Genomic DNA, 72,089 nt, shown 5'->3' with positions numbered 1-72,089 from the left:
CATATGGACACCCTTATACCTGAACATGGTGTTCGTTATGGACAGTCTATGACTGGCACAGAAGTCCAACAACATAACACCACTCTGATTCAGATCGGGGGGGCCGTTCCTCCCAATCACACCCCTCCAGGTCTCACTGTCATTGCCCACGTGAGCATTGAAGTCCCCCAGCAGAATGAGGGAGTCTCCGGTAGGAGCATTCTCCAGTGCCTCCCCCAGAGACTCCAAAAAGGGTAGGTACTCTGAACTGCTGTTTGGCGCATAGGCACAAACAACAGTCAGGACTCGTCCCCCCACCCAAGGCGGAGGGAGGCTACCCTCTCGTTCACTGGGGTAAACCCCAATGTACTGGCACACAGCCGGGGGGCAATAAGTATGCCCACACCTGCTCTGCGCCTCTCACCACGGGCAACTCCAGAGTGGAAGAGAGTCCAACCCCTCTCAAGAGTACTGGTTCCAGATCCCAAGCCGTGCGTCGAGGTGAGTCCGACTATATCTAACGGTCTGATGAAGTTTCAACAATAAACAACAAACTTTGTATTATGAGAACCAGACTCATTCTTCAGGAATCCGAAAATAAGCTCTATTTTACGAGTTATGCACGAATTCGGATTCTCCTATAAAACGAATTCCTTAACTCAAACCAAGTTAAGACTGCTTTGTCCTTCATATTTATTCATGTCTAATCAAGTTTCAACGATAAACAACGTTGTACTTTGTAGAATGAGAAAGAACTTCTTCAGCAATAAGCATCTCTCGACATATGACGAAATACAGATTTTGCTATTAAATTAATTCCTTCTATCAGCCTGACTTAAAACTGTTTGTCTTCCTTACTTATCCACTTCAAATCAAGTTTCAACAATTAAAAAAATTTTGTAGTTTGAGAAAGAACAACTTAATCTTGAGCAATCAGTATAAAAAGAGGGTAAGCAAAGGTGCGAATGTCAAACCATACATGATCAAAACAGGGAGCGGAGGTGTTTGGCTGAGACAAGGTTTGAATGTCCACCCATAATTAATGAAAAGCGGGCAACAAGTAGGTTCGAATGCCCAACCATACATCATCAAAAGCAGGAGTGGATATGTTCGGCTACAAGAAGGTTTGAACGTCTGACCATAGTTTGTAAAAAGCGGGTAAGAAAAGGTTCGAATGCCCGAACATACACCATCAAAGGAGGGAGCGGAGGTGTTCCGCTGTAAGAAGGTGTGAATGTCCGACCATAGTTGGTAAAAAGTGGGTAAGAAAAGGTGCGAATGCCCGACAATGTATGATTAAAAGAGGGAGCGGAGGTGTTCGGCTGCAAGAAGGTGTGAATGTACACCCATAATTACTGAAAAATGGGTAAGAAAAGGTGCGAATGCCCAACTATACATAATCAAAAGCAGGAGTGGATGTGTTCGGCTCCAAGAAGGGTTGAATGTCTGACCATAGTTTGTAAAAAGCAGGTAAGAAAAGGTTTGACTGCCCGAACATACACCATCAAAAGAGGGAGCGGAGGTGTTCCGCTGTAAGAAGGTGTGAATGTCCGACCATAGTTGGTAAAAAGCGGGTAAGAAAAGGTTAAAATACCCGACTGTACACAATCAATAGCGGGAGCGGAGTTGTTCGGCTACTAAAAGATGTGAAATTCCGACTATGGTTTGTAAAAAGCGGGTAAGAAAAGGTGCTAATGCCTGACTATACACCATCAAAAGCGGGAGCGGAGGTGTTCCGCTGTAAGACGGTGTGAAAGTTCAACCATGGTTTGTAAAAAGCTGCTAAGAAAAGGTTCGAATGCCCAAATATATACCATCAAAAGCGGAAGCGGAGGTGTTCGGCTGCAAGAAGGTGTGAACGTCCGACCAAAGTTTGCAAAAAGCAGTTAAGAAAAGGTTCGAATGCCCGAATATATACCATCAAAAGCGGGAGCAGAGCTGTTAGACTGCAAGTAGGTGTGAATGTCCAGCCATAATTACTCACAAACGGGTAAGGAAAGGTAGTATTGCCAGACCATACATGATCAAAACAGGGAGCTGAGGTGGTTCAGCTGCAAGGTGTGAATGTCTGACTATAGTTTGTAAAAAGCGGGTAAGACAAGGTGCGAATGCCCGACAATGTATGATCAAAAGAGGGAGTGGAGGTCTTCGGCTGCAAGGTCTGAATGTACAACCATAATTTCTAAAAACCGGGTAAGAAAAGGCTCGAAAGCCCGACTATACACAATCAAAAGCGGGAGCGGGAGGTTTTCAGCTGCAAATCCTTCACTCAAACCAAGTGAAAACTGCTTTGTCCTTCATATTTATCAATGTCTAGATCGACTTCAACAAAGAACAAGATTGTACTTTGCAGTAAAGAAAGAGCAAATCAAAACTTTTAGGAATCCGAGAATAAGCTTATTTTCATGAGTTCTGCACGATTATTGATTTTACTATGAATGAATGCCTTCACTCAAACTATGTTAAAACTGCTTTGTCCTTCATATTTATCAATGTCTAGATTGACTTCAACAAAGAACAACACTGGATTTTGCAGTAGAAGAAAGAGCAACACTGAAGGATCAGTAATCCGAGAATAAGCTTATTTTCATACGTTCTGCATGATTTGGGATTTTATGTATAAAATGAATTCCTTCACTCAAACCAAGTTAAAACTGCTTTGTCCTTCATATTTATCAATGTCTATATCGATTTCAACAAAGAACAAGGCTGTATTTTGCAGTATAGGAAAGAGCAACACTGGAGGATCAGGAATCCGAGAATAAGCTTACTTTCATGAGTCCTGCACGATTTCGGATTTTCCTATAAAATGAATTGCTTTGCTCAAACCAAGTTAAAATTGCTTTGTCCTTCATAGTTATCCATGTCTAAAATGTATCAAGCATAAAGTTCCTCATATTACCCTGAATGAGAAAGAAGCATCCCTTTGGTTGAGCAATACGTTCCTTTTGCGGAGTTATGCATGATTTCGGATTTTGCTATAAAATTCATTCCTTCACACCTTTTTTTTTCACCGCATTTTATAGATTATGGTTGGAAATTTCTCAACCACTCTAATCCGAAGACCTCTCCTCCCGCTTTTGTTAATATATTTGAACTTTAGTCGGACATTCACCCCTTTTTGCAGCTAAACCACCTCCGCTCCCTGTTTTGATCATGTATGGTCTGGCAATACTACATTTTCTTACCCGTTTGTGAGTAATTATGGCTGGACATTCACACCTACTTGCAGTCGAACAGCTCTGCTCCCGGTTTTGATTATGTTTGGTTGGATATTCGAACCTTTTCTTAACTGCTTTTTACAAACTTTGGTCGGACGTTCACACCTTCTTGCAGCCGAACAACTCCGCTTCCGCTTTTGATGGTATATATTCGGGCATTCGAACCTTTTCTTACCAGCTTTTTACAAACCATGGTTATACTTTCACACCTTCTTGTAGCCAAACAACTCCGCTCCCCCTATTGATTGTGTACAGTCGGGTATTTTAACCTTTTCTTACCCGCTTTTTACCAACTATGGTCGGACATTCACACCGTCTTACAGCGGAACACCTCCGCTCCCGCTTTTGATGGTGTATAGTCAGGCCTTTGAACCTTTTCTTACCCGCTTTTTACAAACTATGGTCGGACATTCAAACCTTCTTGTAGCCAAAAACCTCCGCTCCCTCTTTGGATCATACATTGTCGGGCATTCGCACCTTTTCTTACCCGTTTTTTACAAACCATGGTCGGACTTTCACACATTCTTGTAGCCAAACACATCCGCTCCCGCTATTGATTGTGTACAGTCGGGTATTTTAACCTTTTCTTACCCACTTTTTACCAACTATGGTCGGACATTCATACCTTCTTACAGCGGAACACCTCCGCTCCCTCTTTTGATGGTGTATGTTTGGGCATTCGAACCTTTTCTTACCCGCTTTTTACAAACTATGCTCGGACATTCAAACCTTCTTGTAGCCGAACACATCCACTCCTTCTTTTGATGATGTATGCTTGGGCATTCAAACCTACTTTTTACCCGCTTTTCATTAATTTTGGGTGGACATTCACACCTTGTCACAGCCAAACACCTCCGCTCCCTGTTTTGATCATGTATGGTTGGACATTCGCACCTTTTCTCACCCGCTTTTTGCAAACTATGGTCGGCTGTTCACAGCTTCCTCTCCACCATACTTGTATGGTGGGATGTCCACACCCAGTTGCATCCGAAGACCTCCGCCCCCACTTTTGTTGATATTTAGTTGGTCATTCGCAGCTTACCCGCTTTTGGCAAACTATGGCCTTCTTGCAGCCAAACACCTCTGATCTCGCTTTTGATAATGTAAGGTTGGGCATTAAGACCTTGCTTCACCTGCTTTTCATCAAATATAGTCGGACATTCACACCTTCTTGCAGCCGAACACTTCCGCTCCACCTTTTAGTGTTCTATCACACCTTTTTTTCACCGAATTTTATAGATTATGGTTGGAAATTCTCAACCACTCTCATCCAAAGACCTCTCCTCCCGCTTTTGTTAATATATTTGAACTTTAGTCGGACATTCACACCTTCTTACAGCTGAACCACCTCCGCTCCCTGTTTTGATCATGTATGGTCTGGCAACACTACCTTTTCTTACCCGTTTGTGAGTAATTATGGCTGGACATTCACACTTACTTGCAGCCGAACACCACCTCTCTCGCTTTTGATGATGTATGGACCGGCATTCTTACCTTTTCTAACACATTTTTCAGAAATTACGGTCGGAGATTCACACCTACTCACAGCCGAACAACTCCGCTCCCGCATTTGATGGTGTGCAGTCGGACATTCTCACCCTTTCTCATCAGCTTTTTGCAAATTATGATCTGACATTCACACCTACTTGCAGTCGAAAAGCTATGCTCCCGCTTTTGATTATGTTTGGTTGGATATTCAAACCTTCTCTTAACTGCTTTTTACAAACTTTGGTTGGACGTTCACACCTTCTTGTAGCCGAACACATCCACTCCTGCTTTTGATGATGTATGGTTGGGCATTCGCACCTTTTTTTTACCCATTTGTCAGGAATAATGGGTGGACATTCACACCTTCTTGCAGCTGAACACCTCCTCTCCCACTTATGATCATGTGCGGTTTGATTTTCGAAAATTTTCTTTCATGTTTTCTAGCAATTATTGATGGACATTTAGACCTTCTTGAAGCTGAACACCTCCGCTCCTGCTTTTGATCATACCTTGTCAGGCATTCGCACCATGTCTTACCCGCTTTTTACAAACTTTAGTCGAACATTTACACCTTTTTGCTGCCGAACACCACCGCTCTCGCTTTTGATGATGTATGGTCCGGCATTCTTTCCTTTTCTAACACATTTTTCAGCAATTATGGTCGGACATTCACACCTACTCAGAGCCGAACACCTCCGCTCCCGCATTTGATGGTGTATAGTCGGGCATTCTCACCCTTTCGCATCAGCTTTTTGCAAATTATGATCTGATATTCACACCTGCTTTTGATAATGTATGGTTGGGCATTCGCACCTTTTTTTACCCATTTTTCAGGAATTATGGGTGGACATTCACACCTTCTTGCAGCTGAACACCTCCTCTCCTTCTTATGATCATGTGCGGATGATATTCGAAAATTTTCTTTCATGTTTTAAAGCAATTATTGATGGACACTCAGACCTTCTTGCAGCTGAACCACTCTGCTCCCACTTTTGATGGTGTATAGTCGGGCTTTCGAGCCTTTCCTTCCCGGTTTTTACAAATTATGGTTGGACATTCAGACCTTCTTGCAGCCGAACACCTCCGCTCCCTCTTTTGATCATACATTGTCGGGCATTCGAACCTTTTCTTACCAGCTTTTTACAAACCATGGTTGGACTTTCACACCTTCTTGTAGCCGAACAACTCCGCTCCCGCTATTGATTGTGTACAGTCGGGTATTTTAACCTTTTCTTACCCGCTTTTTACCAACTATGGTCGGACATTCACACCGTCTTACAGCGGAACACCTCCGGTCCGCGCTTTTGATGGTGTATAGTCAGGCATTTGAACCTTTTCTTACCCGCTTTTTACAAACTATGGTCGGACATTCAAACCTTCTTGTAGCCGAAAACCTCTGCTCCCTCTTTTGATTATACATTGTCGGGCATTCGCACCTTATCTTACCCGCTTTTTACAAACTGTAGTCAGACATTCACACCTTGGTGCTGAACCACCTCAGCTCCCTGTTTTGATCATGTATGGTCTGGCAATACTACCTTTTCTTACCCGTTTGTGAGTAATTATGGCTGGACATTCACACCTACTTGCAGTCGAACAGCTCTGCTCCCGCTTTTGATTATGTTTGGTTGGATATTCGAACCTTTTCTTAACTGCTTTTTACAAACTTTGGTCGGACGTTCACACCTTCTTGCAGCCGAACACCTCCGCTTCCGCTTTTGATGGTATATATTCGGGCATTCGAACCTTTTCTTAGCAGCTTTTTACAAACCATGGTTGGACTTTCACAACTTCTTGTAGCCGAACAACTCCGCTCCCGCTATTGATTGTGTACAGTTGGGTATTTTAACCTTTTCTTACCCGCTTTTTACCAACTATGGTCGGACATTCACACCGTCTTACAGCGGAACACCTCCGCTCCCTCTTTTGATGGTGTATTGTCAGGCATTTGAACCTTTTCTTACCCGCTTTTTACAAACTATGGTCGGACATTCAAACCTTCTTGTAGCCAAAAACCTCCGCTCCCTCTTTTGATCATACATTGTCGGGCATTCGCACCTTTTCTTACCCGTTTTTTACAAACCATGGTCGGACTTTCAAACCTTTTTGTAGCCCAACACATCCACTCCTGCTTTTGATGATGTATGTTTGGGCATTCGCACCTTTTCTTACCCATTTTTCAGTAATTATGGGTGTACATTCACACCTTCTTGCAGCCGAACACCTCCGCTCCCTCTTTTGATCATACATTTTCGGGCATTCGCACCTTTTCTTACCCGCTTTTTACAAACCATGGTTGGACTTTCACACCTTTTAGTAGCCGAACAACTCCGCACCCGCTACTGATTGTTTACAGTCGGGTATTTTAACCTTTTCTTACCCGTTTTTTACCAACTATGGTCGGACATTCACACCTTCTTACAGCGGAACACCTCCGCTCCCTCCTTTGATGGTGTATGTTCGGGCATTCGAACCTTTTCTTACCCGCTTTTTACAAACTATGGTCAGACGTTCAAACCTTCTTGTAGCCGAACATATCCACTCCTGCTTTTGATGATGTATGGTTGGGCATTCGAACCTACTTGTTGCCCGCTTTTCATTAATTATGGGTGGACATTCACACCTTGTCTCAGCCAAACACCTCCGCTCCCTGTTTTGATCATGTATGGTTTGACATTCGCACCTTTGCTTACCCTCTTTTTATACTGATTGCTCAAGATTAAGTTGTTCTTTCTCAAACTACAAATTTTTTTTAATTGTTGAAACTTGATTTGAAGTGGATAAATAAGGAAGACAAACAGTTTTAAGTCAGGCTGATAGCAATTAATTTTATAGCAAAATCTGTATTTCGTCATTTGTCGAGAGATGCTTATTGCTGAAGAAGTTCTTTTTCATTCTACAAAGTACAACGTTGTTTATCATTGAAACTTGATTAGACATGAATAAATATGAAGGACAAAGCAGTCTTAACTTGGTTTGAGTTAAGGAATTCGTTTTATAGGAGAATCCGAATTCGTGCATAACTCGTAAAATAGAGCTTATTTTCGGATTCCTGAAGAATGAGTCTGGTTCTTTCTCATAATACAAAGTTTGTTGTTTATTGTTGAAACTTCATCAGACCATTAGATATAGTCGGACTCACCTCGACGCACGGCTTGGGATCTGGAACCAGTACTCTTGAGAGGGGTTGGACTCTCTTCCACTCTGGAGTTGCCCGTGGTGAGAGGCGCAGAGCAGGTGTGGGCATACTTATTGCCCCCCGGCTGTGTGCCAGTACATTGGGGTTTACCCCAGTGAACGAGAGGGTAGCCTCCCTCCGCCTTGGCTGGGGGGACGAGTCCTGACTGTTGTTTGTGCCTATGCGCCAAACAGCAGTTCAGAGTACCTACCCTTTTTGGAGTCTCTGGGGGAGGCACTGGAGAATGCTCCTACCGGAGACTCCCTCATTCTGCTGGGGGACTTCAATGCTCACGTGGGCAATGACAGTGAGACCTGGAGGGGTGTGATTGGGAGGAACGGCCCCCCCGATCTGAATCAGAGTGGTGTTATGTTGTTGGACTTCTGTGCCAGTCATAGACTGTCCATAACGAACACCATGTTCAGGCATAAGGGTGTCCATATGGGCACTTGGCACCAGGACACCCTTGGCCGCAGTTCGATGATCGACTTTGTGGTTGTATCATTGGACTTGCGGCCGTATGTCCTGGACACTCGGGTGAAGAGAGGGGCGGAGCTGTCAACTGATCACCACCTGGTGGTGAGTTGGCTCCGCTGGTGGGGGAGGATGCCGATCAGACCTGGCAGGCCCAAACGTATTGTGAGGGTCTGCTGGGAGCGTTTGTCAGAATCCCCCGTCAGAAGGAGCTTTAACTCCCACCTCCGGCAGAGCTTCAACCATATTTGAGGTGGGGGACATTGAATGGGCCATGTTCCGTGACTCCATTGCCGAGGCAGCTGGTCGGAGTTGTGGCCGTAAGGTGGTCGGTGCCTGTCGTGGCGGCAACCCTCGAACCTGCTGGTGGACACCAGTGGTGAGGGAAGCCGTCAAGCTGAAGAAGGAGTCCTATCGGGCCTTTTTGGCCAGTGGGACCCTGGAAGAAGCTGATAGGTACCGACGGGCCAGACGGGCCGCGGCTCAGGGGGGGGAAGCGGCTCACAGTCAACACTGTTTACAGTGGGGATGGGGCTTTGCTGACCTCAACTAGGGATGTTGTGAGTCGGTGGGGGGAGTACTTCGAGGAACTCCTCAATCCTACCAACACATGCTCGGAAGAGGCAGAGTCGGAGAGCTCGGAGACGGGGCCTCCCATTTCTGGGGCTGAGGTTGCCGAGGTGGTTAAAAAGCTCCTCGGTGGCAAGGCCCCGGGGGTGGATGAGGTCCGTCCTGAGTTTCTCAAGGCTCTGGATGTTGTAGGGCTGTCTTGGCTGACACGCCTCTGCAGTATCGCGTGGACATCGGGGACAGTGCCTCTGGACTGGCAGATTGGGGTGGTGGTCCCCCTCTTTAAAAAGAGGGACCGGAGGGTGTGTTCCAACTATAGGGGTATCACACTCCTCAGCCTCCCTGGTAAGGTCTATTCGGGGGTATTGGAGAGGAGGATCCGTCGGATAATCGAGCCTCGGATTCAGGAGATGCAGTGTGGCTTTCGTCCTGGCCGTGGAACAGTGGACCAGCTCTATACCCTCGGCAGGATCCTGGAGGGTGCATGGGAGTTCGCCCAACCAGTCTACATGTGTTTTGTGGACTTGGAGAAAGCGTTCGACCGTGTCCCTCGTGGAGTCCTGTGGGGGGTGCTCCGGGAATATGGAGTGCCGGACCCCTTGATAGGGGCCGTTCGGTCTCTGTATGACCGGTGCCAGAGTTTGGTCCGCATTGCCGGCAGTAAGTCGGATACGTTTCCGGTGAGAGTTGGACTCCGTCAGGGCTGCCCTTTGTCACCGATTCTGTTCCTAACTTTTATGGACAGAATTTCTAGGCGGAGCCAGGGCGTTGAGGGTGTCCCATTTGGCGACCTCAGAATCGGGTCTCTGCTTTTTGCAGATGATGTGGTTCTGTTAGCGTCGTCAGGCCGTGACCTTCAGCTCTCACTGGAGTGATTCGCAGCCGAGTGTGAAGCGGCTGGGATGAGAATCAGCACCTCCAAATCCGAGACTATGGTTCTCAGCCGGAAAAGGGTGGAATGCTCTCTCCGGGTCGGGAATGAGATCCTTCCCCAAGAGGAGGAGTTCAAGTATCTCGGGGTCTTGTTCACGAGTGACGGACGAATGGAGCGGGAGATTGACGGGCGGATCGGTGCGGCGCCTGCAGTGTTGCAGGCTCTGCACCGACCCGTCGTTGTGAAGAGGGAGCTGAGCCAGAAGGCGAAGCTCTCTACTTATTGGTCAATCTACGTTGGCCGGGGACAGAGACGTCTGGGTTTCTCTGCTCAAGCTGCTGCCCCCGCGACCCGACCCCCGGATAAGCGGTAGATGAATGATGGATGGATGGATATATCCTCCACCAACCAGACTTACAACCCCCGACTAGGGTAGCAGAATTTCTAAGCATCTGTACCCCAAAACTACTATCAAAAATATATAAATTATTGTCTAAGATAGATGACACAATGTCTTCCATCCTCAAAATGGGAGGCAGATTTATCCATCAGTTCTGGTCATAGCTTCTAACCACAAATATGTTTGAACACCTTCATAAAGACTCGAAATCCTAATTTACAGCTCATACAATACAAAATCCTTCATAGAACACACTATACAGGACAAAGGGTGTTCAGGATGGGTCTAACACACTCAAACATCTGCTCACATTGCACAGATAACACACCTGATGATTATGCACACGCTTTGTGGTTTTCTGCGCCTGTCCAGAAGTTCTGGCTTGAAGTCTGTGAGGACCTATCAACATTGCTAAAGTGTAGCATCCCTGCATGCCCAACACTGTGCATACTGGGGGACTTAGACAACATCAACATGGAAATTAACTCAGCACACATGGTTGTCACAGTGTTATGTATCGCAAAGAAAACTATTCTCATGAACTGGAAAGCGAAGAACAATCTGTGTATTAACCAGTTTAGAAATTTTCTTTTAGATTATATGAGCATGGAAACAATGTCTGCCTCCTCAAAACATCAATTGGCTGAATTTCATTCTCTCTGGTCCCCTCTGATTAGTTTTATCACATAGTGGTGGTGGTGGGTTGCTGGGTGATGGTGGGTCTCAGGCCCGGGCTGCTGCGACTGGTGTGACCGGGTGGTTTGTTTGTTTGTTTTTTTATGTTGTTTGTTTGTTTTTTGTAGAGGTCCTCCTGGGTGGGGTTGGGTTGAGTGGGGTGGGGCGGGATGGGTACCTTCTGGGGGTACAGTAGCTCCCGGAATATGGTCGCTGCAGGCCCCGAGCCTGGTGGACATCAGGCCCTCCTGCCCATTGTTGGCTCCCAGGTAGCGGGGATGCCTATTGCAGCCAGTCCCTGGCTGCCCTCTCTGGGGGAGAGTAGCTCCCCCGTTATATATCCCCATACCCCTCTCCCTTCTGGCTCCTGTACACAGCACACACTCACACATGAAGGGTTTTGGGGGCGTGTGTGTTCGGTGGGGTGCAGTGGATGGGGCCACGTAGGTGGTCCCCTTTGGTTGCACTCTGCAGTTCCCTGCCCCTGTTTTAATTACACCTTAGACATTAGTACTTATCAAACACACTCACACACACACATTAGGTCTTGGGGGGTGGTTACACTGAGTGGCATCTGGTGGGCGGGGCTCTTTGGGTATGTAGGCTGCCCAGAGTGCCGCGCTCCCAGTTCTACAAGTTTGGCTGCCCCTCAATTTTAATTGCTCACTATTAGAAAATATTGAAGAGCCAGAAGGGTGAGGGGAGGGGTCTTCTTCGCACACCCCTGCTTCCTGGTGTCTGCTCGGGGCAGGAGGGGCCAGGAGGATTAATTAATTGTTCTGCTGGTTCGGGGTCTGTGGTGGCTGGGGGGTTGCTGGCCTCCTGGTGTGCCCGCTGCACTACACCCCAGCAGAGTCGAGGGAGGTAGGATGTGTGGATGTGTGGATGTATGGGACGTGAAAGTGTGTGTGGTAATGATTGGGCCTGGATCTGGGACTTGCTGTCGCCTGGCCTGCCTGTGTTTCTCCCGATGGGGCATCAGCGTTGCCTCTCCCCACTGCTCGCGACTTCACCCACCTGTGGGCACTTCTTGACTCCCAGGGCACTTGGCCAGGGGCGCTGGGGCAGGCGCTGACCCACTTTGTGGCTGTCTGGGGCGCTTGGCCCTCCTGGGTATTGGGTGGGGCCTCTGCTGGGGGGTTTGGGGGCGCTCGGGCTCCTGGGGCCCAGGTCCAGTGCACGGCCCATGTCTGGGTGGCTGGGGCCTGGCGGGGTCGGTGGGCTGTTACCCCTGGTTCCCGGAGTGCCTCTGCCCTATGCTTATGGGAGCTCTTTCCGAGGGCTTCCTCTGCAGTCTTCTGGGTGGATGCGTGGTTGCCCCTGCGGTGGGCTGCCTGGGTTCTGTGCTCTGTGGGGGCTGCTGGTGGCCTGGGTCTTGTGGCCCTCTCTGCCTGCTTCTGATTGCTTGTGGGGGGGGGGCTGTGGATTGTGGCCCTGTACGCTTATACACTCATAACTAAGCACGGTTATCATGTAGGTCCTGTGCCATGGGTGTTGCATGTTCTCACACACACACACACACATTCATTAGTCCAGTAGCATGGTCACTAAGCAGATGATGTATTATCATGTCGTCTCAGGTCATCTATATCCACAGCTGTGTTGTATGCGATTGCCGCTTCTTGTGCTTGTTTTTGTTTGTTTGTGTGTTTGTTTTTTCTCTGCTTGTCTGCTTTCAGGTGCTCCTGGTGGCGCTAAGGCTGGATTCCCCTCATAGGCCATGGATTGTTGTCTGTTTTGTTTTTTACAGGTGTAGCAGCTGGTTGTCTGGTTTTTGTTTCTATTTTTGTTCTGTTTCCTCTTCTTTCCTCTTCTTCTTTCCTTGTCCCCCGGTCCGGTTCAGTTCAGTTCATGTCATATATTGTAAACAGAAATAAATAAATGGGCATCAAGGGGAGCTTTACATTTATAAAACTTCCCTTGGCAAAACAAATCTGTTTGGCATCAAAGGTATTCAGACTACAATTCTTCTGACATAATGCTGAACAGGACAAGGGGAAAAAAAAGTAAAGAAGACAGTTCTGCCGAAAGCCAGGGATAGACCTGTTCTAAGTTCTATACTTTTTAAAAGCGGCGTGTTTATCAACTATGGAATTAGAAGATTTACAAAAATGGTCAAGTGCTAGATCTTCATCTGGGATTTTAACAGTGTCATATAACTATTCAACAGATCAGTTAAAAAAAAGCCTGCTCATGGAGATGTTTCAGGATCTGGATACCAAGCGTGGACCTAATGTTTTCATTTTTGCAATTCTGATACAGGCTATTGAGCAGTGATAACTAACACCAAGTTCAGATACTGCGGATTTTCTACCTTTGATTTGTTAAGATTGAGCCAATCAGGGACAACCTTGAAGGATCTCTTTGGTTTTGTAGGATCAGTAATTACCTGAGAAAGGTTGATATTGGTACACACCTTTTTTAAATGATCAGAGGAAGAGTTCAACTTGTTTAAATTAAAATTGCCACACAGAGATTGGGTTTAGGCCACATGCACACAGAATGACATCAACAAATATAAGAAATATTAAACATTTACACATAGATTTTTGAATACATGTAGAGGAATGATACTTTGAAATGTGCTCATTGCGGAGTTATGATCAGTTGAGTAATGAAGGTTGAACTATTCTGGGAAAGAGGTTCTATTCCCAGCATCATGATGGACACTCCTGATATAGAAGGTTTCGCTAACGCATTGGAATTGTTTTACTATTTTCATATGCATGTGCAATGAAGAATTGCTTGCTGCTGATAAATGCAAAGAAGAACAGCTTACACATAGATGCTCACATATAGGCTGCTGAATGCAATCAAGACCTGCTTATCAAGTAAAGTTCAATGTCAATGTGTAATATTCAATTAGGATTTGCAAAACAGTGAAGTTAAACAATGAATTGGTCCATAGTCGGTATGAGAAGACTACAGGAATATTTACCTGGGTGTACGTTCAAACAGAGATGAGAAAATTGCGATAAATAATTGTTTGTTTGTTTGTTAGTATGTATATGAATGTTATGTGTATAAACTGTGTTGAGTTATAGTTACTCAGTAGTGTCTCAGTGAAACAACCGACGGGGGAAGCCTTGCGGTGACAACAAAAGCAGTGTTTTACTGATCAGTCAAGTTGCTCCAGTGTACTCCATACAAACTGGTTGGCTACTGAAGGGATAGAAAATGGGGAATACTTGTTTTAAAGCAAACAAGGAATTAGATGGGAAAAATACATGTTTTAACGGGACCCAGACAATATTAAATACTCAGACAGATGGGAGAAGAAGTGTAGTTTTGTAGGAAATCACAAAATTATTACATAGAATTAGTGAAATCAATTTAAGAATGCCTTTCTGAAGAGCTGTTTACCACAGATGAGCAGCTTTGCGACCAAGCACATTGTAGATCGCTTTACTGCCAAAATGATCTAATTTAATGGATTGGTTTAGACATGCATAACAGCATTTTAAGAACAAAGAGAGAAACAAAAAGGGACAACGCTTCATGGTGGAAGGTGATGTATAAATAACTGTGTATATGATGAAGGGGGTGGCAACACCCATTCCGAAATCCCGCCATTCCGACATCCTGCTATTCCGACATCCCACCATTCCGACATACCACCATTCCGACAAACCACCATTCCGACATGCAAACGTCCCACCATTCCGACATCCCACCATTGCGACATCCCGCTATTCTGACGTTCAAATGTCCCACCATTCCGACAAGGCTTTCCGTATAAGGAAATGTGTGTTACTCAACAGGTGAGTCCCTTCTTTCTGTTCATGCAATTTATATGTTTAACATGTTTATAGACAAGCGTTATTAAAAACACAAAGTCTCGGCAACTGGAGGAGGAGAAGCAGTCCGCGGTGGTTTTCAATCACACACTCCAATGCCACTTGTTTCAACTTCCGAAAATTTAATCCAGGAAAAAAAGGCTTACAAACATGGACCAAAACGGCTCCATAACACGCACAAGAATCCAAAAGAAACGAAAGTTAACTAAAAGAAAGCAAATAAACAGTATGAAGTGGTCAAAATTGGTTTTACGCATGCCTATGTGCGTCTGGCACATGCGTCTTCGGGCTCTCCCACGTTGGTTTGTGGATGAAAGCTATATGTTCAGCTGTAATGTCATGTAAAAACAATCTCTACATGACATTTAGTCCCAGGTGTGACCAGTTAGGTCCTTAAGATATCAACAGGCTGTATAAAGCTACAACCGTTGCGGCTGTGTGTTTGTGCCAAATGCGCAAAACCCATCCGCGCTTCCCAAAATTGGAGTGAGTACTCATAAATCACATGAATAACATGAATAAACGTTTTACTGCATTTTGTTGTGTTTTATACGTTCTATGCTGTCATTTCTATCTTCTCCTATTGGCAAGGCAAGGCAGAGTGCTCGCAACTGTGTCCTGTGCAGTAGCCGTGATATCTGTAATTGCAATTATTACTTTTGCATATGATGACAGCGTGCAAAAGACGCATGGGCTCTGTGGAGAGCTCCGCTCCAGCTGGCTGCTGTGACAGCTCACTGACACTGTATTTCTGCTTAATCAGTTTCAGTCTCGCCAGAGTTACATTAATATCTGTATTTTTACATTTGAAATTCAGGGGATTTTGATAATAGATTATTAAAGTTTGTTTGCGAGGCTGTGGCCTCTGCATGTGCAAAGCTTGTGCGCCAAACTTTAGGGCGTATTTGCGCCGGCATATCATTAGTGCAAAATGTTTTGGGTAAAAAATAGGCTATTAAAAGGAACTGTCGGAATGGCGGTATGTTAAAAAAAACAAAAAACATACCGCCATTCCGACCATAGGAGGAAAAAAGTGTCGGAATGGTGGGACGTTTGATAAAAAATTAAGTGTCGCCATTCCGACAATTGGAGACCCATGTCGGAATGGCGAGATGTCGGAATGGCAGCATGTAACCATGATGAAGGAGAGACCATTTGAGCAGCACAGCCATTTCGCAGCACAGGGACAGCAGTCCAATTTACAGGATCTCCCACGTGGTATCACCTGTCACATTGTGTCAAGGCATCAAAAGAAGAAAAAATCACCAAACTCAAGGACAAAAAGACAAAGACTCCGGTGAATGAAGACAGAGGACTGACAAACCAGAAATACAAAAGGATTCTCGATATCAAGATCCAGAAGAAGAGGCTAACAATGCCAAGAACACTTACGATGCTGGGAATGATGCCAGCAATGAACAGAGAAGAAGATTCAGTGTCATCAATCTGCATTAATTGCCTCTAATGAGGGGGTGAATATAGAATCCTCAACGATTACAACGTCTCTGGGAACTGTGACAACAACAAGGTTTAAACCATTTTGATATATATTGTAACCTATTGTCTAAGGAATAGTGCCGAAAATGAGGTAAATCTAATCCACCACTGTCCTTGGTCTTCTGTAGGGTTTTTAAACTAATACGTGGTGGTTTGTTTTTCCACAGAAATTTGGAGATGCATGAATCTAGTGACTTAAACCAAGTAGCAGATGGTTTTATGGGGATCATTGAGAACAAATAGTTAACTTTTGGTAGTATCATCATTTTAATGGATGTAACTCTCCCCATAAGTGATATAGGTAAGGACTTCCAACGAGAGATCGTCCTCTACTGTCTTTAATAATTGCACATAATTTAGCTTTGTTAGCTCTGAGAGCCTGGAGGAAATGTTTATGCCTAAATATCTAATATTTCCTGACTGTAAAGTGATCGCAGGTATATTACTGACCCCACAGTTAATGGGCAGAACTGTGGTCTTAGACCAGTTGATAGAGTAGTCAGAAAGTGCTGAGAATTTATTTATGAGTGTGATCGTGTGACTGAGAGACGTCTGTGAGTTCTGAAGGAAAAGTAATACATCATCAGCATAAAGACTTATTTTATGCTCAATATTTTGGGATTAATTACTCACAAACGGGTAAGAAAAGGTAGTATTGCCAGACCATACATGATCAAAACAGGGAGGGGAGGTGGTTCAGCTGCAAGGTGTGAATGTCTGACTATAGTTTGTAAAAAGCGGGTAAGATAAGGTGCGAATGCCCGACAATGTATGATCAAAAGAGGGAGCGGAGGTTTTCGGCTGCAAGAAGGTCTGAATGTCCACCCAAAATTCCTGAAAAATGGGTAAAAAAAGGGTGCGAATGCCAAACCATACATCATCAAAAGCAGGAGTGGATGTGTTCGGCTACAAGAAGATTTGAATGTCCAGCAATAATTGCTTTAAAACATGAAAGAAAATTTTCGAATATCAAAACGCACATGATCATAAGCGGGAGAGGAGTTGTTCAGCTGCAAGAAGGTGTGAATGTCCACCCATAATTACTGAAAAATGGGTAAGAAAAGGTGAAAATGCCCAACCATACATCATCAAAAGCAGGAGTGGATGTGTTCGGCTACAAGAAGGTTTGAATGTCCGACCATAGTTTGTAAAAAGCGGGTAAGAAAAGGTTCGAATGCCCGAACATAGACCATCAAAAGAGGGAGCGGAGGTGTTCCGCTGTAAGAAGGTGTAAATGTCCGACCATAGTTGGTAAAAAGCGGGTAAGAAAAGGTTAAAATACCCGACTGTACACAATCAATAGCGGGAGCGGAGTTGTTTGGCTACAAGAAGGTGTGAAAGTCCGACCACGGTTTGTAAAAAGCGGGTAAGAAAAGGTTCGAATGCCCGAATATATACCATCAAAAGTGGAAGTGGATGGGTTCGGCTGCAAGAAGGTGTGAACGTCCGACCAAAGTTTGTAAAAAGCAGTTAAGAAAAGGTTCGAATATCCAACCAAACATAATCAAAAGCGGGAGCAGAGCTGTTCGACTGCAAGTAGGTGTGAATGTCAGATCATAATTTGCAAAAAGCTGATGAGAAAGGGTGAGAATGCCCGGCTATACACCATCAAATGCGGGAGCGGAAGTGTTCGGCTGTGAGTAGGTGTGAATGTCCGACCATAATTGCTGAAAAATGTGTTAGAAGAGACTAGAATGCCGGACAATACATCATCAAATGCGGGAGCGGAGTTGTTCGGCTGTGAGTAGGTGTGAATCTCCGAGCATAGTTTGTAAAAAGGGGGTAAGAATAGTTTCGAATGCCCGAACATACACTATCCAAACAGGGAGCTGAGGTGGCTCAGCTGCAAGGTGTGAATGTCTGACTATAGTTTGTAAATAAGGTGCGAATGCCCAACAATGTATAATCAAAAGAGGGAGCGGAGGTTTTTGGCTACAAGAAGGTTTGAATGTCCGACCATAGTTTGTAAAAAGCGGGTAAGAAAAAGTTCAAATGCCTGACTATACACCATCAAAAGCGGGAGCAGAGGTGTTCCGCTGTAAGACGGTGTGAATGTCCGACCATATTTGGTAAAAAGCGGGTAAGAAAAGGTTAAAATACCCGACTATACACAATCAATAGCGGGAGAGGAGGTGTTCAGCTGCAAGAAGGTGTGAATGTCCAACCATAATTCCTGAAAAATGGGTAAGAAAAGGTGCGAATGCCCAACCATACATTACCAAAAGCAGGTGTGAATGTCAGATCATAATTTGAAAAAAGCTGATGAGAAAGGGTGAGAATGCCCGACTATACACCATCAAATGCGGGAGCGGAGTTGTTCGGCTGTGAGTAAGTGTGAATCTCCGACCATAATTGCTGAAAAATGTGTTAGAAAAGGAAAGAATGCCGGACCATACATCATCAAAAGCGGGAGAGGTGGTGTTCGGCTGCAAGTAGGTGTGAATGTCCAGCCATAATTACTAACAAACGGGTAAGAAAAGGTAGTATTGCCAGACCATACATGATCAAAACAGGGAGCGGAGGTGGTTCAGCTGCAAGAAGGTGTGAATGTCCGACTAAAGTTCAAATATATTAACAAAAGCGGGTTGAGAGGTCTTCGGATGAGAGTGGTTGAGAATTTCCAACCATAATCTATAAAATGCGGTGAAAAAAAAGGTGTGATAGAACACTAAAAGGTGGAGCGGAAGTGTTCGGCTGCAAGAAGGTGTGAATGTCCGACTATATTTGGTGAAAAGCAGATGAAGCAAGGTCTGAATGCCCAACCTTACATCATCAAAAGCGAGATCAGAGGTGTTTGGCTGCATGAAGGCCATAGTTTGCCAAAAGCGGGAAAGCTACGAATGACCGACTAAATATCAACAAAAGGTCTTCGGATGCAAGTGGGTGTGAATATCCCACCATACAAGTATGGTGGAGAGGAAGCTGTGAACAGCCGACCATAGTTGGCAAAAAGCGGGTGAGAAAAGGTGCGAATGTCCAACCATACATGATCAAAACAGGGAGCGGAGGTGTTTGGCTGTGACAAGGTGTGAATGTCCACCCAAAATTAATGAAAAGCGGGCAACAAGTAGGTTTGAATGCCCAACCATACATCATCAAAAGCAGGAGTGGATGTGTTCGGCTACAAGGGTTGAATGTCCGAGCATAGTTTGTAAGAAGCGGGTAAGAAAAGGTTCGAATGCCCAAACATACACCATCAAAAGAGGGAGCGGAGGTGTTCCGCTGTAAGAAGGTGTGAATGTCCGACCATAGTTGGTAAAAAACGGGTAAGAAAAGGTTAAAATACCCGACTGTACACAATCAATAGCGGGAGCGGATGTGTTTGGCTACAAGAATGTGTGACAGTCCGACCATGGTTTGTAAAAAAACGGGTAAGAAAAGGTGCGAATGCCCGACAATGTATGATCAAAAGAGTGAGCGGAGGTTTTCGGCTACAAGAAGGTTTGAATGTCCGACCATAGTTTGCAAAAAGCGGGTAAGAAAAGGTTCAAATGCCTGACTATACACCATCAAAAGCGGGAGCGGAGGTGTTCCGCTACAAGAAGGTGTGAAAGTTCAACCATGGTTTGTAAAAAGCTGCTAAGTAAAGGTTCGAATGCCCGAATATATACCATCAAAAGCGGAAGCGGAGGTGTTCGGCTGCAAGAAGGTGTGAACGTCCGACCAAAGTTTGCAAAAAGCAGTTAAGAAAAGGTTCGAATGCCCGAATATATACCATCAAAAGCGGGAGCAGAGCTGTTCGACTGCAAGTAGGTGTGAATGTCCAGCCATAATTACTCACAAACGGGTAAGAAAAGGTAGTATTGCCAGACCATACATGATCAAAACAGGGAGCTGAGGTGGTTCAGCTGCAAGGTGTGAATGTCTGACTATAGTTTGTAAAAAGCGGGTAAGACAAGGTGCGAATGCCCGACAATGTATGATCAAAAGAGGGAGTGGAGGTCTTCGGCTGCAAGGTCTGAATGTCCAACCATAATTTCTAAAAACCGGGTAAGAAAAGGCTCGAAAGCCCGACTATACACAATCAAAAGCGGGAGCGGGAGGTTTTCAGCTGCAAATCCTTCACTCAAACCAAGTGAAAACTGCTTTGTCCTTCATATTTATCAATGTCTAGATCGACTTCAACAAAGAACAACATTGTACTTTGTAGTAAAGAAAGAGCAAAATCAAAAGTTTTAGGAATCCGAGAATAAGCTTATTTTCATGAGTTCTGCACGATTATTGATTTTACTATAAATGAACGCCTTCACTCAAACTATGTTAAAACTGCTTTGTCCTTCATATTTATCAATGTCTAGATTGACTTCAACAAAGAACAACACTGGATTTTGCAGTAGAAGAAAGAGCAACACTGAAGGATCAGTAATCCGAGAATAAGCTTGTTTTCATACGTTCTGCATGATTTGGGATTATGTATAAAATGAATTCCTTCACTCAAACCAAGTGAAAACTGCTTTGTCCTTCATATTTATCAATGTCTAGATCGACTTCAACAAAGAACAACATTGTATTTTGCAGTAGAAGAAAAAGCAACACTGAAGGATCAGGAATCCGAGAATAAGCTTCTTTTCATACGTTTTGCATGATTTGGGATTTTATGTATAAAATGAATTCCTTCACTCAAACCAAGTGAAAACTGCTTTGTCCTTCATATTTATCAATGTCTAGATTTACTTCAACAAAGAACAACATTGTATTTTGCAGTAGTAGAATGAGCAACACTGAAGGATCAGGAATCCGAGAATAAGCTTATTTTCATACGTTCTGCATGATTTGGGATTTTATGTATAAAATGAATTCCTTTACTCAAACTATGTTAAAACTGCTTTGTCCTTCATATTTATCAATGTCTAGATTGACTTCAACAAAGAACAACATTGTATTTTGCAGTAGAAGAAATAGCAACACTGAAGGATCAGGAATCCGAAAACAAGCTTATTTTCATACGTTCTGCTTGATTTGGGATTTTGCTATAAAATTAATTCCTTCACTCAAACAAAGTGGAAACCGCTTTGTTCTTCATATTTATCAATGTCTATATAAATTTCAACAAAGAACAAGGCTGTATTTTTCATTATAGGAAAGAGCAACACTGGAGGATCAGGAATCCGAGAAAAAGCTTACTTTCATGAGTCCTGCACGATTTCGGATTTTCCTATAAAATGAATTGCTTTGCTCAAACCAAGTTAAAATTGCTTTGTCCTTCATAGTTATCCATGTCTAAAATGTATCAAGCATAAAGTTCCTCATATTACCCTGAATGAGAAAGAAGCATCCCTTTGGTTGAGCAATACGTTCCTTATGCGGAGTTATGCATGATTTCGGATTTTGCTATAAAATTCATTCCTTCACACCTTTTTTTTTCACCACATTTTATAGATTATGGTTGGAAATTCTCAACCACTCTAAACCTCTCCTCCCGCTTTTGTTAATATATTTGAACTTTAGTTGGACATTCACCCCTTTTTGCAGCTAAACCACCTCCGCTCCCTGTTTTGATCAGGTATGGTCTGGCAATACTACATTTTCTTACCCGTTTGTGAGTAATTATGGCTGGATATTCACACCTACTTGCAGCTGAACACAATCTCTCTCGCTTTTAATTATGTTTGGATATTCGAACCTTTTCTTTACTGCTTTTTGCCAACTTTGGTCGGACGTTCACACCTTCTTGCAGCCGAACACCTCCGCTTCCGCTTTTGATGGTATATATTCGGGCATTCGAACCTTTTCTTACCAGCTTTTTACAAACCATGGTTGGACTTTCACACCTTCTTGTAGCCGAACAACTCCGCTCCCGCTATTGATTGTGTACAGTCGGGTATTTTAACCTTTTCTAACCCGCTTTTTACCAACTATGGTCGGACATTCACACCGTCTTACAGCGGAACATCTCCGCTCCCTCTTTTGATGGTGTATAGTCAGGCATTTGAACCTTTTCTTACCCGCTTTTTACAAACTATGGTCGGACATTCAAACCTTCTTGTAGCCGAAAACCTCTGCTCCCTCTTTTGATTATACATTGTCGGGCATTCGCACCTTATCTTACACGATTTGTACAAACTATAGTCAGACATTCACACCTTGGTGCTGAACCACCTCAGCTCCCTGTTTTGATCATGTATGGTCTGGCAATACTACCTTTTCTTACCCGTTTGTGAGTAATTATGGCTGGACATTCACACCTACTTGCAGTCGAACAGCTCTGCTCCCGCTTTTGATTATGTTTGGTTGGATATTCGAACCTTTTCTTAACTGCTTTTTACAAACTTTGGTCGGACGTTCACACCTTCTTGCAGCCGAACACCTCCGCTTCCGCTTTTGATGGTATATATTCGGGCATTCGAACCTTTTCTTACCAGCTTTTTACAAACCATGGTTGGACTTTCACACCTTCTTGTAGCCGAACAACTCCGCTCCCCCTATTGATTGTGTACAGTCGGGTATTTTAACCTTTTCTTACCCGCTTTTTACCAACTATGGTCGGACATTCACACTGTCTTACAGCGGAACACCTCCGCTCCCGCTTTTGATGGTGTATAGTCAGGCATTTGAACCTTTTCTTACCCGCTTTTTACAAACTATGGTCGGACATTCAAACCTTCTTGTAGCCAAAAACCTCCGCTCCCTCTTTTGATCATACATTGTCGGGCATTCGCACCTTTTCTTACCCGTTTTTTACAAACCATGGTCGGACTTTCACACATTCTTGTAGCCAAACACATCCACTCCCGCTATTGATTGTGTACAGTCGGGTATTTTAACCTTTTCTTACCCACTTTTTACCAACTATGGTCGGACATTCATACCTTCTTACAGCGGAACACCTCCGCTCCCTCTTTTGATGGTGTATGTTTGGGTATTCGAACCTTTTCTTACCCGCTTTTTACAAACTATGCTCGGACATTCAAACCTTCTTCTAGCCGAACACATCCACTCCTTCTTTTGATGATGTATGCTTGGGCATTCAAACCTAATTTTTTGCCCGCTTTTCATTAATTTTGGGTGGACATTCACACCTTGTCACAGCCAAACACCTCCGCTCCCTGTTTTGATCATGTATGGTTGGACATTCGCACCTTTTCTCACCCGCTTTTTGCAAACTATGGTTGGCTGTTCACAGCTTCCTCTCCACCATACTTGTATGTTGGGATGTTCACACCCAGTTGCATCCGAAGACCTCCGCCCCCACTTTTGTTGATATTTAGTTGGTCATTCGCAGCTTACCCGCTTTTGGCAAACTATGGCCTTCTTGCAGCCAAACACCTCTGATCTCGCTTTTGATGATGTAAGGTTGGGCATTCAGACCTTGCTTCACCTGCTTTTCACCAAATATAGTCGGACATTCACACCTTTCTTGCAGCCGAACACTTCCGCTCCACCTTTTAGTGTTCTATAACACCTTTTTTTCACCGAATTTTATAGATTATGGTTGGAAATTCTCAACCACTCTCATCCGAAGACCTCTCCTCCCGCTTTTGTTAATATATTTGAACTTTAGTCGGACATTCACACCTTCTTGCAGCTGAACCACCTCCGCTCCCTGTTTTGATCATGTATGGTCTGGCAATACTACCTTTTCTTACCCGTTTGTGAGTAATTATGGCTGGACATTCACACTTACTTGCAGCCGAACACCACCTCTCTCGCATTTGATGATGTATGGACCGGCATTCTTACCTTTTCTAACACATTTTTCAGCAATTATGGTCAGAGAGTCACACTTACTCACAGCCGAACAACTCCGCTCCCGCATTTGATGGTGTGCAGTCGGACATTCTCACCCTTTCTCATCAGCTTTTTGCAAATTATGATCTGACATTCACACCTACTTGCAGTCGAAAAGCTATGCTCCCGCTTTTGATTATGTTTGGTTGGATATTCAAACCTTTTCTTTACTGCTTTTTACAAACTTTGGTTGGACGTTCACACCTTCTTGTAGCCGAACACATCCACTCCTGCTTTTGATGATGTATGGTTGGGCATTCGCACCTTTTTTTTACCCATTTTTCAGGAATTATGGGTGGACATTCACACCTTCTTGCAGCTGAACACCTCTCCTTCTTATGATCATGTGCGGATGATATTCGAAAATTTTCTTTCATGTTTTAAAGCAATTATTGATGGACATTCAGACCTTCTTGCAGCTGAACCACTCTGCTCCCGCTTTTTGAATATGTTTGGTTGGATATTCGAAACTTTTCTTAACTGCTTTTTACAAACTTTGGTAGGAAGTTCAAACTTTCAAGCAGCCGAACACCTCCGCTTCTGCTTTTGATGTTGTATATTCGGGCATACAAACCTTTTCTTACCCACTTTTTACAAACCATGGTCAGACTTTCACTCTTTGTTGCTGAACAACTCCGCTCCCTCTTTTGATTGTGTACAGTCGGGTATTTTCACCTTTTCTTACCTGCTTTTTACAAACTTTGGTCGGACATTCAAACCTTCTTGTAGCCGAACACATCCACTCCTGCTTTTGATGATGTATGGTTGGGCATTCGCACCTTTTCTTACCCATTTTTCAGTAATTATTGGTGGACATTCAGACCTTCTTGCAGCTGAACACCTCTGCTCCCTCTTTTGATCATACATTGTCGGGCATTCGCACCTTGTCTCACCCGCTTTTTACAAACTTTAGTCAGACATTCACACCTTGCAGCTGAACCACCTCCGCTCCCTGTTTTGATCATGTATGGTCTGGCAATACTACCTTTTCTTACCCATTTGTGAGTAATTATGGCTGGACATTCACACCTACTTGCAGCCGAACACCACCTCTCCCGCTTTTGATGATGTATTGTCCGGCATTCTAGTCTCTTCTAACACATTTTTCAGCAATTATGGTCGGACATTCACACCTACTCACAGCCGAACACTTCCGCTCCCGCATTTGATGGTGTATAGCCGGGCATTCTCACCCTTTCTCATCAGCTTTTTGCAAATTATGATCTCACATTCACACCTACTTGCAGTCGAACAGCTCTGCTCCCGCTTTTGATTATGTTTGGTTGGATATTCGAACCTTTTCTTAACTGCTTTTTACAAACTTTGGTCGGACGTTCACACCTTCTTGCAGCCGAACACCTCCACTTCCACTTTTGATGGTATATATTCGGGCATTCGAACCTTTTCTTACCCGCTTTTTACAAACCGTGGTCGGACATTCACACCTTCTTGTAGCCGAACAACTCCGCTCCCGCTATTGATTGTGTACAGTCGGGTATTTTAACCTTTTCTTACCCGCTTTTTACCAACTATGGTCGGACATTTACACCTTCTTACAGCGGAACACCTCTGCTCCCTCTTTTGATGGTCTATGTTTGAGCATTCGAACCTTTTCTTACCCGCTTTTTACAAACTATGGTCGGACATTCAAACCTTCTTCTAGCCGAACACATCCACTCCTGCTTTTGATGATGTATGGTTTGGCATTCGCACCCTTTTTTTACCCATTTTTCAGGAATTATGGGTGGACATTCAGACCTTCTTGCAGCCGAAAACCTCCGCTCCCTCTTTTGATCATGCATTGTCGGGCATTCGCACCTTGTCTTACCCGCTTTTTATAAACTTTAGTTGGACATTCACACCTTCTTGCAGCTGAACGACCTCCGCTCCCTGTTTTGATCATGTATGGTCTGGCAATACTACCTTTTCTTACCCGTTTGTGAGTAATTAATCCCAAAATATTGAGCATAAAATAAGTCTTTATGCTGATGATGTATTACTTTTCCTTCAGAACTCACAGACGTCTCTCACTCACACGATCACACTCATAAATAAATTCTCAACACTTTCTGACTACTCTATCAACTGGTCTAAGACCACAGTTCTGCCCATTAACTGTAGGGTCCATAATATACCTGCGATCACTTTACAGTCAGGAAATATTAGATATTTAGGCATAAACATTTCCTCCAGGCTCTCAGAGCTAACAAAGCTAAATTATGTGCAATTATTAAAGACAGTAGAGGACGATCTCTCTCGTTGGAAGTCCTTACCTATATCACTTATGGGGAGAATTACATCCATTAAAATGATGATACTACCAAAAGTTAACTATTTGTTCTCAATGATCCCCATAAAACCATCTGCTACTTGGTTTAAGTAACTAGATTCATGCATCTCCAAATTTCTGTGGAAAAACAAACCACCACGTATTAGTTTAAAAACCCTACAGAAGACCAAGGACAATGGTGGATTAGATTTACCTCATTTTCAGCACTATTCCTTAGCCAATAGGTTACAATATATATCAAAATGGTTTAAACCTTGTTTTTGTCACAGTTCCCAGAGACGTTGTAATCGTTGAGGATTCTATATTCACCCCCTCATTAGAGGCACGTGTTGCAGATTGATGACACTGAATCTTCTTCTCTGTTCATTGCTGGCATCATTCCCAGCATCGTAAGTGTTCGTGGCATTGTTAGCCTCTTCTTCTGGATTTTGATATCGAGAATCCTTTTGTATTTCTGGTTTGTCAGTACTCTCTCTTCGTTCACCGGCGTCTTCGTCTTTTTGTCCTTGAGTTTGGTGATTTTTTCTTCTTTTGATGCCTTGACACAATGTGACAGGTGATACCACGTGGGAGATCCTGTAACTTGGACTGCTGTCCCTGTGCTGCGAAATGGCTGTGCTGCTCAAATGGTCTCTCCTTCATCATGGTTACATGCTGCCATTCCGACATCTCGCCATTCCGACATGGGTCTCCAATTGTCGGAATGGCGACACTTAATTTTTTATCAAACGTCCCACCATTCCGACACTTTTTTCCTCCTATGGTCGGAATGGCGGTATGTTTTTTTTTTTTTAACATACCGCCATTCCGACAGTTCCTTTTAATAGCCTATTTTTTACCCAAAACATTTTGCACTAATGATATGCCGGCGCAAATACGCCCTAAAGTTTGGCGCACAAGCTCTGCACATGCAGAGGCCACAGCCTCGCATACAAACTTTAATAATCTATTATCAAAATCCCCTGAATTTCAAATATAAAAATACAGATATTAATGTAACTCTGGCGAGACTGAAACTGATTAAGCAGAAATACATTGTCAGTGAGCTGTCACAGCAGCCAGCTGGAGCGGAGCTCTCCACAGAGCCCATGCGTCTTTTGCACGCTGTCATCATATGCAAAAGTAATAATTGCAATAACAGATATCACGGCTACGGCACAGGACACAGTTGCGAGCACTCTGCCTTGCCTTGCCAATAGGAGAAGAGAGAAATGACAGCATAGAACGTATAAAACACAAAAACACAAAATGCAGTAAAACGTTTATTCATGTTATTCACGTGATTTATGAGTACTCACTCCAATTTTGGGAAACGCGGATGGGTTTTGCGCATTTGGCACAAACACACAGCCGCAACGGTTGTAGCTTTATACAGCCTGTTGATATCTTAAGGACCTAACTGGTCACACCTGGGAGTAAATGTCATGTAGAGATTGTTTTTACATGACATTACAGCTGAACATATAGCTTTCATCCACAAACCAACGTGGGAGAGCCCGAAGACGCATGTGCCAGACGCACATAGGCATGCGTAAAACCAATTTTGACCACTTCATACTGTTTATTTGCTTTCTTTTAGTTAACTTTCGTTTCTTTTGGATTCTTGTGCGTGTTATGGAGCCGTTTTGGTCCATGTTTGTAAGCCTTTTTTTCCTGGATTAAATTTTCGGAAGTTGAAACAAGTGTGTGATTGAAAACCACCGCGGACTGCTTCTCCTCCTCCAGTTGCCGAGACTTTGTGTTTTTAATAACGCTTGTCTATAAACATGTGTTAAACATATAAATTGCATGAACAGAAAGAAGGGACTCACCTGTTGAGTAACACACATTTCCTTATACGGAAAGCCTTGTCGGAATGGTGGGACATTTGAACGTCAGAATAGCGGGATGTCGCAATGGTGGGATGTCGGAATGGTGGGACGTTTGCATGTCGGAATGGTGGTATGTCGGAATGGTGGGATGTCGGAATGGTGGGATGTCGGAATAGCAGGATGTCGGAATGGCGGGATTTCGGAATGGGTGTTGCCACCCCCTTCATCATATACACAGTTATTTATACATCACCTTCCACCATGAAGCGTTGTCCCTTTCTGTTTCTCTCTTTGTTCTTAAAATGCTGTTATGCATGTCTAAAGCAATCCATTAAATTAGATCATTTTGGCAGTAAAGCGATCTACAATGTGCTTGGTCGCAAAGCTGCTCATCTGTGGTAAACAGCTCTTCAGAAAGGCATTCTTCAATTGATTTCACTAATTCTATGTAATAATTTTGTGATTTCCTACAAAACTACACTTCTTCTCCCATCTGTCTGAGTATTTAATATTGTCTGGGTCCTGTTAAAACATGTATTTTTCCCAATTCCTTGTTTGCTTTAAAACAAGTATTCCCCATTTTCTATCCCTTCAGTAGCCAACCAGTTTGTATGGAGTACACTGGAGCAACTTGACTGATCAGTAAAACACTGCTTTTGTTGTCACCGCAAGGCTTCCCCCGTCGGTTGTTTCACTGAGACACTACTGAGTAACTATAACTCAACACAGTTTATACACATAACATTCATATACATACTAACAAACAAACAAACAATTATTTATCGCAATTTTCTCATCTCTGTTTGAACGTACACCCAGGTAAATATTCCTGTAGTCTTCTCATACCGACTATGGACCCATTCATTGTTTAACTTCACTGTTTTGCAAATCCTAATTGAATATTACACATTGACATTGAACTTTACTTGATAAGCAGGTCTTCATTGCATTCAGCAGCCTATATGTGAGCATCTATGTGTAAGCTGTTCTTCTTTGCATTTATCAGCAGCAAGCAATTCTTCATTGCACATGCATATGAAAATAGTAAAACAATTCCAATGCGTTAGCGAAACCTTCTATATCAGGAGTGTCCATCATGATGCTGGGAATAGAACCTCTTTCCCAGAATAGTTCAACCTTCATTACTCAACTGATCATAACTCCGCAATGAGCACATTTCAAAGTATCATTCCTCTACATATATTCAAAAATCTATGTGTAAATGTTTAATATTTCTTATATTTGTTGATGTCATTCTGTGTGCATGTGGCCTAAACCCAATCTCTGTGTGGCAATTTTAATTTAAACAAGTTGAACTCTGCCTCTGATCATTTAAAAAAGGTGTGTACCAATATCAACCTTTCTCAGGTAATTACAGATCCTACAAAACCAAAGAGATCCTTCAAGGTTGTCCCTGATTGGCTCAATCTTAACAAATCAAAGGTAGAAAATCCGCAGTATCTGAACTTGGTGTTAGTTATCACTGCTCAATAGCCTGTATCAGAATTGCAAAAATGAAAACATTAGGTCCACGCTTGGTATCCAGATCCTGAAACATCTCCATGAGCAGGCTTTTTTTTAACTGATCTGTTGAATAGTTATATGACACTGTTAAAATCCCAGATGAAGATCTAGCACTTGACCATTTTTGTAAATCTTCTAATTCCATAGTTGATAAACACGCCCCTTTTAAAAAGTATAGAACTTAGAACAGGTCTATCCCTGGCTTTCGGCAGAACTGTCTTCTTTACTTTTTTTTCCCCTTGTCCTGTTCAGCATTATGTCAGAAGAATTGTAGTCTGAATACCTTTGATGCCAAACAGATTTGTTTTGCCAAGGGAAGTTTTATAAATGTAAAGCTCCCCTTGATGCCCATTTATTTATTTCTGTTTACAATATATGACATGAACTGAACTGAACCGGACCGGGGAACAAGGAAAGAAGAAGAGGAAAGAAGAGGAAACAGAAAAAAAATAGAAACAAAAACCAGACAACCAGCTGCTACACCTGTAAAAAACAAAACAGACAACAATCCATGGCCTATGAGGGGAATCCAGCCTTAGCGCCACCAGGAGCACCTGAAAGCAGACAAGCAGAGAAAAAACAAACACACAAACAAACAAAAACAAGCACAAGAAGCGGCAATCGCATACAACACAGCTGTGGATATAGATGACCTGAGACGACATGATAATACATCAACTGCTTAGTGACCATGCTACTGGACTAATGAATGTGTGTGTGTGTGTGTGTGAGAACATGCAACACCCATGGCACAGGACCTACATGATAACCGTGCTTAGTTATGAGTGTATAAGCGTACAGGGCCACAATCCACAGCCCCCCCCCCCAAGCAATCAGAAGCAGGCAGAGAGGGCCACAAGACCCAGGCCACCAGCAGCCCCCACAGAGCACAGAACCCAGGCAGCCCACTGCAGGGGCAACCACGCATCCTCCCAGACGACTGCAGAGGAAGCCCCCGGAAAGAGCCCCCATAAGCATAGGGCAGAGGCACTCCGGGAACCAGGGGCAACAGCCCACCGACCCCGCCAGGCCCCAGCCGCCCAGACATGGGCCGTGCACTGGACCTGGGCCCCAGGAGCCCGAGCGCCCCCAAACCCCCCGGCAGAGGCCCCACCCAATACCCAGGAGGGCCAAGCGCCCCAGACAGCCACAAAGTGGGTCAGCGCCTGCCCCAGCGCCCCTGGCCAAGTGCCCTGGGAGTCAAGACGTGCCCACAGGTGGGTGAAGTCGCGAGCAGTGGGGAGAGGCAACGCTGATGCCCCATCGGGAGAAACACAGGCAGGCCAGGCGACAGCAAGTCCCAGATCCAGGCCCAATCATTACCACACACACTTTCACGTCCCATACATCCACACATCCACACATCCTACCTCCCTCGACTCTGCTGGGGTGTAGTGCAGCGGGCACACCAGGAGGCCAGCAACCCCCCAGCCACCACAGACCCCGAACCAGCAGAACAATTAATTAATCCTCCTGGCCCCTCCTGCCCCGAGCAGACACCAGGAAGCAGGGGTGTGCGAAGAAGACCCCTCCCCTCACCCTTCTGGCTCTTCAATATTTTCTAATAGTGAGCAATTAAAATTGAGGGGCAGCCAAACTTGTAGAACTGGGAGCACGGCACTCTGGGCAGCCTACATACCCAAAGAGCCCCGCCCACCAGATGCCACTCAGTGTAACCACCCCCCAAGACCTAATGTGTGTGTGTGAGTGTGTTTGATAAGTAGTAATGTCTAAGGTGTAATTAAAACAGGGGCAGGGAACTGCAGAGTGCAACCAAAGGGGACCACCTACGTGGCCCCATCCACTACACCCCACCGAACACACACGCCCCCAAAACCCTTCATGTGTGAGTGTGTGCTGTGTACAGGAGCCAGAAGGGAGAGGGGTATGGGGATATATACCGGGGGAGCTACTCTCCCCCAGAGAGGGCAGCCAGGGACTGGCTGCAATAGGCATCCCCGCTACCTGGGAGCCAACAATGGGCAGGAGGGCCTGATGTCCACCAGGCTCGGGGCCTGCAGCGACCATATTCCGGGAGCTACTGTACCCCCAGAAGGTACCCATCCCGCCCCACCCCACTCAACCCAACCCCAACCAAGAAGGACCACTACAAAAAACAAACAAACAACATCAAAAAACAAACAAACAAACGACCCGGTCACACCAGTCGCAGCAGACCCACCATCACCCAGCAACCCACCACCACCACTATGTAATAAAACTAATCAGAGGGGACCAGAGAGAATGAAATCCAGCCAATTGATGTTTTGAGGAGGCAGACATTGTTTCCATGCTAATATAATCTAAAAGAAAATTTCTAAACTGGTTAATACACAGATTGTTCTTCGCTTTCCAGTTCATGAGAATAGTTTTCTTTGCGATACATAACACTGTGACAACCATGTGTGCTGAGTTAATTTCCATGTTGATGTTGTCTAAGTCACCCAGTATGCACAGTGTGGGGCATGCAGGGATGCTACACTTTAGCCATGTTGATAGGTCCTCACAGACTTCAAGCCAGAACTTCTGGACATGCGCAGAAAACCACAAAGCGTGTGCATAATCATCAGGTGTGTTATCTGTGCAATGTGAGCAGATGTTTGAGTGTGTTGGACCCATCCTGAACATCCTTTGTCCTGTATAGTGTGTTCTATGAAGGATTTTGTATTGTATGAGCTGTAAATTAGGATTTCGAGTCTTTATGAAGGTGTTCAAACATATTTGTGGTTAGAAGCTATGACCAGAACTGATGGATAAATCTGCCTCCCATTTTGATGATGGAAAAGACATTGTGTCATCTATCTTAGACAATAATTTATATATTTTTGATAGTAGTTTTGGGGTACAGATGCTTAGAAATTCTGCTACCCTAGTCGGGGGTTGTAAGTCTGGTTGGTGGAGGATATATCCATCCATCCATCCATTATCTGCCGCTTATCCGGGGGTCGGGTCGCGGGTGCAGCAGCTTGAGCAGAGAAACCCAGACGTCTCGGTCCCCGGCCACTTCCTCCAGCTCTTCCGGGGGGACCCCGAGGCGTTCCCAGGCCAGCCGAGAAACATAGTCTCTCCAACGTGTCCTGGGTCTCCCCCGGGGTCTCCTCCCAGTGGGACGTGCCCGGAACACCTCCCCAGGGAGGCGCCCAGGGGGCATCCTTACCAGATGCCCGAGCCACCTCATCTGACTCCTCTCAATGCGGAGGAGCAGTGGTTCTACTCCGAGCCCCTCCCGGATGACTGAGCTTCTCACCCTATCTCTAAGGGAGAGCCCAGACACCCTGCGGAGGAAACCCATTTTGGCCGCTTGTATTCGCGATCTTGTTCTTTCGGTCACTACCCACAACTCGTGACCATAGGTGAGGATGGGAACGTAGATTGACCAGTAAGTAGAGAGCTTCGCCTTCTGGCTCAGCTCCCTCTTCACAACGACGGGTCGGTGCAGAGCCTGCAACACTGCAGGCGCCGCACCGATCCGCCCGTCAATCTCCCGCTCCATTCGTCCGTCACTCGTGAACAAGACCCCGAGATACTTGAACTCCTCCTCTTGGGGAAGGATCTCATTCCCGACCCGAAGAGAGCATTCCACCCTTTTCCGGCTGAGAACCATAGTCTCGGATTTGGAGGTGCTGATTCTCATCCCAGCCGCTTCACACTCGGCTGCGAATCACTCCAGTGAGAGCTGAAGGTCACGGCCTGACGACGCTAACAGAACCACATCATCTGCAAAAAGCAGAGACCCGATTCTGAGGTCGCCAAATGGGACACCCTCAACGCCCTGGCTCCGCCTAGAAATTCTGTCCATAAAAGTTAGGAACAGAATCGGTGACAAAGGGCAGCCCTGACGGAGTCCAACTCTCACCGGAAACGTATCCGACTTACTGCCGGCAATGCGGACCAAACTCTGGCACCGGTCATACAGAGACCGAACGGCCCCTATCAAGGGGTCCGGCACTCCATATTCCCGGAGCACCCCCCACAGGACTCCACGAGGGACACGGTCGAACGCTTTCTCCAAGTCCACAAAACACATGTAGACTGGTTGGGCGAACTCCCATGCACCCTCCAGGATCCTGCCGAAGGTATAGAGCTGGTCCACTGTTCCACGGCCAGGACGAAAGCCACACTGCATCTCCTGAATCCGAGGCTCGATTATCCGATGGATCCTCCTCTCCAATACCCCCGAATAGACCTTACCAGGGAGGCTGAGGAGTGTGATACCCCTATAGTTGGAACACACCCTCCGGTCCCCCTTTTTAAAGAGGGGGACCACCACCCCAATTTGCCAGTCCAGAGGCACTGTCCCCGATGTCCACGCGATACTGCAGAGGCGTGTCAGCCAAGACAGCCCTACAACATCCAGAGCCTTGAGAAACTCAGGACGGACCTCATCCACCCCCGGGGCCTTGCCACCGAGGAGCTTTTTAACCACCTCGGCAACCTCAGCCCCAGAAATGGGAGGCCCCGTCTCCGAGCTCTCCGACTCTGCCTCTTCCGAGCACGTGTTGGTAGGATTGAGGAGTTCCTCGAAGTACTCCCCCCACCGACTCACAACATCCCTAGTTGAGGTCAGCAAAGCCCCGTCCCCACTGTAAACAGTGTTGACTGTGAGCCGCTTCCCCCCCCTGAGACGCCGGATGGTGGACCAGAATCTTTTCGAGGCCGTCCGGAAATCTATCTCCATGGTCTCACCGAACTCCTCCCAGGCCCGAGTTTTTGCCTCAGCAACCGCCGAAGCCGTGGCCCGTCTGGCCCGTCGGTACCTATCAGCTTCTTCCAGGGTCCCACTGGCCAAAAAGGCCCGATAGGACTCCTTCTTCAGCTTGACGGCTTCCCTCACCACTGGTGTCCACCAGCAGGTTCGAGGGTTGCCGCCACGACAGGCACCGACCACCTTACGGCCACAACTCCGACCAGCTGCCTCGGCAATGGAGTCACGGAACATGGCCCATTCAATGTCCCCCACCTCAAATATGGTTGAAGCTCTGCCGGAGGTGGGAGTTAAAGCTCCTTCTGACGGGGGATTCTGACAAACGCTCCCAGCAGACCCTCACAATACGTTTGGGCCTGCCAGGTCTGATCGGCATCCTCCCCCACCAGCGGAGCCAACTCACCACCAGGTGGTGATCAGTTGACAGCTCCGCCCCTCTCTTCACCCGAGTGTCCAGGACATACGGCCGCAAGACCGATGATACAACCACAAAGTCGATCATCGAACTGCGGCCAAGGGTGTCCTGGTGCCAAGTGCACATATGGACACCCTTATACCTGAACATGGTGTTCGTTATGGACAGTCTATGACTGGCACAGAAGTCCAACAACATAACACCACTCTGATTCAGATCGGGGGGGCCGTTCCTCCCAATCACACCCCTCCAGGTCTCACTGTCATTGCCCACGTGAGCATTGAAGTCCCCCAGCAGAATGAGGGAGTCTCCGGTAGGAGCATTCTCCAGTGCCTCCCCCAGAGACTCCAAAAAGGGTAGGTACTCTGAACTGCTGTTTGGCGCATAGGCACAAACAACAGTCAGGACTCGTCCCCCCACCCAAGGCGGAGGGAGGCTACCCTCTCGTTCACTGGGGTAAACCCCAATGTACTGGCACACAGCCGGGGGGCAATAAGTATGCCCACACCTGCTCTGCGCCTCTCACCACGGGCAACTCCAGAGTGGAAGAGAGTCCAACCCCTCTCAAGAGTACTGGTTCCAGATCCCAAGCCGTGCGTCGAGGTGAGTCCGACTATATCTAACGGTCTGATGAAGTTTCAACAATAAACAACAAACTTTGTATTATGAGAACCAGACTCATTCTTCAGGAATCCGAAAATAAGCTCTATTTTACGAGTTATGCACGAATTCGGATTCTCCTATAAAACGAATTCCTTAACTCAAACCAAGTTAAGACTGCTTTGTCCTTCATATTTATTCATGTCTAATCAAGTTTCAACGATAAACAACGTTGTACTTTGTAGAATGAGAAAGAACTTCTTCAGCAATAAGCATCTCTCGACATATGACGAAATACAGATTTTGCTATTAAATTAATTCCTTCTATCAGCCTGACTTAAAACTGTTTGTCTTCCTTACTTATCCACTTCAAATCAAGTTTCAACAATTAAAAAAATTTTGTAGTTTGAGAAAGAACAACTTAATCTTGAGCAATCAGTATAAAAAGAGGGTAAGCAAAGGTGCGAATGTCAAACCATACATGATCAAAACAGGGAGCGGAGGTGTTTGGCTGAGACAAGGTTTGAATGTCCACCCATAATTAATGAAAAGCGGGCAACAAGTAGGTTCGAATGCCCAACCATACATCATCAAAAGCAGGAGTGGATATGTTCGGCTACAAGAAGGTTTGAACGTCTGACCATAGTTTGTAAAAAGCGGGTAAGAAAAGGTTCGAATGCCCGAACATACACCATCAAAGGAGGGAGCGGAGGTGTTCCGCTGTAAGAAGGTGTGAATGTCCGACCATAGTTGGTAAAAAACGGGTAAGAAAAGGTGCGAATGCCCGACAATGTATGATTAAAAGAGGGAGCGGAGGTGTTCGGCTGCAAGAAGGTGTGAATGTACACCCATAATTACTGAAAAATGGGTAAGAAAAGGTGCGAATGCCCAACTATACATAATCAAAAGCAGGAGTGGATGTGTTCGGCTCCAAGAAGGGTTGAATGTCTGACCATAGTTTGTAAAAAGCAGGTAAGAAAAGGTTTGACTGCCCGAACATACACCATCAAAAGAGGGAGCGGAGGTGTTCCGCTGTAAGAAGGTGTGAATGTCCGACCATAGTTGGTAAAAAGCGGGTAAGAAAAGGTTAAAATACCCGACTGTACACAATCAATAGCGGGAGCGGAGTTGTTCGGCTACTAAAAGATGTGAAATTCCGACTATGGTTTGTAAAAAGCGGGTAAGAAAAGGTGCTAATGCCTGACTATACACCATCAAAAGCGGGAGCGGAGGTGTTCCGCTGTAAGACGGTGTGAAAGTTCAACCATGGTTTGTAAAAAGCTGGTAAGAAAAGGTTCGAATGCCCAAATATATACCATCAAAAGCGGAAGCGGAGGTGTTCGGCTGCAAGAAGGTGTGAACGTCCGACCAAAGTTTGCAAAAAGCAGTTAAGAAAAGGTTCGAATGCCCGAATATATACCATCAAAAGCGGGAGCAGAGCTGTTAGACTGCAAGTAGGTGTGAACGTCCAGCCATAATTACTCACAAACGGGTAAGGAAAGGTAGTATTGCCAGACCATACATGATCAAAACAGGGAGCTGAGGTGGTTCAGCTGCAAGGTGTGAATGTCTGACTATAGTTTGTAAAAAGCGGGTAAGACAAGGTGCGAATGCCCGACAATGTATGATCAAAAGAGGGAGTGGAGGTCTTCGGCTGCAAGGTCTGAATGTACAACCATAATTTCTAAAAACCGGGTAAGAAAAGGCTCGAAAGCCCGACTATACACAATCAAAAGCGGGAGCGGGAGGTTTTCAGCTGCAAATCCTTCACTCAAACCAAGTGAAAACTGCTTTGTCCTTCATATTTATCAATGTCTAGATCGACTTCAACAAAGAACAAGATTGTACTTTGCAGTAAAGAAAGAGCAAATCAAAAGTTTTAGGAATCCGAGAATAAGCTTATTTTCATGAGTTCTGCACGATTATTGATTTTACTATGAATGAATGCCTTCACTCAAACTATGTTAAAACTGCTTTGTCCTTCATATTTATCAATGTCTAGATTGACTTCAACAAAGAACAACACTGGATTTTGCAGTAGAAGAAAGAGCAACACTGAAGGATCAGTAATCCGAGAATAAGCTTATTTTCATACGTTCTGCATGATTTGGGATTTTATGTATAAAATGAATTCCTTCACTCAAACCAAGTTAAAACTGCTTTGTCCTTCATATTTATCAATGTCTATATCGATTTCAACAAAGAACAAGGCTGTATTTTGCAGTATAGGAAAGAGCAACACTGGAGGATCAGGAATCCGAGAATAAGCTTACTTTCATGAGTCCTGCACGATTTCGGATTTTCCTATAAAATGAATTGCTTTGCTCAAACCAAGTTAAAATTGCTTTGTCCTTCATAGTTATCCATGTCTAAAATGTATCAAGCATAAAGTTCCTCATATTACCCTGAATGAGAAAGAAGCATCCCTTTGGTTGAGCAATACGTTCCTTTTGCGGAGTTATGCATGATTTCGGATTTTGCTATAAAATTCATTCCTTCACACCTTTTTTTTTCACCGCATTTTATAGATTATGGTTGGAAATTTCTCAACCACTCTAATCCGAAGACCTCTCCTCCCGCTTTTGTTAATATATTTGAACTTTAGTCGGACATTCACCCCTTTTTGCAGCTAAACCACCTCCGCTCCCTGTTTTGATCATGTATGGTCTGGCAATACTACATTTTCTTACCCGTTTGTGAGTAATTATGGCTGGACATTCACACCTACTTGCAGTCGAACAGCTCTGCTCCCGGTTTTGATTATGTTTGGTTGGATATTCGAACCTTTTCTTAACTGCTTTTTACAAACTTTGGTCGGACGTTCACACCTTCTTGCAGCCGAACAACTCCGCTTCCGCTTTTGATGGTATATATTCGGGCATTCGAACCTTTTCTTACCAGCTTTTTACAAACCATGGTTATACTTTCACACCTTCTTGTAGCCAAACAACTCCGCTCCCCCTATTGATTGTGTACAGTCGGGTATTTTAACCTTTTCTTACCCGCTTTTTACCAACTATGGTCGGACATTCACACCGTCTTACAGCGGAACACCTCCGCTCCCGCTTTTGATGGTGTATAGTCAGGCCTTTGAACCTTTTCTTACCCGCTTTTTACAAACTATGGTCGGACATTCAAACCTTCTTGTAGCCAAAAACCTCCGCTCCCTCTTTTGATCATACATTGTCGGGCATTCGCACCTTTTCTTACCCGTTTTTTACAAACCATGGTCGGACTTTCACACATTCTTGTAGCCAAACACATCCGCTCCCGCTATTGATTGTGTACAGTCGGGTATTTTAACCTTTTCTTACCCACTTTTTACCAACTATGGTCGGACATTCACACCTTCTTACAGCGGAACACCTCCGCTCCCTGTTTTGATCATGTATGGTTGGACATTCGCACCTTTTCTCACCCGCTTTTTGCAAACTATGGTCGGCTGTTCACAGCTTCCTCTCCACCATACTTGTATGGTGGGATGTCCACACCCAGTTGCATCCGAAGACCTCCGCCCCCACTTTTGTTGATATTTAGTTGGTCATTCGCAGCTTACCCGCTTTTGGCAAACTATGGCCTTCTTGCAGCCAAACACCTCTGATCTCGCTTTTGATAATGTAAGGTTGGGCATTAAGACCTTGCTTCACCTGCTTTTCATCAAATATAGTCGGACATTCACACCTTCTTGCAGCCGAACACTTCCGCTCCACCTTTTAGTGTTCTATCACACCTTTTTTTCACCGAATTTTATAGATTATGGTTGGAAATTCTCAACCACTCTCATCCGAAGACCTCTCCTCCCGCTTTTGTTAATATATTTGAACTTTAGTCGGACATTCACACCTTCTTACAGCTGAACCACCTCCGCTCCCTGTTTTGATCATGTATGGTCTGGCAACACTACCTTTTCTTACCCGTTTGTGAGTAATTATGGCTGGACATTCACACTTACTTGCAGCCGAACACCACCTCTCTCGCTTTTGATGATGTATGGACCGGCATTCTTACCTTTTCTAACACATTTTTCAGAAATTACGGTCGGAGATTCACACCTACTCACAGCCGAACAACTCCGCTCCCGCATTTGATGGTGTGCAGTCGGACATTCTCACCCTTTCTCATCAGCTTTTTGCAAATTATGATCTGACATTCACACCTACTTGCAGTCGAAAAGCTATGCTCCCGCTTTTGATTATGTTTGGTTGGATATTCAAACCTTCTCTTAACTGCTTTTTACAAACTTTGGTTGGACGTTCACACCTTCTTGTAGCCGAACACATCCACTCCTGCTTTTGATGATGTATGGTTGGGCATTCGCACCTTTTTTTTACCCATTTGTCAGGAATAATGGGTGGACATTCACACCTTCTTGCAGCTGAACACCTCCTCTCCCACTTATGATCATGTGCGGTTTGATTTTCGAAAATTTTCTTTCATGTTTTCTAGCAATTATTGATGGACATTTAGACCTTCTTGAAGCTGAACACCTCCGCTCCTGCTTTTGATCATACCTTGTCAGGCATTCGCACCATGTCTTACCCGCTTTTTACAAACTTTAGTCGAACATTTACACCTTTTTGCTGCCGAACACCACCGCTCTCGCTTTTGATGATGTATGGTCCGGCATTCTTTCCTTTTCTAACACATTTTTCAGCAATTATGGTCGGACATTCACACCTACTCAGAGCCGAACACCTCCGCTCCCGCATTTGATGGTGTATAGTCGGGCATTCTCACCCTTTCGCATCAGCTTTTTGCAAATTATGATCTGATATTCACACCTGCTTTTGATAATGTATGGTTGGGCATTCGCACCTTTTTTTACCCATTTTTCAGGAATTATGGGTGGACATTCACACCTTCTTGCAGCTGAACACCTCCTCTCCTTCTTATGATCATGTGCGGATGATATTCGAAAATTTTCTTTCATGTTTTAAAGCAATTATTGATGGACACTCAGACCTTCTTGCAGCTGAACCACTCTGCTCCCACTTTTGATGGTGTATAGTCGGGCTTTCGAGCCTTTCCTTCCCGGTTTTTACAAATTATGGTTGGACATTCAGACCTTCTTGCAGCCGAACACCTCCGCTCCCTCTTTTGATCATACATTGTCGGGCATTCGAACCTTTTCTTACCAGCTTTTTACAAACCATGGTTGGACTTTCACACCTTCTTGTAGCCGAACAACTCCGCTCCCGCTATTGATTGTGTACAGTCGGGTATTTTAACCTTTTCTTACCCGCTTTTTACCAACTATGGTCGGACATTCACACCGTCTTACAGCGGAACACCTCCGGTCCGCGCTTTTGATGGTGTATAGTCAGGCATTTGAACCTTTTCTTACCCGCTTTTTACAAACTATGGTCGGACATTCAAACCTTCTTGTAGCCGAAAACCTCTGCTCCCTCTTTTGATTATACATTGTCGGGCATTCGCACCTTATCTTACCCGCTTTTTACAAACTGTAGTCAGACATTCACACCTTGGTGCTGAACCACCTCAGCTCCCTGTTTTGATCATGTATGGTCTGGCAATACTACCTTTTCTTACCCGTTTGTGAGTAATTATGGCTGGACATTCACACCTACTTGCAGTCGAACAGCTCTGCTCCCGCTTTTGATTATGTTTGGTTGGATATTCGAACCTTTTCTTAACTGCTTTTTACAAACTTTGGTCGGACGTTCACACCTTCTTGCAGCCGAACACCTCCGCTTCCGCTTTTGATGGTATATATTCGGGCATTCGAACCTTTTCTTAGCAGCTTTTTACAAACCATGGTTGGACTTTCACAACTTCTTGTAGCCGAACAACTCCGCTCCCGCTATTGATTGTGTACAGTTGGTTATTTTAACCTTTTCTTACCCGCTTTTTACCAACTATGGTCGGACATTCACACCGTCTTACAGCGGAACACCTCCGCTCCCTCTTTTGATGGTGTATTGTCAGGCATTTGAACCTTTTCTTACCCGCTTTTTACAAACTATGGTCGGACATTCAAACCTTCTTGTAGCCAAAAACCTCCGCTCCCTCTTTTGATCATACATTGTCGGGCATTCGCACCTTTTCTTACCCGTTTTTTACAAACCATGGTCGGACTTTCAAACCTTTTTGTAGCCCAACACATCCACTCCTGCTTTTGATGATGTATGTTTGGGCATTCGCACCTTTTCTTACCCATTTTTCAGTAATTATGGGTGTACATTCACACCTTCTTGCAGCCGAACACCTCCGCTCCCTCTTTTGATCATACATTTTCGGGCATTCGCACCTTTTCTTACCCGCTTTTTACAAACCATGGTTGGACTTTCACACCTTTTAGTAGCCGAACAACTCCGCACCCGCTACTGATTGTTTACAGTCGGGTATTTTAACCTTTTCTTACCCGTTTTTTACCAACTATGGTCGGACATTCACACCTTCTTACAGCGGAACACCTCCGCTCCCTCCTTTGATGGTGTATGTTCGGGCATTCGAACCTTTTCTTACCCGCTTTTTACAAACTATGGTCAGACGTTCAAACCTTCTTGTAGCCGAACATATCCACTCCTGCTTTTGATGATGTATGGTTGGGCATTCGAACCTACTTGTTGCCCGCTTTTCATTAATTATGGGTGGACATTCACACCTTGTCTCAGCCAAACACCTCCGCTCCCTGTTTTGATCATGTATGGTTTGACATTCGCACCTTTGCTTACCCTCTTTTTATACTGATTGCTCAAGATTAAGTTGTTCTTTCTCAAACTACAATTTTTTTTTAATTGTTGAAACTTGATTTGAAGTGGATAAATAAGGAAGACAAACAGTTTTAAGTCAGGCTGATAGCAATTAATTTTATAGCAAAATCTGTATTTCGTCATTTGTCGAGAGATGCTTATTGCTGAAGAAGTTCTTTTTCATTCTACAAAGTACAACGTTGTTTATCATTGAAACTTGATTAGACATGAATAAATATGAAGGACAAAGCAGTCTTAACTTGGTTTGAGTTAAGGAATTCGTTTTATAGGAGAATCCGAATTCGTGCATAACTCGTAAAATAGAGCTTATTTTCGGATTCCTGAAGAATGAGTCTGGTTCTTTCTAATAATACAAAGTTTGTTGTTTATTGTTGAAACTTCATCAGACCATTAGATATAGTCGGACTCACCTCGACGCACGGCTTGGGATCTGGAACCAGTACTCTTGAGAGGGGTTGGACTCTCTTCCACTCTGGAGTTGCCCGTGGTGAGAGGCGCAGAGCAGGTGTGGGCATACTTATTGCCCCCCGGCTGTGTGCCAGTACATTGGGGTTTACCCCAGTGAACGAGAGGGTAGCCTCCCTCCGCCTTGGGTGGGGGGACGAGTCCTGACTGTTGTTTGTGCCTATGCGCCAAACAGCAGTTCAGAGTACCTACCCTTTTTGGAGTCTCTGGGGGAGGCACTGGAGAATGCTCCTACCGGAGACTCCCTCATTCTGCTGGGGGACTTCAATGCTCACGTGGGCAATGACAGTGAGACCTGGAGGGGTGTGATTGGGAGGAACGGCCCCCCCCGATCTGAATCAGAGTGGTGTTATGTTGTTGGACTTCTGTGCCAGTCATAGACTGTCCATAACGAACACCATGTTCAGGCATAAGGGTGTCCATATGGGCACTTGGCACCAGGACACCCTTGGCCGCAGTTCGATGATCGACTTTGTGGTTGTATCATTGGACTTGCGGCCGTATGTCCTGGACACTCGGGTGAAGAGAGGGGCGGAGCTGTCAACTGATCACCACCTGGTGGTGAGTTGGCTCCGCTGGTGGGGGAGGATGCCGATCAGACCTGGCAGGCCCAAACGTATTGTGAGGGTCTGCTGGGAGCGTTTGTCAGAATCCCCCGTCAGAAGGAGCTTTAACTCCCACCTCCGGCAGAGCTTCAACCATATTTGAGGTGGGGGACATTGAATGGGCCATGTTCCATGACTCCATTGCCGAGGCAGCTGGTCGGAGTTGTGGCCGTAAGGTGGTCGGTGCCTGTCGTGGCGGCAACCCTCGAACCTGCTGGTGGACACCAGTGGTGAGGGAAGCCGTCAAGCTGAAGAAGGAGTCCTATCGGGCCTTTTTGGCCAGTGGGACCCTGGAAGAAGCTGATAGGTACCGACGGGCCAGACGGGCCGCGGCTCAGGGGGGGGAAGCGGCTCACAGTCAACACTGTTTACAGTGGGGATGGGGCTTTGCTGACCTCAACTAGGGATGTTGTGAGTCGGTGGGGGGAGTACTTCGAGGAACTCCTCAATCCTACCAACACATGCTCGGAAGAGGCAGAGTCGGAGAGCTCGGAGACGGGGCCTCCCATTTCTGGGGCTGAGGTTGCCGAGGTGGTTAAAAAGCTCCTCGGTGGCAAGGCCCCGGGGGTGGATGAGGTCCGTCCTGAGTTTCTCAAGGCTCTGGATGTTGTAGGGCTGTCTTGGCTGACACGCCTCTGCAGTATCGCGTGGACATCGGGGACAGTGCCTCTGGACTGGCAGAATGGGGTGGTGGTCCCCCTCTTTAAAAAGAGGGACCGGAGGGTGTGTTCCAACTATAGGGGTATCACACTCCTCAGCCTCCCTGGTAAGGTCTATTCAGGGGTATTGGAGAGGAGGATCCGTCGGATAATCGAGCCTCGGATTCAGGAGATGCAGTGTGGCTTTCGTCCTGGCCGTGGAACAGTGGACCAGCTCTATACCCTCGGCAGGATCCTGGAGGGTGCATGGGAGTTCGCCCAACCAGTCTACATGTGTTTTGTGGACTTGGAGAAAGCGTTCGACCGTGTCCCTCGTGGAGTCCTGTGGGGGGTGCTCCGGGAATATGGAGTGCCGGACCCCTTGATAGGGGCCGTTCGGTCTCTGTATGACCGGTGCCAGAGTTTGGTCCGCATTGCCGGCAGTAAGTCGGATACGTTTCCGGTGAGAGTTGGACTCCGTCAGGGCTGCCCTTTGTCACCGATTCTGTTCCTAACTTTTATGGACAGAATTTCTAGGCGGAGCCAGGGCGTTGAGGGTGTCCCATTTGGCGACCTCAGAATCGGGTCTCTGCTTTTTGCAGATGATGTGGTTCTGTTAGCGTCGTCAGGCCGTGACCTTCAGCTCTCACTGGAGTGATTCGCAGCCGAGTGTGAAGCGGCTGGGATGAGAATCAGCACCTCCAAATCCGAGACTATGGTTCTCAGCCGGAAAAGGGTGGAATGCTCTCTCCGGGTCGGGAATGAGATCCTTCCCCAAGAGGAGGAGTTCAAGTATCTCGGGGTCTTGTTCACGAGTGACGGACGAATGGAGCGGGAGATTGACGGGCGGATCGGTGCGGCGCCTGCAGTGTTGCAGGCTCTGCACCGACCCGTCGTTGTGAAGAGGGAGCTGAGCCAGAAGGCGAAGCTCTCTACTTATTGGTCAATCTACGTTGGCCGGTGACAGAGACGTCTGGGTTTCTCTGCTCAAGCTGCTGCCCCCGCGACCCGACCCCCGGATAAGCGGCAGATGAATGATGGATGGATGGATATATCCTCCACCAACCAGACTTACAACCCCCGACTAGGGTAGCAGAATTTCTAAGCATCTGTACCCCAAAACTACTATCAAAAATATATAAATTATTGTCTAAGATAGATGACACAATGTCTTCCATCCTCAAAATGGGAGGCAGATTTATCCATCAGTTCTGGTCATAGCTTCTAACCACAAATATGTTTGAACACCTTCATAAAGACTCGAAATCCTAATTTACAGCTCATACAATACAAAATCCTTCATAGAACACACTATACAGGACAAAGGGTGTTCAGGATGGGTCTAACACACTCAAACATCTGCTCACATTGCACAGATAACACACCTGATGATTATGCACACGCTTTGTGGTTTTCTGCGCCTGTCCAGAAGTTCTGGCTTGAAGTCTGTGAGGACCTATCAACATTGCTAAAGTGTAGCATCCCTGCATGCCCAACACTGTGCATACTGGGGGACTTAGACAACATCAACATGGAAATTAACTCAGCACACATGGTTGTCACAGTGTTATGTATCGCAAAGAAAACTATTCTCATGAACTGGAAAGCGAAGAACAATCTGTGTATTAACCAGTTTAGAAATTTTCTTTTAGATTATATGAGCATGGAAACAATGTCTGCCTCCTCAAAACATCAATTGGCTGAATTTCATTCTCTCTGGTCCCCTCTGATTAGTTTTATCACATAGTGGTGGTGGTGGGTTGCTGGGTGATGGTGGGTCTCAGGCCCGGGCTGCTGCGACTGGTGTGACCGGGTGGTTTGTTTGTTTGTTTTTTGTAGAGGTCCTCCTGGGTGGGGTTGGGTTGAGTGGGGTGGGGCGGGATGGGTACCTTCTGGGGGTACAGTAGCTCCCGGAATATGGTCGCTGCAGGCCCCGAGCCTGGTGGACATCAGGCCCTCCTGCCCATTGTTGGCTCCCAGGTAGCGGGGATGCCTATTGCAGCCAGTCCCTGGCTGCCCTCTCTGGGGGAGAGTAGCTCCCCCGGTATATATCCCCATACCCCTCTCCCTTCTGGCTCCTGTACACAGCACACACTCACACATGAAGGGTTTTGGGGGCGTGTGTGTTCGGTGGGGTGCAGTGGATGGGGCCACGTAGGTGGTCCCCTTTGGTTGCACTCTGCAGTTCCCTGCCCCTGTTTTAATTACACCTTAGACATTAGTACTTATCAAACACACTCACACACACACATTAGGTCTTGGGGGGTGGTTACACTGAGTGGCATCTGGTGGGTGGGGCTCTTTGGGTATGTAGGCTGCCCAGAGTGCCGCGCTCCCAGTTCTACAAGTTTGGCTGCCCCTCAATTTTAATTGCTCACTATTAGAAAATATTGAAGAGCCAGAAGGGTGAGGGGAGGGGTCTTCTTCGCACACCCCTGCTTCCTGGTGTCTGCTCGGGGCAGGAGGGGCCAGGAGGATTAATTAATTGTTCTGCTGGTTCGGGGTCTGTGGTGGCTGGGGGGTTGCTGGCCTCCTGGTGTGCCCGCTGCACTACACCCCAGCAGAGTCGAGGGAGGTAGGATGTGTGGATGTATGGGACGTGAAAGTGTGTGTGGTAATGATTGGGCCTGGATCTGGGACTTGCTGTCGCCTGGCCTGCCTGTGTTTCTCCCGATGGGGCATCAGCGTTGCCTCTCCCCACTGCTCGCGACTTCACCCACCTGTGGGCACGTCTTGACTCCCAGGGCACTTGGCCAGGGGCGCTGGGGCAGGCGCTGACCCACTTTGTGGCTGTCTGGGGCGCTTGGCCCTCCTGGGTATTGGGTGGGGCCTCTGCCGGGGGGTTTGGGGGCGGTCGGGCTCCTGGGGCCCAGGTCCAGTGCACGGCCCATGTCTGGGTGGCTGGGGCCTGGCGGGGTAGGTGGGCTGTTGCCCCTGGTTCCCAGAGTGCCTCTGCCCTATGCTTATGGGGGCTCTTTCCGGGGGCTTCCTCTGCAGTCTTCTGGGTGGCTGCCTGGGTTCTGTGCTCTGTGGGGGCTGCTGGTGGCCTGGGTCTTGTGGCCCTCTCTGCCTGCTTCTGATTGCTTGGGGGGGGGGCTGTGGATTGTGGCCCTGTACGCTTATACACTCATAACTAAGCACGGTTATCATGTAGGTCCTGTGCCATGGGTGTTGCATGTTCTCACACACACACACACACATTCATTAGTCCAGTAGCATGGTCACTAAGCAGTTGATGTATTATCATGTCGTCTCAGGTCATCTATATCCACAGCTGTGTTGTATGCGATTGCCGCTTCTTGTGCTTGTTTTTGTTTGTTTGTGTGTTTGTTTTTTCTCTGCTTGTCTGCTTTCAGGTGCTCCTGGTGGCGCTAAGGCTGGATTCCCCTCATAGGCCATGGATTGTTGTCTGTTTTGTTTTTTACAGGTGTAGCAGCTGGTTGTCTGGTTTTTGTTTCTATTTTTGTTCTGTTTCCTCTTCTTTCCTCTTCTTCTTTCCTTGTCCCCCGGTCCGGTTCAGTTCAGTTCATGTCATATATTGTAAACAGAAATAAATAAATGGGCATCAAGGGGAGCTTTACATTTATAAAACTTCCCTTGGCAAAACAAATCTGTTTGGCATCAAAGGTATTCAGACTACAATTCTTCTGACATAATGCTGAACAGGACAAGGGGAAAAAAAAGTAAAGAAGACAGTTCTGCCGAAAGCCAGGGATAGACCTGTTCTAAGTTCTATACTTTTTAAAAGGGGCGTGTTTATCAACTATGGAATTAGAAGATTTACAAAAATGGTCAAGTGCTAGATCTTCATCTGGGATTTTAACAGTGTCATATAACTATTCAACAGATCAGTTAAAAAAAAGCCTGCTCATGGAGATGTTTCAGGATCTGGATACCAAGCGTGGACCTAATGTTTTCATTTTTGCAATTCTGATACAGGCTATTGAGCAGTGATAACTAACACCAAGTTCAGATACTGCGGATTTTCTACCTTTGATTTGTTAAGATTGAGCCAATCAGGGACAACCTTGAAGGATCTCTTTGGTTTTGTAGGATCAGTAATTACCTGAGAAAGGTTGATATTGGTACACACCTTTTTTAAATGATCAGAGGCAGAGTTCAACTTGTTTAAATTAAAATTGCCACACAGAGATTGGGTTTAGGCCACATGCACACAGAATGACATCAACAAATATAAGAAATATTAAACATTTACACATAGATTTTTGAATACATGTAGAGGAATGATACTTTGAAATGTGCTCATTGCGGAGTTATGATCAGTTGAGTAATGAAGGTTGAACTATTCTGGGAAAGAGGTTCTATTCCCAGCATCATGATGGACACTCCTGATATAGAAGGTTTCGCTAACGCATTGGAATTGTTTTACTATTTTCATATGCATGTGCAATGAAGAATTGCTTGCTGCTGATAAATGCAAAGAAGAACAGCTTACACATAGATGCTCACATATAGGCTGCTGAATGCAATCAAGACCTGCTTATCAAGTAAAGTTCAATGTCAATGTGTAATATTCAATTAGGATTTGCAAAACAGTGAAGTTAAACAATGAATGGGTCCATAGTCGGTATGAGAAGACTACAGGAATATTTACCTGGGTGTACGTTCAAACAGAGATGAGAAAATTGCGATAAATAATTGTTTGTTTGTTTGTTAGTATGTATATGAATGTTATGTGTATAAACTGTGTTGAGTTATAGTTACTCAGTAGTGTCTCAGTGAAACAACCGACGGGGGAAGCCTTGCGGTGACAACAAAAGCAGTGTTTTACTGATCAGTCAAGTTGCTCCAGTGTACTCCATACAAACTGGTTGGCTACTGAAGGGATAGAAAATGGGGAATACTTGTTTTAAAGCAAACAAGGAATTAGATGGGAAAAATACATGTTTTAACGGGACCCAGACAATATTAAATACTCAGACAGATGGGAGAAGAAGTGTAGTTTTGTAGGAAATCACAAAATTATTACATAGAATTAGTGAAATCAATTTAAGAATGCCTTTCTGAAGAGCTGTTTACCACAGATGAGCAGCTTTGCGACCAAACACATTGTAGATCGCTTTACTGCCAAAATGATCTAATTTAATGGATTGGTTTAGACATGCATAACAGCATTTTAAGAACAAAGAGAGAAACAGAAAGGGACAACGCTTCATGGTGGAAGGTGATGTATAAATAACTGTGTATATGATGAAGGGGGGTGGCAACACCCATTCCGAAATCCCGCCATTCCGACATCCCGCTATTCCGACATCCCACCATTCCGACATCCCACCATTCCGACATACCACCATTCCGACATGCAAACGTCCCACCATTCCGACATCCCACCATTGCGACATCCCGCTATTCTGACGTTCAAATGTCCCACCATTCCGACAAGGCTTTCCGTATAAGGAAATGTGTGTTACTCAACAGGTGAGTCCCTTCTTTCTGTTCATGCAATTTATATGTTTAACACATGTTTATAGACAAGCGTTATTAAAAACACAAAGTCTCGGCAACTGGAGGAGGAGAAGCAGTCCGCGGTGGTTTTCAATCACACACTCCAATGCCACTTGTTTCAACTTCCGAAAATTTAATCCAGGAAAAAAAGGCTTACAAACATGGACCAAAACGGCTCCATAACACGCACAAGAATCCAAAAGAAACGAAAGTTAACTAAAAGAAAGCAAATAAACAGTATGAAGTGGTCAAAATTGGTTTTACGCATGCCTATGTGCGTCTGGCACATGCGTCTTCGGGCTCTCCCACGTTGGTTTGTGGATGAAAGCTATATGTTCAGCTGTAATGTCATGTAAAAACAATCTCTACATGACATTTACTCCCAGGTGTGACCAGTTAGGTCCTTAAGATATCAACAGGCTGTATAAAGCTACAACCGTTGCGGCTGTGTGTTTGTGCCAAATGCGCAAAACCCATCCGCGCTTCCCAAAATTGGAGTGAGTACTCATAAATCACGTGAATAACACGAATAAACGTTTTTACTGCATTTTGTTGTGTTTTATACGTTCTATGCTGTCATTTCTCTCTTCTCCTATTGGCAAGGCAAGGCAGAGTGCTCGCAACTGTGTCCTGTGCAGTAGCCGTGATATCTGTAATTGCAATTATTACTTTTGCATATGATGACAGCGTGCAAAAGACGCATGGGCTCTGTGGAGAGCTCCGCTCCAGCTGGCTGCTGTGACACCTCACTGACACTGTATTTCTGCTTAATCAGTTTCAGTCTCGCCAGAGTTACATTAATATCTGTATTTTTATATTGGAAATTCAGGGGATTTTGATAATAGATTATTAAAGTTTGTTTGCGAGGCTGTGGCCTCTGCATGTGCAAAGCTTGTGCGCCAAACTTTAGGGCGCATTTGCGCCGGCATATCATTAGTGCAAAATGTTTTGGGTAAAAAATAGGCTATTAAAAGGAACTGTCGGAATGGCGGTATGTTAAAAAAAACAAAAAACATACCGCCATTCCGACCATAGGAGGGAAAAAGTGTCGAAATGGTGGGACGTTTGATAAAAAATTAAGTGTCGCCATTCCGACAATTGGAGACCCATGTCGGAATGGCGAGATGTCGGAATGGCAGCATGTAACCATGATGAAGGAGAGACCATTTGAGCAGCACAGCCATTTCGCAGCACAGGGACAGCAATCCAAGTTACAGGATCTCCCACGTGGTATCACCTGTCACATTGTGTCAAGGCATCAAAAGAAGAAAAAATCACCAAACTCAAGGACAAAAAGACAAAGACTCCGGTGAACGAAGACAGAGGACTGACAAACCAGAAATACAAAAGGATTCTCGATATCAAGATCCAGAACGAGAGATCGTCCTCTACTGTCTTTAATAATTGCACATAATTTAGCTTTAATATCTATATATTTACCTAAATATCTAATATTTCCTGACTGTAAAGTGATCGCAGGTATATTATGGACCCTACAGTTAATGGGCAGAACTGTGGTCTTAGACCAGTTGATAGAGTAGTCAGAAAGTGCTGAAAATTTATTTATGAGTGTGATCGTGTGACTGAGAGACGTCTGTGAGTTCTGAAGGAAAAGTAATACATCATCAGCATAAAGACTTATTTTATGCTCAATATTTTGGGATTAATTACTCACAAACGGGTAAGAAAAGGTAGTATTGCCAGACCATACATGATCAAAACAGGGAGCGGAGGTGGTTCAGCTGCAAGGTGTGAATGTCTGACTATAGTTTGTAAAAAGCGGGTAAGATAAGGTGCGAATGCCCGACAATGTAAGATCAAAAGAGGGAGCGGAGGTTTTCGGCTGCAAGAAGGTCTGAATGTCCACCCAAAATTCCTGAAAAATGGGTAAAAAAAGGGTGCGAATGCCAAACCATACATCATCAAAAGCAGGAGTGGATGTGTTCGGCTACAAGAAGATTTGAATGTCCATCAATAATTGCTTTAAAACATGAAAGAAAATTTTCGAATATCAAACCGCACATGATCATAAGCGGGAGAGGAGTTGTTCAGCTGCAAGAAGGTGTGAATGTCCACCCATAATTCCTGAAAAATGGGTAAGAAAAGGTGAAAATGCCCAACCATACATCATCAAAAGCAGGAGTCGATGTGTTCGGCTACAAGAAGGTTTGAATGTCCGACCATAGTTTGTAAAAAGCGGGTAAGAAAAGGTTCGAATGCCCGAACATAGACCATCAAAAGAGGGAGCGGAGGTGTTCCGCTGTAAGAAGGTGTAAATGTCCGACCATAGTTGGTAAAAAGCGGGTAAGAAAAGGTTAAAATACCCGACTGTACACAATCAATAGCGGGAGCGGAGTTGTTTGGCTACAAGAAGGTGTGAAAGTCCGACCACGGTTTGTAAAAAGCGGGTAAGAAAAGGTTAGAATGCCCGAATATATACCATCAAAATTGGAAGTGGATGTGTTCGGCTGCAAGAAGGTGTGAACGTCCGACCAAAGTTTGTAAAAAGCAGTTAAGAAAAGGTTCGAATATCCAACCAAACATAATCAAAAGCGGGAGCAGAGCTGTTCGACTGCAAGTAGGTGTGAATGTCAGATCATAATTTGCAAAAAGCTGATGAGAAAGGGTGAGAATGCCCGGCTATACACCATCAAATTCGGATGAGAGTGGTTGAGAATTTCCAACCATAATCTATAAAATGCGGTGAAAAAAAAGGTGTGATAGAACACTAAAAGGTGGAGCGGAAGTGTTCGGCTGTGAGTAGGTGTGAATGTCCGACCATAATTGCTGAAAAATTTGTTAGAAGAGACTAGAATGCCGGACAAGACATCATCAAATGCGGGAGCGGAGTTGTTCGGCTGTGAGTAGGTGTGAATCTCCGAGCACAGTTTGTAAAAAGGGGGTAAGAATAGGTTCGAATGCCCGAACATACACTATCAAAACAGGGAGCTGAGGTGGCTCAGCTGCAAGGTGTGAATGTCTGACTATAGTTTGTAAATAAGGTAAGAATGCCCAACAATGTATAATCAAAAGCGGGAGCAGAGGTGTTCCGCTGTAAGACGGTGTGAATGTCCGACCATATTTGGTAAAAAGCGGGTAAGAAAAGGTTAAAATACCCGACTGTACACAATCAATAGCGGGAGAGGAGGTGTTCAGCTGCAAGAAGGTGTGAATGTCCACCCATAATTACTGAAAAATGGGTAAGAAAAGGTGCGAATGCCCAACCATACATTATCAAAAGCAGGTGTGAATGTCAGATCATAATTTGCAAAAAGCTGATGAGAAAGGGTGAGAATGCCCGACTATACACCATCAAATGCGGGAGCGGAGTTGTTCGGCTGTGAGTAAGTGTGAATCTCCGACCATAATTGCTGAAAAATGTGTTAGAAAAGGTAAGAATGCCGGTCCATACATCATCAAAAGCGGGAGAGGTGGTGTTCGGCTGCAAGTAGGTGTGAATGTCCAGCCATAATTACTAACAAACGGGTAAGAAAAGGTAGTATTGCCAGACCATACATGATCAAAACAGGGAGCGGAGGTGGTTCAGCTGCAAGAAGGTGTGAATGTCCGACTAAAGTTCAAATATATTAACAAAAGCGGGAGGAGAGGTCTTCGGATGAGAGTGGTTGAGAATTTCCAACCATAATCTATAAAATGCGGTGAAAAAAAAGGTGTGATAGAACACTAAAAGGTGGAGCGGAAGTGTTCGGCTGCAAGAAGGTGTGAATGTCCGACTATATTTGGTGAAAAGCAGGTGAAGCAAGGTCTGAATGCCCAACCTTACATCATCAAAAGCGAGATCAGAGGTGTTTGGCTGCATGAAGGACATAGTTTGCCAAAAGCGGGTAAGCTGCGAATGACCGACTAAATATCAACAAAAGGTCTTCGGATGCAAGTGGGTGTGAATATCCCACCATACAAGTATGGTGTAGAGGAAGCTGTGAACAGCCGACCATAGTTGGCAAAAAGCGGGTGAGAATGTCCAACCATACATGATCAAAACAGGGAGCGGAGGTGTTTGGCTGTGACAAGGTGTGAATGTCCACCCAAAATTAATGAAAAGCGGGCAACAAGTAGGTTTGAATGCCCAACCATACATCATCAAAAGCAGGAGTGGATGTGTTCGGCTACAAGAAGGTTTGAATGTCCGAGCATAGTTTGTAAAAAGCGGGTAAGAAAAGGTTCGAATGCCCAAACATACACCATCAAAAGAGGGAGCGGAGGTGTTCCGCTGTAAGAAGGTGTGAATGTCCGACCATAGTTGGTAAAAAACGGGTATGAAAAGGTTAAAATACCCGACTGTACACAATCAATAGCGGGAGCGGATGTGTTTGGCTACAAGAATGTGTGACAGTCCGACCATGGTTTGTAAAAAACGGGTAAGAAAAGGTGCGAATGCCCGACAATGTATGATTAAAAGAGGGAGCGGAGGTTTTCGGCTACAAGAAGGTTTGAATGTCCGACCATAGTTTGTAAAAAGCGGGTAAGAAAAGGTTCAAATGCCTGACTATACACCATCAAAAGCGGGAGCGGAGGTATTCGGCTACAAGAAGGTGTGAAAGTTCAACCATGGTTTGTAAAAAGCTGCTAAGAAAAGGTTCGAATGCCCAAATATATACCATCAAAAGCTGAAGCGGAGGTGTTCGGCTGCAAGAAGGTGTGAACGTCCGACCAAAGTTTGCAAAAAGCAGTTAAGAAAAGGTTCGAATGCCCGAATATATACCATCAAAAGCGGGAGCAGAGCTGTTCGACTGCAAGTAGGTGTGAATGTCCAGCCATAATTACTCACAAACGGGTAAGAAAAGGTAGTATTGCCAGACCATACATGATCAAAACAGGGAGCTGAGGTGGTTCAGCTGCAAGGTGTGAATGTCTGACTATAGTTTGTAAAAAGCGGGTAAGACAAGGTGCGAATGCCCGACAATGTATGATCAAAATAGGGAGTGGATGTCTTCGGCTGCAAGGTCTGAATGTCCAACCATAATTTCTAAAAACCGGGTAAGAAAAGGCTTTAAAGCCCGACTATACACAATCAAAAGCGGGAGCGGGAGGTTTTCAGCTGCAAATCCCTCACTCAAACCAAGTGAAAACTGCTTTGTCCTTCATATTTATCAATGTCTAGATTTACTTCAACAAAGAACAACATTGTATTTTGCAGTAGTAGAAAGAGCAACACTTGAAGGAACAGGAATCCGAGAATAAGCTTATTTTCATACGTTCTGCATGATTTGGGATTTTATGTATAAAATGAATTCCTTTACTCAAACTATGTTAAAACTGCTTTGTCCTTCATATTTATCAATGTCTAGATTGACTTCAACAAAGAACAACATTGTATTTTGCAGTAGAAGAAATAGCAACACTGAAGGATCAGGAATCCGAAAACAAGCTTATTTTCATACGTTCTGCTTGATTTGGGATTTTGCTATAAAATTAATTCCTTCACTCAAACAAAGTGGAAACTGCTTTGTCCTTCATATTTATCAATGTCTATATCGATTTCAACAAAGAACAAGGCTGTATTTTGCAGTATAGGAAAGAGCAACACTGGAGGATCAGGAATCCGAGAATAAGCTTACTTTCATGAGTCCTGCACGATTTTGGATTTTCCTATAAAATGAATTGCTTTGCTCAAACCAAGTTAAAATTGCTTTGTCCTTCATAGTTATCCATGTCTAAAATGTATCAAGCATAAAGTTCCTCATATTACCCTGAATGAGAAAGAAGCACCCCTTTGGTTGAGCAATACGTTCCTTTTGCGGAGTTATGCATGATTTCGGATTTTGCTATAAAATTCATTCCTTCACACCTTTTTTTTTCACCGCATTTTATAGATTATGGTTGGAAATTTCAACCACTCTAATCCGAAGACCTCTCCTCCCGCTTTTGTTAATATATTTGAACTTTAGTTGGACATTCACCCCTTTTTGCAGCTAAACCACCTCCGCTCCCTGTTTTGATCATGTATGGTCTGGCAATACTACATTTTCTTACCCGTTTGTGAGTAATTATGGCTGGATATTCACACCTACTTGCAGCTGAACACAATCTCTCTCGCTTTTAATTATGTTTGGATATTCGAACCTTTTCTTTACTGCTTTTTGCCAACTTTGGTCGGACGTTCACACCTTCTTGCAGCCGAACACCTCCGCATCCGCTTTTGATGGTATATATTCGGGCATTCGAACCTTTTCTTACCAGCTTTTTACAAACGATGGTTGGACTTTCACACCTTCTTGTAGCCGAATAACTCCGGTCCCGCTATTGATTGTGTACAGTCGGGTATTTTAACCTTTTCTTACCCGTTTTTTACCAACTATGGTCAGACATTCACACCGTCTTACAGCGGAACATCTCCGCTCCCGCTTTTGATGGTGTATAGTCAGGCATTTGAACCTTTTCTTACCCGCTTTTTACAAACTATGGTCGGACGTTCACACCTTCTTGCAGCCGAACACCTCCACTTCCACTTTTGATGGTATATATTCGGGCATTCGAACCTTTTCTTACCCGCTTTTTACAAACCCTGGTCGGACTTTCACACCTTCTTGTAGCCGAACAACTCCGCTCCCGCTATTGATTGTGTACAGTCGGGTAGCTTAACCTTTTCTTACCCGCTTTTTACCAACTATGGTCGGACATTTACACCTTCTTACAGCGGAACACCTCCGCTCCCTCTTTTGATGGTCTATGTTTGGGCATTCGAACCTTTTCTTACCCGCTTTTTACAAACTATGGTCGGACATTCAAACCTTCTTCTAGCCGAACACATCCACTCCTGCTTTTGATGATGTATGGTTTGGCATTCGCACCCTTTTTTTACCCATTTTTCAGGAATTATGGGTGGACATTCAGACCTTCTTGCAGCCGAAAACCTCCGCTCCATCTTTTGATCATGCATTGTCGGGCATTCGCATCTTGTCTTACCCGCTTTTTATAAACTTTAGTTGGACATTCACACCTTCTTGCAGCTGAACGACCACCGCTCCCTGTTTTGATCATGTATGGTCTGGCAATACTACCTTTTCTTACCCGTTTGTGAGTAATTAATCCCAAAATATTGAGCATAAAATAAGTCTTTATGCTGATGATGTATTACTTTTCCTTCAGAACTCACAGACGTCTCTCACTCACACGATCACACTCATAAATAAATTCTCAACACTTTCTGACTACTCTATCAACTGGTCTAAGACCACAGTTCTGCCCATTAACTGTAGGGTCCATAATATACCTGCGATCACTTTACAGTCAGGAAATATTAGATATTTAGGCATAAACATTTCCTCCAGGCTCTCAGAGCTAACAAAGCTAAATTATGTGCAATTATTAAAGACAGTAGAGGACGATCTCTCTCGTTGGAAGTCCTTACCTATATCACTTATGGGGAGAATTACATCCATTAAAATGATGATACTACCAAAAGTTAACTATTTGTTCTCAATGATCCCCATAAAACCATCTGCTACTTGGTTTAAGTAACTAGATTCATGCATCTCCAAATTTTTGTGTAAAAACAAACCACCACGTATTAGTTTAAAAACCCTACAGAAGACCAAGGACAGTGGTGGATTAGATTTACCTCATTTTCGGCACTATTCCTTAGCCAATAGGTTACAATATATATCAAAATGGTTTAAACCTTGTTTTTGTCACAGTTCCCAGAGACGTTGTAATCGTTGAGGATTCTATATTCACCCCCTCATTAGAGGCACGTGTTGCAGATTGATGACACTGAATCTTCTTCTCTGTTCATTGCTGGCATCATTCCCAGCATCGTAAGTGTTCGTGGCATTGTTAGCCTCTTCTTCTGGATCTTGATATCGAGAATCCTTTTGTATTTCTGGTTTGTCAGTGCTCTCTCTTCGTTCACCGGCGTCTTCGTCTTTTTGTCCTTGAGTTTGGTGATTTTTTCTTCTTTTGATGCCTTGACACAATGTGACAGGTGATACCACGTGGGAGATCCTGTAACTTGGACTGCTGTCCCTGTGCTGCGAAATGGCTGTGCTGCTCAAATGGTCTCTCCTTCATCATGGTTACATGCTGCCATTCCGACATCTCACCATTCCGACATGGGTCTCCAATTGTCGGAATGGCGACACTTAATTTTTTATCAAACGTCCCACCATTCCGACACTTTTTTCCTCCTATGGTCGGAATGGCGGTATGTTTTTTTTTTTTTAACATACCGCCATTCCGACAGTTCCTTTTAATAGCCTATTTTTTACCCAAAACATTTTGCACTAATGATATGCCGGCGCAAATACGCCCTAAAGTTTGGCGCACAAGCTCTGCACATGCAGAGGCCACAGCCTCGCAAACAAACTTTAATAATCTATTATCAAAATCCCCTGAATTTCAAATATAAAAATACAGATATTAATGTAACTCTGGCGAGACTGAAACTGATTAAGCAGAAATACATTGTCAGTGAGCTGTCACAGTAGCCAGCTGGAGCGGAGCTCTCCACAGAGCCCATGCGTCTTTTGCACGCTGTCATCATATGCAAAAGTAATAATTGCACAGATATCACGGCTACGGCACAGGACACAGTTGCGAGCACTCTGCCTTGCCTTGCCAATAGGAGAAGAGAGAAATGACAGCATAGAACGTATAAAACACAACAAAATGCAGTAAAAACGTTTATTCATGTTATTCACGTGATTTATGAGTACTCGCTCCAATTTTGGGAAGCGCGGATGGGCTTTGCGCATTTGGCACAAACACACAGCCGTTGCGCAAGGCTTTATACAGCCTGTTGATATCTTAAGGACCTAACTGGTCACACCTGGGAGTAAATGTCATGTAGAGATTGTTTTTACATGACATTACAGCTGAACATATAGCTTTCATCCACAAACCAATGTGGGAGAGCCCGAAGACGCATGTGCCAGACGCACATAGGCATGCGTAAAACCAATTTTGACCACTTCATACTGTTTATTTGCTTTCTTTTAGTTAATTTTCGTTTCTTTTGGATTCTTGTGCGTGTTATGGAGCCGTTTTGGTCCATGTTTGTAAGCCTTTTTTTCCTGGATTAAATTTTCGGAAGTTGAAACAAGTGGCATTGGAGTGTGTGATTGAAAACCACCGCGGACTGCTTCTCCTCCTCCAGTTGCCGAGACTTTGTGTTTTTAATAACGCTTGTCTATAAACATGTGTTAAACATATAAATTGCATGAACAGAAAGAAGGGACTCACCTGTTGAGTAACACACATTTCCTTATACAGAAAGCCTTGTCGGAATGGTGGGACATTTGAACGTCGGAATGGTGGGACATTTGAACGTCGGAATGGTGGGACGTTTGCATGTCGGAATGGTGGTATGTCGGAATGGTGGTATGTCGGAATAGCGGGATGTCGGAATGGCGGGATTTCGGAATGGGTGTTGCCACCCCCTTCATCATATAAACTTTTATATATACATCACCTTCCACCATGAAGCGTTGTCCCTTTTTGTTTCTCTCTTTGTTCTTAAAATGCTGTTATGCATGTCTAAACCAATCCATTAAATTAGATCATTTTGTCAGTAAAGCGGTCTACATTGTGCTTGGTCGCAAAGCTGCTCATCTGTGGTAAACAGCTCTTCAGAAAGGCATTCTTCAATTGATTTCACTAATTCTATGTAATAATTTTGTGATTTCCTACAAAACTACACTTCTTCTCCCATCTGTCTGAGTATTTAATATTGTCTAGGTCCCGTTAAAACATGTATTTTTCCCATCTAATTCCTTGTTTGCTTTAAAACAAGAATTCCCCATTTTCTATCCCTTCAGTAGCCAACCAGTTTGTATGGAGTACACTGGAGCAACTTGACTGATCAGTAAAACACTGCTTTTGTTGTCACCGCAAGGCTTCCCCCGTCGGTTGTTTCACTGAGACACTACTGAGTAACTATAACTCAACACAGTTTATACACGTAACATTCATATACATACTAACAAACAAACAAACAATTATTTATCGCGATTTTCTCATCTCTGTTTGAACGTACACCCAGGTAAATATTCCTGTAGTCTTCTCATACCGACTATGGACCCATTCATTGTTTAACTTCACTGTTTTGCAAATCCTAATTGAATATTACACATTGACATTGAACTTTACTGGATAAGCAGGTCTTCATTGCATTCAGCAACCTATATGTGAGCATCTATGTGTAAGCTGTTCTTCTTTGCATTTATCAGCAGCAAGCAATTCTTCATTGCACATGCATATGAAAATAGTAAAACAATTCCAATGCGTTAGCGAAACCTTCTATATCAGGAGTGTCCATAATGATGGTGGGAATAGAACCTCTTTCCCAGAATAGTTCAACCTTCATTACTCAACTGATCATAACTCCGCAATGAGCACATTTCAAAGTATCATTCCTCTACTTGTATTCAAAAATCTATGTGTAAATGTTTAATATTTCTTATATTTGTTGATGTCATTCTGTGTGCATGTGGCCTAAACCCAATCTCTGTGTGGCAATTTTAATTTAAACAAGTTGAACTCTGCCTCTGATCATTTAAAAAAGGTGTGTACCAATATCAACCTTTCTCAGGTAATTACTGATCCTACAAAACCAAAGAGATCCTTCAAGGTTGTCCCTGATTGGCTCAATCTTAACAAATCAAAGGTAGAATATCCGCAGTATCTGAACTTGGTGTTAGTTATCACTGCTCAATAGCCTGTATCAGAATTGCAAAAATGAAAACATTAGGTCCACGCTTGGTATCCAGATCCTGAAACATCTCCATGAGCAGGCTTTTTTTTAACTGATCTGTTGAATAGTTATATGACACTGTTAAAATCTCAGATGAAGATCTAGCACTTGACCATTTTTGTAAATCTTCTAATTCCATAGTTGATAAACATGCCCCTTTTAAAAAGTATAGAACTTAGAACAGGTCTAGTCCCTGACTTTCGGCAGAACTGTCTTCTTTACTTTTTTTTTTTTTCCCCTTGTCCTGTTCAGCATTATGTCATTAGAATTGTAGTCTGAATACCTTTGATGCCAAACAGATTTGCTTTGCCAAGGGAAGTTTTATAAATGTAAAGCTCCCCTTGATGCCCATTTATTTGTTTCTGTTTACAATATATGACATGAACTGAACTGAACCGGACCGGGGGACAAGGAAAGAAGAAGAGGAAAGAAGAGGAAACAGAACAAAAATAGAAACAAAAACCAGACAACCAGCTGCTACACCTGTAAAAAACAAAACAGACAACAATCCATGGCCTCTGAGGGGAATCCAGCCTTAGCGCCACCAGGAGCACCTGAAAGCAGACAAGCAGAGAAAAAACAAACACACAAACAAACAAAAACAAGCACAAGAAGCGGCAATCGCATACAACACAGCTGTGGATATAGATGACCTGAGACGACATGATAATACATCAACTGCTTAGTGACCATGCTACTGGACTAATGAATGTGTGTGTGTGTGTGTGAGAACATGCAACACCCATGGCACAGGACCTACATGATAACCGTGCTTAGTTATGAGTGTATAAGCGTACAGGGCCACAATCCACAGCCCCCCCCCCAAGCAATCAGAAGCAGGCAGAGAGGGCCACAAGACCCAGGCCACCAGCAGCCCCCACAGAGCACAGAACCCAGGCAGCCCACCGCAGGGGCAACCACGCATTCACCCAGAAGACTGCAGAGGAAGCCCCCGGAAAGAGCCCCCATAAGCATAGGGCAGAGGCACTCCGGGAACCAGGGGTAACAGCCCACCGACCCCGCCAGGCCCCAGCCGCCCAGACATGGGCCGTGCACTGGACCTGGGCCCCAGGAGCCCGAGCGCCCCCAAACCCCCCGGCAGAGGCCCCACCCAATACCCAGGAGGGCCAAGCGCCCCAGACAGCCACAAAGTGGGTCAGCGCCTGCCCCAGCGCCCCTGGCCAAGTGCCCTGGGAGTCAAGACGTGCCCACAGGTGGGTGAAGTCGCGAGCAGTGGGGAGAGGCAACGCTGATGCCCCATCGGGAGAAACACAGGCAGGCCAGGCGACAGCAAGTCCCAGATCCAGGCCCAATCATTACCACACACACTTTCACGTCCCATACATCCACACATCCACACATCCTACCTCCCTCGACTCTGCTGGGGTGTAGTGCAGCGGGCACACCAGGAGGCCAGCAACCCCCCAGCCACCACAGACCCCGAACCAGCAGAACAATTAATTAATCCTCCTGGCCCCTCCTGCCCCGAGCAGACACCAGGAAGCAGGGGTGTGCGAAGAAGACCCCTCCCCTCACCCTTCTGGCTCTTCAATATTTTCTAATAGTGAGCAATTAAAATTGAGGGGCAGCCAAACTTGTAGAACTGGGAGCGCGGCACTCTGGGCAGCCTACATACCCAAAGAGCCCCGCCCACCAGATGCCACTCAGTGTAACCACCCCCCAAGACCTAATGTGTGTGTGTGAGTGTGTTTGATAAGTAGTAATGTCTAAGGTGTAATTAAAACAGGGGCAGGGAACTGCAGAGTGCAACCAAAGGGGACCACCTACGTGGCCCCATCCACTACACCCCACCGAACACACACGCCCCCAAAACCCTTCATGTGTGAGTGTGTGCTGTGTACAGGAGCCAGAAGGGAGAGGGGTATGGGGATATATACCGGGGGAGCTACTCTCCCCCAGAGAGGGCAGCCAGGGACTGGCTGCAATAGGCATCCCCGCTACCTGGGAGCCAACAATGGGCAGGAGGGCCTGATGTCCACCAGGCTCGAGGCTGCAGCGACCATATTCTGGGAGCTACTGTACCCCCAGAAGGTACCCATCCCGCCCCACCCCACTCAACCCAACCCCACCCAGGAGGACCTCTACAAAAAACAAACAAACAACATCAAAAAACAAACAAACAAACCACCCGGTCACACCAGTCGCAGCAGCCCGGGCCTGAGACCCACCATCACCCAGCAACCCACCACTATGTGATAAAACTAATCAGAGGGGACCAGAGAGAATGAAATTCAGCCAACTGATGTTTTGAGGAGGCAGACATTGTTTCCATGCTAATATAATCTAAAAGAAAATTTCTAAACTGGTTAATACACAGATTGTTCTTCGCTTTCCAGTTCATGAGAATAGTTTTCTTTGCGATACATAACACTGTGACAACCATGTGTGCTGAGTTAATTTCCATGTTGATGTTGTCTAAGTCACCCAGTATGCACAGTGTGGGGCATGCAGGGATGCTACACTTTAGCCATGTTGATAGGTCCTCACAGACTTCAAGCCAGAACTTCTGGACAGGCGCAGAAAAACCACAAAGCGTGTGCATAATCATCAGGTGTGTTATCTGTGCAATGTGAGCAGATGTTTGAGTGTGTTAGACCCATCCTGAACATCCTTTGTCCTGTATAGTGTGTTCTATGAAGGATTTTGTATTGTATGAGCTGTAAATTAGGATTTCGAGTCTTTATGAAGGTGTTCAAACATATTTGTGGTTAGAAGCTATGACCAGAACTGATGGATAAATCTGCCTCCCATTTTGAGGATGGAAGAGACATTGTGTCATCTATCTTAGACAATAATTTATATATTTTTGATAGTAGTTTTGGGGTACAGATGCTTAGAAATTCTGCTACCCTAGTCGGGGGTTGTAAGTCTGGTTGGTGGAGGATATATCCATCCATCCATCCATCATCTGCCGCTTATCCGGGGGTCGGGTCGCGGGGGCAGCAGCTTGAGCAGAGAAACCCAGACGTCTCTGTCCCCGGCCACTTCCTCCAGCTCTTCCGGGGGGACCCCGAGGCGTTCCCAGGCCAGCCGAGAGACATAGTCTCTCCAACGTGTCCTGGGTCTCCCCCGGGGTCTCCTCCCAGTGGGACGTGCCCGGAACACCTCCCCAGGGAGGCGCCCAGGGGGCATCCTAACCAGATGCCCGAGCCACCTCATCTGACTCCTCTCAATGCGGAGGAGCAGCGGTTCTACTCCGAGCCCCTCCCGGATGACTGAGCTTCTCACCCTATCTCTAAGGGAGAGCCCAGACACCCTGCGGAGGAAACCCATTTCGGCCGCTTGTATTCGCGATCTTGTTCTTTCGGTCACTACCCACAACTCGTGACCATAGGTGAGGATGGGAACGTAGATTGACCAGTAAGTAGAGAGCTTCGCCTTCTGGCTCAGCTCCCTCTTCACAACGACGGGTCGGTGCAGAGCCTGCAACACTGCAGGCGCCGCACCGATCCGCCCGTCAATCTCCCGCTCCATTCGTCCGTCACTCGTGAACAAGACCCCGAGATACTTGAACTCCTCCTCTTGGGGAAGGATCTCATTCCCGACCCGGAGAGAGCATTCCACCCTTTTCCGGCTGAAAACCATAGTCTCGGATTTGGAGGTGCTGATTCTCATCCCAGCCGCTTCACACTCGGCTGCGAATCACTCCAGTGAGAGCTGAAGGTCACGGCCTGACGACGCTAACAGAACCACATCATCTGCAAAAAGCAGAGACCCGATTCTGAGGTCGCCAAATGGGACACCCTCAACGCCCTGGCTCCGCCTAGAAATTCTGTCCATAAAAGTTAGGAACAGAATCGGTGACAAAGGGCAGCCCTGACGGAGTCCAACTCTCACCGGAAACGTATCCGACTTACTGCCGGCAATGCGGACCAAACTCTGGCACCGGTCATACAGAGACCGAACGGCCCCTATCAAGGGGTCCGGCACTCCATATTCCCGGAGCACCCCCCACAGGACTCCACGAGGGACACGGTCGAACGCTTTCTCCAAGTCCACAAAACACATGTAGACTGGTTGGGCGAACTCCCATGCACCCTCCAGGATCCTGCCGAGGGTATAGAGGGGGACCACCACCCCAATCTGCCAGTCCAGAGGCACTGTCCCCGATGTCCACGCGATACTGCAGAGGCGTGTCAGCCAAGACAGCCCTACAACATCCAGAGCCTTGAGAAACTCAGGTCGGACCTCATCCACCCCCGGGGCCTTGCCACCGAGGAGCTTTTTAACCACCTCGGCAACCTCAGCCCCAGAAATGGGAGGCCCCATCTCCGAGCTCTCCGACTCTGCCTCTTCCGAGCACGTGTTGGTAGGATTGAGGAGTTCCTCGAAGTACTCCCCCCACCGACTCACAACATCCCTAGTTGAGGTCAGCAAAGCCCCGTCCCCACTGTAAACAGTGTTGACTGTGAGCCGCTCCCCCCCCCCTGAGACGCCGGATGGTGGACCAGAATCTTTTCGAGGCCGTCCGGAAATCGTTCTCCATGGTCTCACCGAACTCCTCCCAGGCCCGAGTTTTTGCCTCAGCAACCGCCGAAGCCGTGGCCCGTCTGGCCCGTCGGTACCTATCAGCTTCTTCCAGGGTCCCACTGGCCAAAAAGGCCCTATAGGACTCCTTCTTCAGCTTGACGGCTTCCCTCACCACTGGTGTCCACCAGCAGGTTCGAGGGTTGCCGCCACGACAGGCACCGACCACCTTACGGCCACAACTCCGACCAGCTGCCTCGGCAATGGAGTCACGGAACATGACCCATTCGGACTCAATGTCCCCCACCTCAAATATGGTTGAAGCTCTGCCGGAGGTGGGAGTTAAAGCTCCTTCTGACGGGGGATTCTGACAAACGCTCCCAGCAGACCCTCACAATACGTTTGGGCCTGCCAGGTCTGATCGGCATCCTCCCCCACCAGCGTAGCCAACTCACCACCAGGTGGTGATCAATTGACAGCTCCGCCCCTCTCTTCACCCGAGTGTCCAGGACATACGGCCGCAAGTCCGATGATACAACCACAAAGTCGATCATCGAACTGCGGCCAAGGGTGTCCTTGTGCCAAGTGCACATATGGACACCCTTATGCCTGAACATGGTGTTCGTTATGGACAGTCTATGACTGGCACAGAAGTCCAACAACATAACACCACTCTGATTCAGATCGGGGGGGGCCGTTCCTCCCAATCACACCCCTCCAGGTCTCACTGTCATTGCCCTCGTGAGCATTGAAGTCCCCCAGCAGAATGAGGGAGTCTCCGGTAGGAGCATTCTCCAGTGCCTCCCCCAGAGACTCCAAAAAGGGTAGGTACTCTGAACTGCTGTTTGGCGCATAGGCACAAACAACAGTCAGGACTCGTCCCCCCACCCAAAGGCGGAGGGAGGCTACCCTCTCGTTCACTGGGGTAAACCCCAATGTACTGGCACACAGCCGGGGGGCAATAAGTATGCCCACACCTGCTCTGCACCTCTCACCACGGGCAACTCCAGAGTGGAAGAGAGTCCAACCCCTCTCAAGAGTACTGGTTCCAGATCCCAAGCCGTGCGTCGAGGTGAGTCCGACTATATCTAACGGTCTGATGAAGTTTCAACAACAAACTTTGTATTATGAGAAAGAACCAGACTCATTCTTCAGGTATCCGAAAATAAGCTCTATTTTACGAGTTATGCACGAATTCGGATTCTCCTATAAAACGAATTCCTTAACTCAAACCATGTTAAGACTGCTTTGTCCTTCATATTTATTCATGTCTAATCAAGTTTCAATGATAAACAACGTTGTACTTTGTAGAATGAGAAAGAACTTCTTCAGCAATAAGCATCTCTCGACAAATGACGAAATACAGATTTTGCTATAAAATTAATTGCTATCAGCCTGACTTAAAACTGTTTGTCTTCCTTATTTATCCACTTCAAATCAAGTTTCAACAATTAAAAAAAATTTGTAGTTTGAGAAAGAACAACTTAATCTTGAGCAATCAGTATAAAAAGAGGGTAAGCAAAGGTGCGAATGTCAAACCATACATGATCAAAACAGGGAGCGGAGGTGTTTGGGTGAGACAAGGTGTGAATGTCCACCCATAATTAATGAAAAGCGGGCAACAAGTAGGTTCGAATGCCAAACCATACATCATCAAAAGCAGGAGTGGATATGTTCGGCTACAAGAAGGTTTGAACGTCTGACCATAGTTTGTAAAAAGCGGGTAAGAAAAGGTTCGAATGCCCGAACATACACCATCAAAGGAGGGAGCGGAGGTGTTCCGCTGTAAGAAGGTGTGAATGTCCGACCATAGTTGGTAAAAAACGGGTAAGAAAAGGTTAAAATACCCGACTGTACACAATCAGTAGCGGGTGCGGAGTTGTTCGGCTACTAAAAGGTGTGAAAGTCCGACCATGGTTTGTAAAAAGCAGGTAAGAAAAGGTGCGAATGCCCGAAAATGTATGATCAAAAGAGGGAGCGGAGGTGTTTGGCTGCAAGAAGGTGTGAATGTACACCCATAATTACTGAAAAATGGGTAAGAAAAGGTGCGAATGCCCAACTATACATAATCAAAAGCAGGAGTGGATGTGTTCGGCTCCAAGAAGGGTTGAATGTCTGACCATAGTTTGTAAAAAGCAGGTAAGAAAAGGTTTGACTTTCCGAACATACACCATCAAAAGAGGGAGCGGAGGTGTTCCGCTGTAAGAAGGTGTGAATGTCCGACCATAGTTGGTAAAAAGCGGGTAAGAAAAGGTTAAAATACCCGACTGTACACAATCAATAGCGGGAGCGGAGTTGTTCGGCTACTAAAAGATGTGAAAGTCCAACTATGGTTTGTAAAAAGCGGGTAAGAAAAGGTGCTAATGCCCGACAATGTATGATCAAAAGAGGGAGCGGAGGTGTTCGGCTGCAAGAAGGTCTGAATGTCCAACCATAATTTGTAAAAACCGGGAAGGAAAGGCTCGAAAGCCCGACTATACACCATCAAAAGCGGGAGCAGAGTGGTTCAGCTGCAAGAAGGTCTGAATGTCCATCAATAATTGCTTTAAAACATGAAAGAAAATTTTCGAATATCATCCGCACATGATCATAAGAAGGAGAGGAGGTGTTCAGCTGCAAGAAGGTGTGAATGTCCACCCATAATTCCTGAAAAATGGGTAAAAAAAGGTGCGAATGCCCAACCATACATTATCAAAAGCAGGTGTGAATGTCAGATCATAACTTGCAAAAAGCTGATGAGAAAGGGTGAGAATGCCCGACTATACACCATCAAATGCGGGAGCGGAGGTGTTCGGCTCTGAGTAGGTGTGAATGTCCGACCATAATTGCTGAAAAATGTGTTAGAAAAGGAAAGAATGCCGGACCATACATCATCAAAAGCGAGAGAGGTGGTGTTCGGCTGCAAAAAGGTGTAAATGTTCGACTAAAGTTTGTAAAAAGCGGGTAAGACATGGTGCGAATGCCTGACAAGGTATGATCAAAAGCAGGAGCGGAGGTGTTCAGCTGCAAGAAGGTCTAAATGTCCATCAATAATTGCTAGAAAACATGAAAGAAAATTTTCGAAAATCAAACCGCACATGATCATAAGTGGGAGCGGAGGTGTTCAGCTGCAAGAAGGTGTGAATGTCCACCCATTATTCCTGACAAATGGGTAAAAAAAAGGTGCGAATGCCCAACCATACATCATCAAAAGCAGGAGTGGATGTGTTCGGCTACAAGAAGGTGTGAACGTCCAACCAAAGTTTGTAAAAAGCAGTTAAGAAAAGGTTTGAATATCCAACCAAACATAATCATAAGCGGGAGCATAGCTTTTCGACTGCAAGTAGGTGTGAATGTCAGATCATAATTTGCAAAAAGCTGATGAGAAAGGGTGAGAATGTCCGACTGCACACCATCAAATGCGGGAGCGGGGTTGTTCGGCTGTGAGTAGGTGTGAATGTCCAGCCATAATTACTCACAAACGGGTAAGAAAAGGTAGTATTGCCAGACCATACATGATCAAAACAGGGAGCGGAGGTGGTTCAGCTGCAAGAAGGTGTGAATGTCTCACTAAAGTTCAAATATATTAACAAAAGCGGGAGGAGAGGTCTTCGGATGAGAGTGGTTGAGAATTTCCAACCATAATCTATAAAATTCGGTGAAAAAAAGGTTTGATAGAACACTAAAAGGTGGAGCGGAAGTGTTCGGCTGCAAGAAGGTGTGAATGTCCGACTATATTTGGTGAAAAGCAGGTGAAGCAAGGTCTGAATGCCCAACCTTACATTATCAAAAGCGAGATCAGAGGTGTTTGGCTGCAAGAAGGCCATAGTTTGCCAAAAGCGGGTAAGCTGCGAATGACCAACTAAATATCAACAAAAGTGGGGGCGGAGGTCTTCGGATGCAACTGGGTGTGAACATCCCACCATACAAGTATGGTGGAGAGGAAGCTGTGAACAGCCGACCATAGTTTGCAAAAAGCGGGTGAGACAAGGTGCGAATGTCCAACCATACATGATCAAAACAGGGAGCGGAGGTGTTTGGCTGTGACAAGGTGTGAATGTCCGACCATAGTTGGTAAAAAGTGGGTAAGAAAAGGTTAAAATACCCGACTGTACACAATCAATAGGGGGAGCGGAGTTGTTCGGCTACAAGAAGGTGTGAAAGTCCGAGCATAGTTTGTAAAAAGCAGTTAAGAAAAGGTTCGAATATCCAACCAAACATAATCAAAAGCGGGAGCAGAGCTGTTCGACTGCAAGTAGGTGTGAATGTCCAGCCATAATTACTCACAAAGGGGTAAGAAAAGGTAGTATTGCCAGACCATACATGATCAAAACAGGGAGCTGAGGTGGTTCAGCTGCAAGGTGTGAATGTCTGACTATAGTTTGTAAAAAGCGGGTAAGATAAGGTGCGAATGCCCGACAATGTATAATCAAAAGAGGGAGCAGAGGTTTTCGGCTACACGAAGGTTTGAATGTCCGACCATAGTTTGTAAAAAGCGGGTAAGAAAAGGTTCAAATGCCTGACTATACACCATCAAAAGCGGGAGCGGAGATGTTCCGCTGTAAGACGGTGTGAATGTCCGACCATAGTTGGTAAAAAGCGGGTAAGAAAAGGTTAAAATACCCAACCATACATCATCAAAAGCAGGAGTGGATGTGTTCGGCTACAAGAAGGTGTGAACGTCCAACCAAAGTTTGTAAAAAGCAGTTAAGAAAAGGTTTGAATATCCAACCAAACATAATCATAAGCGGGAGCATAGCTTTTCGACTGCAAGTAGGTGTGAATGTCAGATCATAATTTGCAAAAAGCTGATGAGAAAGGGTGAGAATGTCCGACTGCACACCATCAAATGCGGGAGCGGAGTTGTTCGGCTGTGAGTAGGTGTGAATGTCCAGCCATAATTACTCACAAACGGGTAAGAAAAGGTAGTATTGCCAGACCATACATGATCAAAACAGGGAGCGGAGGTGGTTCAGCTGCAAGAAGGTGTGAATGTCTCACTAAAGTTCAAATATATTAACAAAAGCGGGAGGAGAGGTCTTCGGATGAGAGTGGTTGAGAATTTCCAACCATAATCTATAAAATTCGGTGAAAAAAAGGTTTGATAGAACACTAAAAGGTGGAGCGGAAGTGTTCGGCTGCAAGAAGGTGTGAATGTCCGACTATATTTGGTGAAAAGCAGGTGAAGCAAGGTCTGAATGCCCAACCTTACATTATCAAAAGCGAGATCAGAGGTGTTTGGCTGCAAGAAGGCCATAGTTTGCCAAAAGCGGGTAAGCTGCGAATGACCAACTAAATATCAACAAAAGTGGGGGCGGAGGTCTTCGGATGCAACTGGGTGTGAACATCCCACCATACAAGTATGGTGGAGAGGAAGCTGTGAACAGCCGACCATAGTTTGCAAAAAGCGGGTGAGACAAGGTGCGAATGTCCAACCATACATGATCAAAACAGGGAGCGGAGGTGTTTGGCTGTGACAAGGTGTGAATGTCCGACCATAGTTGGTAAAAAGTGGGTAAGAAAAGGTTAAAATACCCGACTGTACACAATCAATAGGGGGAGCGGAGTTGTTCGGCTACAAGAAGGTGTGAAAGTCCGAGCATAGTTTGTAAAAAGCAGTTAAGAAAAGGTTCGAATATCCAACCAAACATAATCAAAAGCGGGAGCAGAGCTGTTCGACTGCAAGTAGGTGTGAATGTCCAGCCATAATTACTCACAAAGGGGTAAGAAAAGGTAGTATTGCCAGACCATACATGATCAAAACAGGGAGCTGAGGTGGTTCAGCTGCAAGGTGTGAATGTCTGACTATAGTTTGTAAAAAGCGGGTAAGATAAGGTGCGAATGCCCGACAATGTATAATCAAAAGAGGGAGCAGAGGTTTTCGGCTACACGAAGGTTTGAATGTCCGACCATAGTTTGTAAAAAGCGGGTAAGAAAAGGTTCAAATGCCTGACTATACACCATCAAAAGCGGGAGCGGAGATGTTCCGCTGTAAGACGGTGTGAATGTCCGACCATAGTTGGTAAAAAGCGGGTAAGAAAAGGTTAAAATACCCAACCATACATCATCAAAAGCAGGAGTGGATGTGTTCGGCTACAAGAAGGTGTGAACGTCCAACCAAAGTTTGTAAAAAGCAGTTAAGAAAAGGTTTGAATATCCAACCAAACATAATCATAAGCGGGAGCATAGCTTTTCGACTGCAAGTAGGTGTGAATGTCAGATCATAATTTGCAAAAAGCTGATGAGAAAGGGTGAGAATGTCCGACTGCACACCATCAAATGCGGGAGCGGAGTTGTTCGGCTGTGAGTAGGTGTGAATGTCCAGCCATAATTACTCACAAACGGGTAAGAAAAGGTAGTATTGCCAGACCATACATGATCAAAACAGGGAGCGGAGGTGGTTCAGCTGCAAGAAGGTGTGAATGTCTCACTAAAGTTCAAATATATTAACAAAAGCGGGAGGAGAGGTCTTCGGATGAGAGTGGTTGAGAATTTCCAACCATAATCTATAAAATTCGGTGAAAAAAAGGTTTGATAGAACACTAAAAGGTGGAGCGGAAGTGTTCGGCTGCAAGAAGGTGTGAATGTCCGACTATATTTGGTGAAAAGCAGGTGAAGCAAGGTCTGAATGCCCAACCTTACATTATCAAAAGCGAGATCAGAGGTGTTTGGCTGCAAGAAGGCCATAGTTTGCCAAAAGCGGGTAAGCTGCGAATGACCAACTAAATATCAACAAAAGTGGGGGCGGAGGTCTTCGGATGCAACTGGGTGTGAACATCCCACCATACAAGTATGGTGGAGAGGAAGCTGTGAACAGCCGACCATAGTTTGCAAAAAGCGGGTGAGACAAGGTGCGAATGTCCAACCATACATGATCAAAACAGGGAGCGGAGGTGTTTGGCTGTGACAAGGTGTGAATGTCCGACCATAGTTGGTAAAAAGTGGGTAAGAAAAGGTTAAAATACCCGACTGTACACAATCAATAGGGGGAGCGGAGTTGTTCGGCTACAAGAAGGTGTGAAAGTCCGAGCATAGTTTGTAAAAAGCAGTTAAGAAAAGGTTCGAATATCCAACCAAACATAATCAAAAGCGGGAGCAGAGCTGTTCGACTGCAAGTAGGTGTGAATGTCCAGCCATAATTACTCACAAAGGGGTAAGAAAAGGTAGTATTGCCAGACCATACATGATCAAAACAGGGAGCTGAGGTGGTTCAGCTGCAAGGTGTGAATGTCTGACTATAGTTTGTAAAAAGCGGGTAAGATAAGGTGCGAATGCCCGACAATGTATAATCAAAAGAGGGAGCAGAGGTTTTCGGCTACACGAAGGTTTGAATGTCCGACCATAGTTTGTAAAAAGCGGGTAAGAAAAGGTTCAAATGCCTGACTATACACCATCAAAAGCGGGAGCGGAGATGTTCCGCTGTAAGACGGTGTGAATGTCCGACCATAGTTGGTAAAAAGCGGGTAAGAAAAGGTTAAAATACCCAACCATACATCATCAAAAGCAGGAGTGGATGTGTTCGGCTACAAGAAGGTGTGAACGTCCAACCAAAGTTTGTAAAAAGCAGTTAAGAAAAGGTTTGAATATCCAACCAAACATAATCAAAAGCGGGAGCATAGCTTTTCGACTGCAAGTAGGTGTCAATGTCAGATCATAATTTGCAAAAAGCTGATGAGAAAGGGTGAGAATGTCCGACTGCACACCATCAAATGCGGGAGCGGAGTTGTTCGGCTGTGAGTAGGTGTGAATGTCCAGCCATAATTACTCACAAACGGGT

Source organism: Leuresthes tenuis, unplaced genomic scaffold (genome assembly GCF_036924035.1).
Source record: "Leuresthes tenuis unplaced genomic scaffold, fLeuTen1.0.hap1 SCAF_27, whole genome shotgun sequence".
NCBI lineage: Eukaryota > Metazoa > Chordata > Actinopteri > Atheriniformes > Atherinopsidae > Leuresthes > Leuresthes tenuis.
This window is presented reverse-complemented; position numbering follows the sequence as displayed.